We start from the raw sequence: 66,191 nt of genomic DNA on the forward strand, positions 1-66,191 counted from the left end.
CTAGGAAACTATTCATTAAGGCTTGTGTTATAAATTCAAAACATGAAGCATAACACGCTTAAAGAAGAAGGTTTTATTTTTAAAAGCATTCATTAGGCTCTCATCTCCAAGTCTCAGACTTGTAAATAATTTAAAGTGAAAATTTGAACAACAGGAAGAAAAAAAAAACAAATGCAATTCAAATCATTCCATTGTTATACCAAGAAAACTGAAAACAATAGAAAATAAGTAGGCAAATTTTGAAGAAAACATCCATAAAACATTTCTACAGAGTGTATCTTTGAACTTAGATATTATGCCACCACTGGATCCAATCAAAAAAAAAATTAGCTTTGCCTTAAACAATCAGGTTGTGCCTAATAAAGGATACGTATGCTAAACTAGTAATTTTGAGTATTCAGTTCACTTTATTCTGCTGCTGCCAAACAAACAAAAAAGCTGCAGCTTATGGATGCTTTTAGATTTTTCATTGTTCCCTTTTGACTTTTCAGACATGTATATCCTATTAATAATTTAAATGACATAAGGTGAGAACCCCCTTTCCCTGTAAAGAGTAAGATATATCCAGATTTGCCTCACACGGGGAGCATGAAAAGGAAGAGCCTTTTACTCCGTCGGCATTGAAAGCTGGCAGCAAAGACAGATGTAACAAACCTAACGAAACAAAACACAAGGATCAGTGCTGTCCCTCCCGCATATCCAGCGTCCCAAACCCAGCGTCAACACATCCCTGCAGAAGGCATGCTACGCAGCAAGGAACTAGGAGTGAGCGATTTTTTTTCCTGTTATTGAATTTCTAGGAGTTGGCTATCCTTTTCCCGAGTACTTGGAACAATCCAGCTGAAATGTAACACATCCTTCACTTAAAGATCCGATGTAAGAGAAGCATGCAACAGGCAGTCCCTTCTCCTCATTAGCAGGCCAAGGGACTGAAAACTGTGTAAGTGTTGCAGAAGTGTTGTGGAAATCCACACCACGCTTCCCAGGGAGAACGATGCACGCGTACGCTGTGCATCACACCAGTCAGTACTTCCAGAAGCGCCGAGCTTACCGCGCGCAGCACGTGCTGTGCACCGGCACCAGTAAATCTGAGGCTTGCAAGGCACGTAGGACTCGCTGTGCAGGCGCAGAGCGCAAGCAGTAAAGCCGGCAGGGCGCGAGTTACTCGGCTGAAGCACGCAGATGTTACTGCCAGTGTGCTGGAAGCACCCAGCGTGCCCGGGGGGAGCTGAGGCGCCAGGCAGCACGTGAGCAGCGACTGCGATGCCTCCTCGCTGGAGCAGGACCAGCTAGCTCACCCCGCTCATGCTTTTCCTCGGGCACAGAAGAGAAGCGGGTGGTGCCAGGGTGGTGCCGGCGTGTTAGGCACCATCCTTACAGGACGGTGCAGCGAGTGTCCTCCTGCCACGGCACATCTTAAAGCCAGCTCCGGGTGGAGTACCTCGTGTTTCACCAAACATCTTCTGCTAACTTACCAAAAGCAAACGAGCATCACTAAAACCTGCACAGGATGGAAACGGGCAGGCTTCCAGAGAAGGCCCAAACGTAGAAACCTGTCTGGTATAGCAAAAGTAGACAGCCATGCAGGAGCTTTTAAGGCAATCCAAACAGTACGCAAACTGTTCCTTTCTTTGTTTTAATCAGGGTTCTTCTGAAGACCTCCATGCTTTCAACCTTCTTGCTTAAATGTTTCCCACAAAGTTTTTATCACACATTACTGTACAGATTCCCAAACAAACAAAAAAAATCACATGAAACAATTACTTACATATAAATTGACGACTTTGTGTTACTATTTGAAGAATCGTAGAATGGGTTGGATCATTGAAATTAATTTTAACATTCATACATCTTTGTACCTGTATTTTGAGAGAGACTTCTGAAATGCCAAAAACTTGGCTGAGCAGAGCAAGAAAGTTTCTTTTTAACTACAATGAAACAAAGAAATACCAGACAGGAAAGCATCTATGAGCATGTTTGTAGCAAAATGATGTAGTAATCTACAGAGGTGTATACACCTGGATCTAGACACTGAAATACTGCACACCTTAACAGCGCTGCGTACTTCCTCCACGTCTATTACAAGTGCCACGCACACATAACTTAAGTCTCTTCTCCTGTGAAGACAGGCTGAGGGAGCTGGGGCTGTTCAGCCTGGAGAGGAGAAGGCTCCAGGCAGGCCTTGTAGCGGCCTTCCTGTACCTACAGGACAGCTGGGGAGGGACTCTGTGTCAGGGGGTGTGGGGATAGGACAAGGGGGAATGGCTTCAAAGTAAAAGAGGGTAGGTTTAGATTAGACATTAGGAAGAAATTCTTTACTCAGAGCATGGCGAGGCACTGGCACAGGCTGCCCAGAGAAGCTGTGGATGCCCCATCCCTGGAGGTGCTCAAGGCCAGGCTGGATGGGGCTTTGGGCAACCTGGTCTGGTGGGAGGTGTCCCTGCACACCGCAGGGGGCTGGAACTGGGTGGGCTTTAAATTCCCAAAACATTCTACAATTTTTAGACTTCAAAAGGCATAGGTAATTAAAATTTCTGCTTGTACTGCTAAGGACTGAAGAGAACCAAGAGCATTTGGAACCTCCCAGCCCAGTTAAACATAACCCAGGAAGTGGTCACCCAGCGGCAGGACAACAAAAATAAGTTGGCAATTAACAGCTCTGTTAATGCAGCACTGGAAGGCAGTCCTGAGCCTTACAGACAAGCACTTCACTTTTGGAACATCACTGCCTGTTCCAAATGGTGCTGGGGTTCTCTCTTTGTGAAGGAGCGCATAGGTTCGCTAGCTCTTGCTGTAATTTTCTTTCTGTAAAGCAAAATACTCTTTTGGAGTTTCTCTAGAAATTGCAAGGACATTTTTATATTTTTTGCTTCTTCACTGGTTTTATACATACACGTTAACAAATCTATTGAACTTTTGTTTTAGCACAGACCAATATGACAAAAATTAAAAAAAATAAATAAATACCTAGTTTAGAAGAAAAATAGGCACAGGTATTTTTCCTTTAAACTTTTATAAACTTTTTAGTGCTGTTCAGTGCAAAGGCAACAGACCAGAGACCAAACCACTGTGGCGTTACCGGAAAGGTGTCCCGTTAATCTGACACCCTGGGCCAGGCAGCACGCCCGAGGTGAGAGGGAGGCGCTAGCCGGCAGCTCCGCACGGAGGCCAGGCACCCAGCGCTTCGGCTCTGCCCAGGGCGCTCAGCACCAGCCCGAGCACTGCTGCGGATGTACCGGGAGCGACAGAGCGACTGCGTGACACAGCACCCGAAGTCCTGGCTCAAGAAAACTCGAGAGAAGAGCAAGGTCTCAAGGAGACCAAACAGGACCGGTGCCAACCCAAGGGCGCACCTGGCCTGTGCTGGGAAGCCCCGCCGTGCGTGGGAATGAGGGAGGTGATTTGCAGGGTGTAATTATAAGGTTGGATGCGTTTGCATGGCGTTTTGATGCAAATTTCGGAGGGGGGGCAATCTCCCTCTCATTTCCCTAACAGAGAAGGGGTCTCATGATCATGACTAAACTTTAGCAAAGCTTGTACATCTGCCCTTGGGTCCTGTTTCCTCCTTGGTCACAGGACCTCCCGGGTCACTTGGAGCTTTACGAGGCCGCCTCCCGTGCAGCCCTACTCCTAATTCACTCTCTCAAAGACATCCAGGGTTAATCCCGCACCTTTAATTAACACTGAATGCAGCTTGTGGGGTGTGCTGTTCAGTTCCTATGCGTTTGCGTGTTCACTACGAATGGCCATCCTTTGTTCTGCTCATTTCACACCGTTTTTGGGAGCTGGACTTCCAAGTCTATGCTGCTGGCGTGGCACTGGGTGCAGCTGCACCTTACACAGCGCAGTACCGGGCTGCTCCAGAGCCACCGAGGCTGATGCAAAACAAAACCTTCAGGGGGTAGAAAAACTGGCTGGCTGCTGATCACTAACTTGCCCGAAGTGAAAGTACCACGTCGGTTTAACTCCTCAGATAATACAAGGCACAGAAGAGAGATTCCTATGGCTCATAGCTAGTTCTGTGGACAACTGAACAGCTGCTCTTACTAACATTAAATATATATATGTATACACACACGTCACTGAAAGAACTGCAGCCACTACAGTTTGTAGAATCAGGTCGTCATGTCTCCCTCTCCGTTTTTGGTGCTGTGCTCATTACAAACGAATAACCTATACTCCAGTAGGAGCAACCTAAAAAGTGAATGCGGTAATTTTAACACACTCCATGATGCGGCATTCACTGGAATGAACAACTAGGCCAGACGCATCTTTAACCAACGTTTTTATTTGAGTGATGGATCACCCAGTGCAACCTTTTTGTTTCCCCAAGGACGAGAACATTTACGTTCTAAGCCACGTTAGGAAATTCAAACGTAGGAGCCACTCACCCATACCAGTTCAACCACATTTCATATACCAGTTCGTCTATACATTTCATCTCATGCACAGAAACACAAGTCTGTTGATATTTAAAAAGATCAAAAAACAACTAGGCAAAGCAGTTATGGTTGTTTGTTTTTTTTTTCTAATGGTGTACGCACTAATGCAAAAAAGCTGTTCTTCATCACAGAATGTTTTAATGGAGCATTGTGACTGAAATCTGTTTCGCACACATTATGTCTCCAAGTATTTTTCCACAAAAGAGCTTAGGCTTTAGGAAACTTTTACAACTGAAAACTTCCATGCAAATAAATTAGAAATTATTGATGCCATTAATATACAGTATTTCCTACAGAAGAATGATATTAAAGGATTAGCTCAATGTTTTTAACTCAGGTCATTTGAATTACATTACCCAAAATGCTAATAAAACTGACATGTTTGAACATACAGAAAAAGTCACAGTCCATCATCAGGCTGTCACGTCAGTGCATTTGACTTTTTTTTTTTTTAATGTATGGATTATACAATTACTGCCAGGCTCCATATTTTATATATAAAAGCTACAATCTGATTATATGTCCGTGTTGAAATAATTTATGAAATAAGGGTGGAACGACTGTAATGTTACCTCTGTGATGAATGTAACTTGCTGTGAATACTCTAAGAGATTGCAGGAGAGACCAAACTGAAGCCTGTAATTGTCTTCATCTTTCATGAAGAGGTGTGACCTGGGAAAAATATAGATCCCGGCAACCAAAGCTCCAGCCTCCTGCAAACATCTTGATTACTCAAGTTCTGATATAGGACTGGAAAAAGACAATTTATAGTCTTCACAGGCTACACCTTTAGATTAATACGGAAAGAATCACAGCAAATTACATCCGTTGTTTAAATTATACATTTGTCTGTTATTGTTTCGCACCATCAGCAAATCACTGCCACCACGACTACCCTTTCAGTTTTGGATTCCTGCTTTTTATTACTCCCTAGGTGTCACCATCGTGCTCAGTATGGTGCAGATGAACAAAAACACATGAAAAACTCAAAAGTCTTGCTAGTCTACATCAAGGTAACTACAAAAAAAGAAGAGGGAACAAGCAGTCAAGAATTAAAACAGTAACTATACGAAGCCTTCCCTCTTTTTATCTTCTCAGGAAGAGTGGTTAGGCATTGGAACGGGTTACACAGGGAAGCGGTGGGGTCACCGTCCCTGGGGGTGTTCAAGGAAAGGTTGGGCCTGGTGCTTAGGGTTTAGTGGGTGACATTGGTGGTAGGGTGATGGTCAGACCTGATGACCTTAGAGGTCTCTTCCAACCTTAGTGATTCTATGAACTCTGAGATCACCAACAGGTACAGCCCAGAGATCACAAATTAGACGTGCACATCATTTTTCAGATTGTGGAGTTAATTAAGGAGGGTAAGATGAGCACTGGGGTTCTCAGGCCATACAAGTTATCCGAAGGAGCAACAGGAAGCCTATCACCCCAGATCGAATTAACCACAGCCACAACCTATCCCCGACGGCCACCTGCACGCCAGCTCCGACTCGGCGACCGGTGCAGCTTTTCACCCGGAGATGCGGACCCTTTAGGAGAGGCACTGGGGAATCCCCAGGGCGCTTGTACAAACCCCCTCGCCTCAGCCCAACCCCGCCGGCCCCCTGCAAGGCCTCCGCCGCCCTGCACACCACAAACACCCGCCTACAGCCGCGGGAGGCGGCCGCGCCCCAGGGACCGACGCGTTGGGGGTCTGTAGCGGAGCGAGGTGGGCAAACGCCGCTAAAAAGCCACTTTTTAGCACCAAAAAACCCTCCCGGGGCCCCCTGCCCTCACAGGAGGCGCCGCCGCGCCTGCGCAGAGCCGCGCCCCGCCCCGCCGGCGGGCACGCGCACGCCTAACGGCCGCCGCGCGGCGGTTGGGGGCCGCGGGCCGGTAACCGCCGCCGCGCGCCGCAGGGCGCCCGCCGATGACGTCAGCGCCCCCTTCCCTCTCCCTCAATTCTTCCCCCCCACCACTCCCACTCAGGCGCATGCGCACCACAGCGCTGGGAGGGGGGCGCGCACCCCGCTGGGGGCTCTCGGCGCCGCTCCCCCCGCCCGCGGCCGCAGCGCCAAGGAAGAGCCCAAGCCCCGGCGGCCAATGGGCGCGCGGGACGCTCGCCCCGCCCTCCGCGCCGCGGCCAATCGGCGAGCAGCGGGGGAGGGCCGCGCGACGCGATTGGCTCCGCCGAGCGGCGCTGGCCTCCCGCCCACCGCGCCCAAAAAAACGACGGCAGCGCAGAGGCCCAAAAAGCCCGGGGGAAGGCGCCGGGCCGCGCGCGGCCCAACCGCCGCCCCGCCGCCCCGCGCGTCCCGGGGCCGCCTCCGGGGCCGGGCCGCCGGGCGGGGGGGACGAGGCAGCCGCGTGCCGGCCGGGCGCGCTTACCGGCGGGGGGGAGCCGTCCGCCTCCGCGTGTGGCGAGCTTGGTCACCAGTGGCGCGCCGTAGATTCGCCGCCTTGCGTCACGCCGCAGGGAGGGAGGGAGGGGGAGGGAGGGGGAGAGGCCCCGCTCACGTGACGCGGCGCGAGGGGCGTCGCGTGGCGCGGCGGGCGCGAGGGGCTGCGCCCAACGGCCGCGCCCAACGGACGCCGCGCGGGGAGGGGAGGGGGCGCCGCCGCCATTTTGTGACCCCCGCCCGGACAGGTGCTGGGTGGCCGCCCTGCGCCATGGTGCCCAGTGGGAGGCGTGCGTTTAAAAAGTCTCCCGAGGGACTGGTCACGCTGCTTTTGATTTTTTTCAGGGGATGCAGTTTGGAAAGGAAATGGTTGAATAAAGAGGTCTTGGGAAGCAATCTGTAAAACATCTTAGGTTTTGTGACCTGGTGAAGAAAGCACAGTGCTAAAACACTTTGCAGTGTTTCACAGTACTTCACAATATACACCCATAATACTTCATATTCCGCCCCCCCTCCCGTTTTTTTAAACTAAGTCACGCGATGCATATAATACCAAAATTAAAGATGTATGGCCTAAAGAGCCTAGACATCTGTGGTGGAAGGCAGTTGCTTCCCAGCTGTAAGGAAACCATAGTGCTAAAACACTTGATATTCCTCCATAATACTTGATATTCCATTCCTCCTACCCTTTTTTAAACTAAGTCATGCAATGCGTATAATACCAAAATTAAAGATGTATGGCCTAAAGAGCCTAGACATCTCTGGTGGAAGGCAGTTGCTTCTTCCCGGTTGTAAGTAGGTCTTAACGTTGTAGTTAAACACCATTTAGCATTCTTCAAAGCTGTTGTGGGTGTGTCAGGAGAAGAGAAGACGCTGCTTGGAGTTTCACTGGTGTTTTCCAGCCATACAGCGCACATAACGCATAGTCAGGCTTACTAATTTGGCCTAACAACTCACAGTTTCCTTTGGCCACCTAGTCATCGGCTAATCTGTTAGCAGCCTGGCACAGCAGTGTAGGGGCTGGGGCGTAAAGACCAAGAATGGTTTGAGGATGAGCAGTCACTATGCGTAGCCTGAGCCGTATGTTCCAGCCACGCTGGAAAAGTCTGAAATGAGTCAACAAAGTTGAAAGTATGGGAGTATCTGTAGGTAATGTGTAACACAACATAAGAGGAGGATCTCTTTTTATTTGTCCAGTACCTAAGGACTGTAGTACGTATTTTAATTGTCCTGTGTATAATAAATCTGAAGAGAGGAAGATTCCCTGATTTCTAGTATGGGTACCTTAAGTTAGAAATATATATTTGCCTTTATAAGGACATTTAAGAACTTTCATGTCATCGAAAGAGGCTATGGAAATCACTGGCAGTTTAAGAATGATCTAATTAAGAACAATCTAATTGAGAACAGTATCCTTGATTATTTTTTTTCAGAATGGGAAAATGCGTAAGTCAACCTTTTGATGTCCCTTAGGACAGCTCAGATTCCCCGCATTTTAAAAGTTCCTTCTGTACTCCTAAGAATTTTTGGAGATTTTTGGAAATCCTCAAGTAACATCTGTACTTAAATATTTGTAGTATCCAGAAGAGCACACCTGATGCAGCAGTTCTTTCATCATCTGCTTGCTGAGGGTGGACGTACTGAGGCAGAGAGCATGATGAGGAGAACTGGAGTTTTATAAATCTTTCTAGCAGAATATGAAAAGGTTGTTTAGGTACAGCCTGAAGAGGGAGCCATTGGTATTGTAGAAGCAGCAATAAAGGCAGAATAGCTACTAATAAAAGGAAAATTACATCTGTAACAAATGTAATTACTTTTTGTAATTTCAATCTCTGTTAAATGTTTACAGGCATGCCTACAATTAATATTCTGTTTTAGATAGGTAAGTAATTAAAGTCATGCTGCAAATTTAAATGCTTGTTTTTGTTCTGGATATTTATTCGGGTTAAAATATATCAAACTAAATAAGTCGGGGGTTAATCGGTTAATAAAAATCTAATTAGTTAATGGATTAGTTTATAATTTGTAAATTATAAACTAATAAATTGATTGTAAACATAGAATTTGTTTGTTTTCTAACCAAATCTGACACTAGGAATGATTCTGTAGTTGCTATATTTTTTTGACATCAAAATACTGATCATGCTAGAAATGCTGCTTATTTAAAGAGTAGTACCAGGTTTTTACTTAGCTGTGTAACTTCACTAGGAAAGGTAGACAGAAATTTCATATTCTGGTACAGGAAAAACAGCTCCGTGTCATTTAGCACGACAAAGGCAATCACAGTAATCATACTTACCCACTTTGAGTTACGGGTTTTCTCGCATATCACACGTACTTAGAAAAATCATCCTGTGACTGGAATTTGGCGATAGCCACTTGGGTAATGTCGGTGACAGGCCGTCCTGAGGGTGCTGAGCAGTGTCTGCAGGACAGTCAAATGGGCTACGGCAGTATCCATAAGAGCTTGTTAGCCACCAGTATTTTCTTCCAGAGTAGCAACTTTCTGAAGAATATCTGCACGTAGTTTTGTCCTGTCTGTGCAATCACAGCCACAAGAAAACATCAAACAATATCTAGGATGTAAACACCAGGATCTTTTTTTATGTCACTTGTCCATGCATCTATACATATGTATACTTGTATACCTTCCCTTTTTTTAATCCAAAATGTTTTTCTCACAGAAAAGACAATTAACCCTTGAGAAGCCTTAGCAAGTGGTAGCTTTTCTCTCACTTGAAAAGCAGGACTAAATGTTTTCCTCGATTTTTTTTTTTAAATTCATGAGTTATTGTGAGAAATCCTATTTCATGTATATTGGTGACTGAACAAAAGGGCCTCACTGTTCCCTTCTGGTTCCCTTAAGCAAACGCTGTCAGAAGTTAATTAGATAAATAAATGTATACATTCTTAAATAATCAAACTGAGTGACACGCTTGTCTCAATCATGTATTATGTGTTGCACAAAAGTATTCCCAGATAGGCCCAGGAAAATAAAATACTGTGCTTAGTTTTTTTAAGGTACTTGGATGCTGACTGCTCGGAGGTCCGAGGCTGTGATGTGGGGAGCACAATGCTGTGCTCTGGTCTGGTCTGCTGCCCGTGCCTTGTGCTGATCGCTGGCTCTGGGCACTGCCCTGTCAGAAGGCGACTAGGGGAAAGGCAAGTAGCTTTCTGGCTTACAGATATACAGGGCGGCCCGGCAGCCACCTTCAGCTAGGGCTGGCCAAGGGTGAGATCATGGCAACCCTGATGCAGGTTTGTCTGAAACTGCTGTGTGGCTGCCACTGCAGACACATCAGGGGCAGCCAGGCTGGCATTTCAGTCCCTCCTGCCGTGTGTGTGAAAGAAGGGATTGAGCCTGCACCCCGAGCCCAGCCTGGCGCTGAGATGCCTCACAAGGTGCCAGCCAGCTCACACTGCTTAAGGGACACATGATCACACCTTCATTAAGGGCTGCATCTTCCTACCCACATTCTTCTGTCCTCCTGTAGGTTTGCAGCCCAGTTGTGCCAAGTAAGTACACCTGAAGTACAAATGGTTATCCATTTTCATGGGACCAAAGTGCATACCTGCTGCTTTATACCTTTTGTTAAACTTCTCTATTTTAACGTAGAGAACCTGATGTCAACAAGTAAAATGTGATTAAAATTATGTGCTTTCTCCACCCTTTCCTGATGTCTTAACTGCAATATAAATGGTAAAGAGAAAAGAGAATGCATGGAGGCTTTAATTAATACTCAGAGGTGATCAATCTGAATTTCTTGTAATTTCATACAACCTTGAAAAGGAAAATTTTCAGCGGTTTCAAGAATGCTTTTTTCAATGACAAAATCCTATTTATAGCAGGTTTTCCTGTTTCAGTTATCAGAATTTGGAGATAAGAAAAAGAAGGAAATGTTCAAAGACCCCTACCCCCTAATCCTAAGGCAAATACTTAGGTTCTCAAATTCTAATAGAAGAGAGTAACCATATCTGCAGATCCTTTCATGTGGCCCACGAGAAGCATCCTTGCGGCCTCCTACAAGGAACATTACAGGCTTCTTATTCAGATCTTGAAAAAATGAAACAACATTTTTCCAAATGTGAGGAACACGGTAGTTTGTATGCTACAGAGAAGTGAAGCTGGATTTCTACAGGCTTTACACTTATCCTTTTTGCTTTTATATTTGGATGACTGAAGACCTCACTGTAGCTAAAGATGACCCTTTCTGTTGTAAAGGAATGACAGTATCAACATGTACTTTTCATGTTTTGGTTTTCTAGCAAAATTATGATGTTAATAAGCTTGGACTGACAGCTTTAGAAGTTACCACTGGAGTATGTTTGTCCTTAACGTGCTGATCCTGCAAGTGGTTGTACAACAAACCGCTGAAGTGCGCAACACAGCAGCCATGGAGAGGTGTCTTCGCAGAGGCACCTGAGGAATCGGGCACGTCCCTTCAGTCAGATACTGAATAACCTGGAGTTATGTTCCTCTGGAGCCACTTACAGTACAGCTGAGAAGCGGTGTGAGATGTACGTAACAATGATTTGTATGGTATATGCTTATCTAGAACGGTAGTCAACTGGCTGTCTACTCAACATCTCAGTAGTCAATACCACAAAATAAATACTAATAAATGGTCATATAAAATAATTCTGTATAAGCGCAGACAGTTAAAATACTTCCGAACACTACAAAACTCTCAAATGTTTATCAGTTAAGGAACATGACCATTTTTCATTGCTGAAAAGGATGTACCTTGTGCAGCGTGTACTTTGAAGCTCAAGCAAAGTTTTGTTGTTGTTTTCCCCTCCCAAGGGTAAAGTTTCTTAGCAAGCAGAATCCAAACTCAATGCCTAGTTAAGCTTTGCAAACAATTTTATGCACCTGTTTGATTTAATTCCACGAAGAACTACAGCTGTTGTTTCTGCCTTGAGGAGTAAGTGAACATGACAAGTTTCACACAAAGAACCTGGGGGGAATTATATAATAAAACATTAGCTTGTTTTCAGAAAGTATTTGCATGTTTTAACGCTGAGCAAGAGTAGCTACAGTGACTAGGAACCACCTCCATAATCCCCCATCATAAGCAACTCATTCCACATGGGCTGCAGGATCTGGTGGAAGGATTTGCAGGACCGCTGATCCTCAGGCAGGTTTTGAAGGCCCATTACATTCAATGGCTCTTTCAGTTGCTTCGTTAGAAACCAGTGGAAATATCCAAGTGACTTCTATACACCTTGAGAAAGAAGATTCAGGCCCATACCTCAACTGAAGAAAATCTAGGGGGAAAAAAATGTACACCACGCTTGCATTGTTAGCAAGCCAACTTGAATTTGCTGTTGTATTTTTCTGTAACTTAATGTTACAGTATCCCAGATGTGGCGGTAAAATTATTAATATCTCAGCTTCTAGAGGTCTGGCTAAGTTTATCCTAAGCAAAATCCCATTTCTTTCAACTGAAAGCTAGCAGTCCGTGGCTGCTTCCACCTGCCATGTCTGAGCTAACGCAGGGTGTGCCGCTGCTGTGGTGCTCCGAGCCACTTCCCCACGCTGCCACACAGCCACTGCTCGGCGCCTGCCCAGAGCTGTGGCACTTAGCAAGCCACTGCGGGAGTCCTCCCCTCCCGGGGATGGGTACCTGGCCTCGATAACGTTGGTATGGGTGGTTTTCTTCACTGCTTTTTTTTCCGAAACAGCGTATAGGTTGGGTCTTTGCCATCACTGGGCATAGAACAGGGAAGCAGAGGGGGAGATGCTGTCTGAATGTGCACTCACCATGATCACAAAGCATCTGTCTGACCTCTCCTCAGTTGTACCTGTGCTATTACACACTCAGAGTCCCTATATTCTCCAACACAGGAAAAGCAGTTACCCTATATTTATCAAAATGACGTCTAATCCCGTAAATTCCATATGCAAGTTTTGCCCACACAGGCACCCTTCACACCTGAGCAAGGAATGAAGTGGAAATGAGACAGGGAGACTAAAATGAGAAGATTGTGCTCAGAACTTTATTTCGTGGATCAGTATTTTAACTTCACACGTTACTTGCAGGTGGAAGTTCACAGCAGGAGCCAAGGGACTGTGGCTCCTCGCTGGCACTGGACACTGTGGCACAGTCTCCTTGTGTCACCAGTAAAGGGACAGTTGCTCAATCTTCCCTGTCCAAACATGGACTATGGCCATCCTTAACTAGCAAGGCATTTTGTAACATTTTGTCAAACAAGCTAAATGGCGTATTCTGAGAGGAATGACTAGCGGGAGTCAAAGTCAAGCTTCTTGGGAGTAATGTTCCTTGAAAAAAAAAACATAGCTACATGAGTATGCCTAATCTTCCACTTTCAGAGCAGATGGTGACCTGATTAGTTCTGCATCTCAGGAGGCTGCTCATCTCTCCATGCCTTCAGCTCCTATTGTCAGCATCCTATTATTTCACTCGTTCTCTATGATTTTAGCTGACTGCCACGTATTTTAGTTTTGCCTTTTGAGACATTATGTAAGGAGTAAAAACTGTGTTTATCTAATCTAAAAAAAAAAAAAAAAGCAACTTTCACACTTAACTTGAAATTTAGCCCACTGATTTTAAATGAACATTAAAGTGTTCCAATTTCTCCTTTTAAAATAATAATCAGTAGGAAAATATAATCCCACCCTTGAGCATCCGATTTCCTCAAACATGTCTTACCTGTGCAGTCTAGAGGAGGGAAGAACCGGGACAACATACCAGGGAGATAGACCTTGACCCTCCGTGTACAGGTACCGGGTGCCATTAGAGGTGCTCTCGGGTGCCCCTCTGCTGGCCACATTCACACAGGCTTGAGCTGTGCCTGTCGTCCTTCGAGCATACCTCTGCAGGACATCCCCAGTGGCATTAGGCGTCCAAGTCTTGGCTGTTGCTGTTGGACATGCCCATGAAGTTGTTTTCTTCCTGTCTGGGTAGGTTTAATCAGCAAAATGTCCTCTTGATACGGTTATTCAGAATATGATATATGAAACAAATGTGGTTATTCAGAACACGAAAGAAACAGTACTTAGGTTTCACTGTGAAGAAGTAACCTGAAGTAAACACAGATTAATACTAGAGCTTAAAAATGTTCTAAAAAATAATCTAGAATAAAATTCACCTCTTTCTGGTGTCCCTTTTCTGTGACTTCATGTACACTGCACTAATAAAGATACTAGCTTTTGTAGTTTTGCACATAGACAGGCCAAAGCCAACAGCCCTCATTCAACCCTTAGTAAGAAAAACCTGAATCGATATGATAGAAGTGGCAGATAATGGTACAGACCTTAGAGAAATGCACACCATTTTTTTTCCTAAAAGACTGATGAGATGCTGCACAACAGTAAAAAAGAAAAGCCAGAATGACAGGTGGAGGCATTCTTGATTTGAGAGGGAAAAGAATAGTTCTGGAAACCCCTGTGGGAGGGAATGGCTCTCACGATGCTTTCTTTTCTGGCCTGAAGAACCTGAAATCAATATTTTGTGTTATTTCTCCTTTTTGGGACTGAAAGATGTTCTGCATAATTCATTGGTCCCAGTGAAACATACGGTTTTATCTTGATGGTAAGTGGCTATTTCAGATCTGAACCTTATTTTAGTGTGCTGCTCTGATAGTGTTTGTGCACATAAAGTGATGCCATCTTTGTTGATTGCGCTTTATTTGTTGTTCCAAATAAATAGCAACAGAAGAAACTACATATGACACAATCCCACCCTAAATTGTTTTAGGATTGCTGTGTTTTTCAAAGCACTTACATTCCTGGAAACACAGCCTCCATACCTCTGGCATGAGGAAATCTACCAGCTCTGCTATCTCAGCGAGCTTTCTTCTCTTCTTCCAGAATTGTCGTGTTTAGGAGTAATTATTTCTTTCAGTGATGTTGAAGTCACTTTTGAAAGCCACCCAAACGCTGAGACTCTACAAAACAGGAGATTGCAAATAATGTTTTATCAACTGTACATCTTCGAGCACTTTGGTAAAATTCAGTCCTTTATTGGTCCATAGCTTTTAAGCACGGACCAGCGTGCCCCATGTGCAGGGCAGAGCTCCTTACGTACTGTCTTGTTCCCTAATGGTTCGAACAGGCAAAAGGAGCTGAGAGATTGCCAAGGGCCTGTCCTGCAACTTGATGATGTGCAAACTGGAGTCTTCTGATTTTAGGGGCTCAGTCCTTGTCTTCTCTTGGAGGCCTCTAGGCATGGGCACCAGAAGTTGCACTTCAATTATGTGGTCTATGGAGCCAACGCAAGCAAGAGATCCTGCGCTGGGCGCTCCTCTTTCCCTCGAAGGCCTTCAGCAGCTTGTGAGCTCAGTTCTCATCAGCTGACAGGGTTCCTCACAGCCCTGGGGAAGTCTGAACGTGGTGTTTTTTGAGAACACAATGTGAAACCTAACCGTCCAGCTCCCAGGAATTTCAGGGGAGTGACTGAAAAACAAGCTTGTTTTTTGGTTGTGTTTCAAATCCAGCTGAGGCTTTTCACCTGATAACTTTCCACATCAGCAGATTTTACAGGTTATCTGTGGCTTGATACCCTGCTCTGAAGGCTCCACATCCACACTTTATGCCCTTAAATACCTTTATTCTTGCTTATTTTTCAAGAGAAGGAGCAGGAGAGGAAGGAAAAATACCAGCCAAGTTCCTTTACTTAATTAATGTCCTTTGTGGTAACAGTAGGGATAACACTACTGAGCTTTTGTTTAAATCTGGTTCAGTCATTTTTGTTGTGTGTGAATTAAATGCATATCATAATGAAAATCACGTTTTGAAATTGAAATAAATATTGATGTGAATTGTTTAATATTTGCTAGATGTTTTCCCTAATCAGCAAACAGAACTTTGGAGCTATTATTGTAATTTCAAGATACATCGTGTGCATTTGATTTAATTATCAACAAAAACTGATGCTTTAAAAGGTAACTAATAGTTGCTAATTTGCTGGTAAAACACCCTTCTGATGGCAGATTTTGGCCAAAACATGTTTACAAGTTTTTTGTTTTGTTTTGTTTTGTTTTTTTGGATAAAAAGAAAGCGACATTAAGGAACACGTATTATATAGTAATTCCTAATAGTATGCTCACAACACAATAAGAGGAAATTAAATGTATGAAAAAAAAAGCAGAATCCAGACTGGGAATATTTATTCACTACTGCAGTTCTACTGACATCAATGATTGTTCCCAGAAGTAAATGTTCATAGGCAAGTCTTTGCATCAAATGAAGCAAGCTCACCGTATTGCATTTCCTATGTACACCTTCTGTGAAGGACAGGGAAGAGTTGAACATAATAGCGTATCTTTATTCATAAAGTTCTCTAGTGAAATTTTGTATACAGTTAGGAGAAACAAGTGGTGTGAATTGCTTGTATTCAGAAACTGGAATATGAGCTAGGTGGCATAAACATGGGCATACTACAAAATAGAAATAAAGTAATTTTAATGAAGTAAATGTCAAAATTCCCTTTGCCCTAAATTTTAAGAGTAAAATATAACACATTCTACTCCACAAGAATGAATTATCAATAGCTCTGTTTTATAGCATCAGGGGTAAGTCCAATTAACTGGCTGAATAACAAATGTATGTCATTTAGCAGTACGCCAAATAATAGCACAGCATTTATTTTTTCCACAAATTCAGTCACATAAAATATGTGATTTACATGTTTTTCCAGACTAGGAAATTAGAAAGCCTAAAACTGAAAAAAAAAATAAAAAAATAAAAATTAAAAAAAAAAAAAGTGCTTTGCTAATTTTGTTACGATGGTCTATCAGTTGTTAGTCTCTGGGCTGGAAGTTTCACGTAACTGCCCACGTAGCTTTGATATCTCCAGGAAAAAGGCTGCAAACACTTTGGTTCCTTCAATGTAGTTGTGTCTGTGAAGCAGGAAAGAAAGAGAATGACGTCCTGTCAGGCCAGTCTGCTGTTCAGTTAGTAGCCTAGTCCAAGGTTTGAGTATATTCAGGCGAGTTTGTGAGACTGGCCACCAAAAAGAACTGACAAAAGATCTCAAAAAAAAACCACACCAATTTATTAGTAATGAGTTTAGCATGTGGAATCACTCGTCAGCTCCTTATTACTGTCCTTCATCATGACTTACTCTAGTTCAGGAGAAGGGTAAGAGGAAAAAGACCTCTCCAAAAATGAGAAGAAAAAGTGTTGTATTCTAACTCCCCATTCATACCTGTGACGATGGCAAATTTCTCAGAGTCAAGAGCATAATTATCACAGCCAAAAGAAATGGACAGAGAGGTGACTTCATTTTACTCTCTGATGTGAAAAGTACAGATGTGGTTTGCTCTCACACATTTACATTGCAAAGAACAGAAGGATGAAACAGCTTCCTGAAAAAAGGACAAAGTGCTCTGAAATTCTGGATACCCTGGAACTGGCAATCCTTTGCAGGATTCCTTTGCAGGATTCTCAGAGAAAACTGTTTCAGTGTAAAGTATGCTGATTACTATCGTCTGTAACTGAAAGTGTAGGGGCTAAACCAAGGGGGAAAAAAAATCGTCTGAGAATTAATTTTAGGAAGAGCTTGGCAAAACCCAACTCAGAAACTGCAAGGGCAGCACTCTAATTTTGATATAGTTACACTAGTTTGGCTCGCTGTAATATAAATACACTTAACCGTCAGCCTGAGTACATCTGACTGCAACACTTCAAAATGGATGCTGTGGGGAAAAGTGCCCTTCTACATCATCATCTTTCAGACCAGAGGCAAATTTCACTGGCATGGCAATGAAAACTGCCACTGTGATGTACTTAAAGATGGAGTAGACATTTCATGAAAAGTACATATAGCAGTTTGTGCTACATTTGGAATTCTGCTTTCTGCATGGCAACACAACAGGTTTGCTGGAGACAGTAGTTTGGGACTGTCCACTGGAGAACAAAGGTTCCCATCCATCAGTGGTTATGTGTGAGTACCAGAAGACTTCAGTTCTCCACCCTTCCCTTATAGCACAAATGAATGAGTAAAAGAAACCTGCTTATTTTCTCATTTTGGGAGTGCTCCCCAGCATCGGCCGCTCCAATCGGAAACATTATCACCCTTTTCTGCGTTATGGTCTGAAACAGTCTGGCAATAGGAATTGTTGAACCATCCCGAATAAAATCTGGATCTTCTCCAAAAACTGAAATACATGCAAAGAATTAATTAGTTCATAAGTGAAACAAAAGATGCTTTCTTCTGTTACCAAATATCCGCAATCTGCTCAATCATGAAGAGCTTCTGAGTAGAAACTGTAGCTAAATGATGTCATGGATCAGTTGCACTCTACAAACCTCTGGCTTTGTAACTGTACATGAAAGAACTAAACAAGTTTTTTTGTTTGTTTGTTTGTTTTTTTTGGCTACTCCTATTAAATACACCCCAGCTCAGCAAGATGTGGAGGCTGAGTTGTTCTGTCAAAATCAATGACATACATAAGGGTACGTGACCATAACACTGAATTGGGAAATCCCTTTTTTCTTAATGGATGAGCACAGTTTCCCTGCAGACTTGCAGACACATCAAAAACTAAAAAAGAAGAAACATACCTGTTTTTATTGCCCTTCTTGCTGCTTTATATAGTGGATCATTAATGTCAGCAACCCAGGGTTTCGCACCCAGTGGCATAGACACTTTGAGTTTGTTTGGACTGTTCCTCTTGGAAAACACATTCTTCAAGTGCTCCTCCACCTACAAGGCAAACACCTTTCAGTTAGATGCTTTCATCTTCTTGAAATTGCTCTTACGAACATCTAAATGCTAGAAACACTCAGTTTACTACTGGGGTTGTAAAGTTGTGAGGTGCTAAGGGGGACTGTAGTTCACACAGTAGAAAGAACCTGGCTTTGGCTTCTTACCTGTTGTTTCACAACTGAAAGGTCCATGTAGGGGACTTGGCGAATTGAAAATTTCCCTATGACTTTTGCTGGAATGACTGTTTTAATTCCCGGTTCGTGAAAAGCTCCTTCAATCCCATGAATAGAGAGTGAAGGATAACGCCACAGGTGCAGAAGTATCTCTTCCTTCAAAAAAAAAAAAAAAAGACAAAAAATAGAAGAGGGGAAGAAGGTGACACTGGAACCATTCACAACTGATAGAGTCAAAGTGAACACACAAGCGTTTTCCATCCATGTTGTACTTGGAGACCTCTGTATTTTAAAGATACTCGATTTGTAATTCAAACTAATCCTGTCTTTTCATTTAAAAAAATACTATTCCTTTCAGTCAACATTAGCTTCTCTGTAGAAACGTTTAGATTGAGAACAGCTTTTCATGCACAACAAGAAATGTGAAGCACTATTAAAAATATCGTAGCAGTGATTTTTTAGTGCCAAGTAAGATCAGAGCAACTGATTGACCATCTACGGATCTCAGGGTTTCTACAAGGAGAAGCCTGTGACCAGTTTAGGCAGACCCCATTCAGTTGATACAAGGTGAGAAATCCTTCTAATGAGCAGTTAAAGAGTATGAGAAGTAAGATGATAATATTCAAGCTGATGCTTTTTTTATGTTTCTGGAGAAGGTAAGAAGGAAAAAAAATAAAAATGAAAATTCTTATTCTAAAGAAGGAGAGACAGTAAGAGGACACTTTTTTTTTTTTTTTTAAAGTAGCTTTGTAAGCTGGTCTGTGCGCAGAACCCCAGAGCGCTACTCCTTTCTTTGTACTCCATTTTTATGGCATTGGAGCATTACGTACACATAAAATTTGCATCACTTCACTCAAATATAGGTAAAGCATCAAAACTCATTTACTGTTGCATTATACTTGCACATTACAGATTATTACAATCTAGCTTAGGCCAATTCAGAAGCTTCTTCATGGAAATAAAAGCATTCACATTAGAACTAATACCAGTATAATTATGTTAGTAATAAAAAATGAATCACTCCTCCCTTTCTCCAAGCTGCGAGCCTTTTGCAAAGAGATTTTTCTAAGCCAGCCCTCACCTGCTGATTTTTATTTAGGAAATAATTTTTAAATTCTGGCAAAGAAAAGCTTATAGCTTTGGGTGTTTTTTTGGCATGCTCAACAGACACCAAGATCAATAAACAAAATTAACGAATGAAAACCACCCAAAACACACCAGCCTAAAGCTGCCTCCCATTTTTCAGAGCTGAATATAGTTTCTTTCCTACTCTGTAACCTGTATGCAGGGTTTTAAATGCTTACTTTCTTTGGTTGGTTAGTTGGGGTATGGAGGGAGAGGGTCTGCATTACGAGAGACGGGGGAGCCAAACTCTTTGATTTGCTCATTTATTATTCATATTTTGGATCAACTTGCCCAGATGTGGTAGCTTACATTTTCAGCAGATTAATTTAATTTACCTTTTAATGCTCTATGCTCCTTTATTTTGCCATTGACTGAAATTATATTTCAGTTTGGCTTTGCCCATAAATGCTATGAATGGGTGATTTAAATTCTTTCTGCTGTCCTTTTATACAGATCTTATTTTACCTTGGTACTGTAGAGGAATTTTTTCACTCCACTATTATTTTTATGTTCCTCTAGATCATATTCAATGGATTCATACAATTTCCTCTCCTCCTCTGTCAGGGCAGCGACACTGTCGTAGATTCCAGGGATCTGAATATGACCTGTGGGATCCACAAGGCTGTCTATGAAAGAAGACAAAGATATCATTAAAAGTAGGACCTATTTTTTCTGCTTGGCAATCACACTTTTTCCCTTCTACCTAACTCTTTTGAGTTAACCAAATGAGTAACCCTAACAACTAACTCCTAACAACTCTAGGCAGCCATCAGGTTGCCACACGGAATTGATTGCCACATTGAATTGATGTATTTTCATGTTTAGTAAGAAAAGCACTGAGCTACTGTTTGCCGTGGGTCAGCCCAGCTGCCGGGATACAAATCTGCATTAAAAAGTTAGGTTTTACTACCTGTGTATGTAAAGTAATCCTTAAACATCCTTGATGAGCATCTGAGTATTAGACTGAAAACAGCTCAACAAGCACATCTGGTCTTACCAGGGACATTCCCTTCCTCAGCTGCTGTCACCATAGCTGTGCTGAGGTTTGGAAACCTGGGAATCACGCTTCAGTTAGACTTGACTTACTCGGGTCAATTAAGTATGGCACTGATCTTCATTAGGTTGATTGCTAGTCATTCCCCAGCTACTCCTGAGCAATGATGCACGTTATTACCCAGCAGAGCTACCAGGTCCGTCAGCGGCTCGTGAATGATGCCTCCAAAAGTTCCAGAGTGAAGGTCCTTGTCACCACCCTCAACCTGTGCCAAAAACATGGCTTAGATGTAAATAGTCCCTACCTCATTCTTCCGCAGGTATTTGTTTTCCACAGGGACTGGTAGCTTTGCTTTTTTAAACGAGGCCACAAATAAATGGAAAGCTATTATGAGTTTCTATTCATGAAATAGGAAACATCATGTCAGGAACAATCTGCTCCTGCTAAAGAGAAGATAGGACTTTGTTTTAACCACTGGAGAGAGAAATTCAGCTATCTATACTATTTACTGGCATTTGAAAGCAAGGATCCCTCTCCATTTCCTCTTTTGCTTCAGTAAGATTAAATACATCATATGTGAAACACTTGCATATTACTGTTTCTAACATTGCAGAATAAATGCAAAAATCTTTATAACAAAGGCAAGAAAGAACCTTACTTGTTTTACATTAAGAAAATATATGTCCAACCTTAATTCCAGATTGCAACAAATAAGAATTTAGAAGCATCTCAAATCACACAGCTTTAGAACAGAGAAAGGCATTTGCTTTATTAAATGGGTTGTTTTTCCAGACACATTTGCATACTCAGGTTTATCTTAAACTATATTTGTGCAACAAACTTGTTTATTCTTCTCTAAACCTCATTAAAGGCAACTGTCTGGTAGTGGGCAGAGATCATTTCTGATGTTTTAATATCATAATTTGTCTTAATCTAGACTTAGACAAATAGAATCGAGGCTGCTGAGGTTGCTTTGGTTAAAAGCAAATTTCGTTCATTTTCAGACATAAAGGTTAATGTAGATTTTTCCTTTAGGTCCCTAGTTCTTTAATCTTCTCTCTGAATTTCTTTTATGCTTTAAGTTTCCAGATGACAAATTTCTCTTCATTTCGCAATAGCTCACGTTGGCTGCTAAATATACTGCAGTGCACTGTTACTTGCTTCTGCCAATGGCTGGGAAAATTTTGCACAGCTTTTAAACACAGGGATCCAACTAAATTGAGTGCCTCTAGGCAGAGATGTTGCACTAAGCAGTATCTGCTGCAGAAGGGCAAGAACAGCAGAAGAAATAGTGTTGGAGTGCGGCGGGGAGAGGTGCAGGGACAATGATGCAGGAGAATGGAGTTGATGTGAGGAAGGGGTGATGAGGGAGAGGGACAGGAGAGTAATCGGGTAGGAAAGAGAGCAAGAGGAGAGAGTGGAGATTTCTCCTGAGTGGAGAAATGATGATTGAAGAGAAATTAATGAAACCAAATTAAGGCTAACGACTGAAATGAGGAGGGAAATCTGCACAATCAAGGAAGAGTACAAAAGACCTGCATTTGTAAATATTCAGCTTCCTCTCAGCCTTTCTCTGCGTGTAGAGACAGATGTGATCACAGGAGCATCACTGCTCACTGGTCAGAGGCCTTGCCAGCTGACGTGAACCTGTGTCTCTTACCTCCACAAAGAAGCAGGCGTTGCCCCGTGTCCCATATGTGAGGGCAGGCTTCTTCTTGCTGAGCCAGAGGTTGTCCGAAATCACAATGTAATCAACATTTGAGAAAAAGCACTGTTTCTCTTCTTTGAGTAGCTTCTCTAGCCCCAAAGACCCTGCTTCTTCCATACCTTCAATAATAAATTTGAAGTTTACTGGTATAGCCTGAATGAACAGCAGAGAAGTCTGGGTAAGGAACAAGCACTTTCAAAATTAAAAAGGAATATTTAAAAAAAAAAAAAACAGACTGACTTGCAGTATGCAATATATTAGGAAAAGAGAGACATAGGATATACATCTTGTTTCAATAGAAGGGGTATTGACAGATACACACATACAGTTTCCCATCAAAGTTTGTTTTTCTCTACTTTTTTTTTTTTTTTAAAGGAGAATGTAAAAGCAAACACCTTTTAACTTCTGTTTCCAGAAAACTTTCTAGTCTGTCATGGGATTTCTCTTTGGTACTATTAAATACTTTAATTGCTTTGGAAAATCTGTGTAAAGGCAATGGCATTTTCACAGAATATTCCCAGCCTCTTGTCTTCCCGCTACTAGTGCCCATGTGAGAAGCACTGGCAAAGGTCCACTGCTGTTGTTTGTTGTAGGTAACACACGTTACCTATCGCCAAGGGTAGTCACCTGCTGGTAAAAATGCTGATGGTGATTATCTGATAGTTGTCTTTCTGGCACTCATGAATCTGTAGGCCTGCTAGCTCATAAGGATGCATTTCCAAGAGTAACAAAGAGAACTTTTATTGTGGAATAGTGAGAGTTGGAAATGCTGACATGTCCCACAGGAGAAATAAATTTGAACTTAGCTTCCCATTCCAATTCATTTTCTCATTGCAGGCTTTAGGAAGCTTTCTGTTTTAATTCAATTCTCAGATTAAACCCAGGAACAAACGTTTAGAGTTAAATGAACTTGTGCTATGGATGGGTTCACTGATGGTTCTTCAAATGGCCCCAGAAAATTTAGAAAAACAGTTTGTGTATATTGCCTGATGGCCCGTGCTGTTCTCTAAGGGAAGATCCCCAAATGACAAATATTTCTTTTTGTTTACTTGTTAAAAATGACAAAATAGCTATTAGTGATTTGAAAAAATGGAAAGCTGCAGAAAGACAGACATCTGTCTGTGTTTGTATATTAGGGGCACCAAGGTAAATTCAATACTACTGATGCAAGAAGACCATTAGTTTTCCAGAGTCTGCACAAAGTCTTTAAAAGCCAAGACTTGCAACTCAAACTGTGCCATGTCATAGCAGAGGCAGAAAACTGTTTTTCATCAGTCTAACAAAATGTACTGTGTAAAATCACCCTAAAGGGTGTTCACTGACCAAGTAACAAACTTAGAGTATATGTTGGTTTAATTTTGCACTGGGGATAAAACTACCACAAAAGTATTAACCATTCAGATTTAATGATAACTACGTTGGCCATTGTAGGGTTTAGGCAAGAGTTTGATTCTTAGACCTATGGCAGTCTCTAAGCACATATATTTGTACTTGGTTAACGGACCCACTCAAAGCATTTTCATTGATAGATCTATTGTTGAAAGAACATCCCGTTAGGAATAAGCATTTTAGGTGCTTTCTTCATGCATACACAAACTGAAGGTAACTTACAGGTAGCCAAGGCCAAAGATCAACAGAATTAAACAGTGCAGATGAGATTTCATTACCATTCCCTGATATATGTTATTTTACCATTTTAAAAACTACCAAGAAAATAGGGTATCAAAGCTGTATAACGTATGTAATATAAATTAAATGCTTCCCCTAGTTTGTTTTCCTTTGCAGGGCAATGACAGCAAAACCATTTCTACATTGCATAAAGGCTACTCAATATAAAAATACTTGACTATATATTTGTACTGGAGTGGAACCAGTGCCCTGGATATAGCATTAGAAATAAGCTGATATTTCAAAATACACATAGTCTGTTGGGGCAGAGAGGTATTATCTATGTCAAAAGAAAGTAAATGCATTCCTCCAGAGAGGTACTATAATAATAACTAAATAATTCCTCACTGATACCTACTAATTTCAAGGCTCTAAATGTTTCCACTGCGTTTATCCAAGCTAAGACCGGTCCTTTATTATCTGTTGCTCCACGGCCATAGAGATTTCCTTATTAAAAAAAAAAAAACAAAAAAAGATGAAAGATTTCAAGCAATCTTTGAAACTCTTCTAGTCACTTCAAAGCACTCAGAAAATTCCTGTTGCCTCAGAAGCTGTAAAAGAGGTGTGTCAAGAGAGGTGTCAACAGAATCAGAATTTCATTGACTTGTTACAACGAAGGCGGTGGTGGTTTCCCAGTGGACTATACTTTTTTTGGTTTTTTATATACATCATACAGTGGTTTCTGCTACTTGCCAATTTCTGGGTTCCACTTTTGTTCTTAAGAGCTGTTTCATAGAGTCATTAAGGTTGGAAGAGACCTTCAAGACCATCTGGTCCAACCATCACCCTACTACCAATGTCACCCACTAAAACATGCCCCTGAGCGCCAGGTCCTACAGGTATAGGTACAGAACATTTTTTTTTTTAGCACTCAACCATACAGCTATATACAGGAACAGACTTTGGTTTCATGTACAGCAATATATACCTATGGCAATTCCCACTGGAGGCAGAAGAGTTACCCCAATAAAGGTGTTTGGAACCAGTCCCAGCAGATGGGAAAGGGTGACTTAATGGTTATAGTGTGGGGAACCAGGATCTCTGGGCTCTTGGCCTTACTCATCCTTTAACCTGCCATCCAGCATTTGTCTTCAGTGAAAGGAGCTTTCCGTGCTCTGCTGATTGCAGGGGAAAGATTGCTACATGAAGAAGGGCCTGACCTTCTTCCACCCAAATGCTCCTAAGCTCCAGTGTGGTGGGTGGAGGTGCTAAAGGATTATGAAGCAAGAACAAAAAGGGTGAGGAAGGACAGTGGTTGATCCAACAACAACCTTAAAGCAGAAATGGACTCTCTAATGAACACTCTGTAAAGTGACATTAACCTCACATGGCTTTTCCACACCAAATATTAAGCAGTCTCACCAGTCACAGCATGACATCAAGATGTAAAGCTGCAGGATTTAGCCCACAGATTTCCATGGGAGAAGTGCTCATGCTGTAGTTAAGTGTACAAGGAAATTCCTCCTACTGGAGATCCCCGAGTCACATATCCAAATAATGACACAAAAACTATGACCAGGTACACACCATCAATTTCAGTCAATGTGTAAGGGTCAGTTTTCCATCCATCTTCCTTTCTGGCAGGCTGCACATCCACATGGCCATAGAAACAGACAGTGGGGTTTTGTGGATCCTTGCCAAGCTCCCCGAGAATAACAGGCGGCAGTGGGAGGTGCTGGCCATCAGGAAGCTATAAAGTAATATTAAAAAAGCAATAAAGGAAAAAACCAAACCTTTGAAAACTTGCAAATGTTGTAAGAAGAACTGGAATTCTCAATTTTGAAAATGTTTCTGCCTACTCAGTTGGCTCTAATTTGATCAGGTCCTTAAATCTGATTTTGAATCCAAATCTAACCTACCCAGAGGAATTAAGATTTTCTCCACAAATGCTTAGGTTGTGCCAGGGCTTTATGGAGTTCTTCTAATGTTGCGCTGTCATAAATGCACTCTTTAATAAACTTTTACTTCCCAGCAGTAGAGAAGACAATGTCAACTGTGTGCTATAGTGACAAAAGCATATGCTGTGGCATTAAAACAGTCAAAAGCCACACAGAAACTCATGTGGGGTTGATTTTGCAACAGACAGATGGCAGGAGGCCTGCAACTTCAAATAACAAAACAAAATAAAGTTTTCCTGGCAGGATGCGGGAACAGCCATTAAGGAATGTTTTTTAGGTTGAGGTTCCAAACTAATCCTATAATTCGTAGGTATGCAGAACAGATCTCCACGTTGGCCGAAAGAGGCTGGGTGTCTCACAGAAGCAAGAAATAGGAAGTAAAAAATGTGTATACTCCTTTGTATTCACAATAATATCGGTCTGTATCGGTCTGTTGCAATACCAAAGTATAGCAGCTTCTTGCCCAGCAATCAAAGGAAAAAGTCCGTTTTGTGAAACAATATTTTGGCCCTAGACAGAGATGTATCTCTGGTGTCTGCTCCAACAGCAGGTCATCCATTCCTTGCTGTTAGAGACACAGGCTGTTGCTATATAACTTGTCAACCATAATTGCACTCGTGGTCTCCTAAGTCTGCTGGTAATCAGTGTGAGGAGGGGCTGAATTCAGCAGGTATCATGTGGCTGTGGGACTATGGATAAATTGTCATCTAGCTACCAAAAATACCAGTAAGTCATAAGAGATATATGCATATACATAGCATTGACAGTGGTAGGCAGAACATGACATACGTGCAGGTATGACATTTTAAATACAAGAAAAGGACAGGCACCTGATGTGATCCCAGGTTTACTGAATTGACAGTGGCTCCCAAAGCTGCAAGTTTGCCTGCTGCCAACGCCATCATTCGTATGACTTCTTTCCTCAGGGCTGGTTGCACGGAATCGCTTTCCACAGCCACCCATTCCTTGAGATCCTGTGCAGGAGAACAAGTACAGCTAAGTAAGACAATTGGTCTAAAACCCAGGAATCTGTGGTTGGCCTGTGGATATGTAAAGCTTCTTAGTGGAAGACGGTTTCCCTTCCATCCTGTCACAGCAACATCATGGAAGCTGTATTTTTCCACCTGATAAAGGTTTGCCAAGAGCCAGGATCCCCTTTCTTGTGCCTACAGCGTACACATCAGCTCATCAGAGCCCCCAGCACATCATCAGAGCCCAATGCTGTCACTTCTCTGCAGAGCTCCCTTGCAGACAGAAGCAGGAGCTGCAAGATCTGGCTTGCTTCTCCCATTCGGGTGCATTTTGGCTCGGTGGAGCCTTTCTGTGCCCACACCTGGAGGGTCCCCACAGCCAACTGGTCTATGGAAGTCCATGCAAATCCCACTTCCAACTAAAGTATCCCCAGTACTGACTGTCCCCTTGCAACCTTGCTTAGTGGCACACCTGATGCCAGATCCCAAACCCTGCTGTTACCTTAGTGGCAAATACTCATCTGGCATGGGGAGCACAGGCCTCCGGGACGTTACAGCTGCCCTCCAGACATTTCCCTGCAATAAAGTTCTTACCTTAATGAAATCACTTTGATGCAGATCAATATACTGGAAGATCTCAGTCTCCAATGCTGAGGAGGATGGGGAGGACATTCCTGCCTTAAAGAGCAGCTCGAGGGTGAGGTGGACAGTATCTGAAAGTTAAAGATAAAATTCAACATTAGAGACATCCTGCAATTTGCACTTCTGTTCATTGCTGAAAACCATAGACAACTGCAAAACACTGAGCCTTATTTAAATCTCATTTAATTCCTTCAGGCCATGAGAAAGGATGCCTGAGACATTTTAACACATAAAGTCTGGAATCAATTCATAACTAATTTTCTGAAAGAAAAAAAAAAAGTGGGGAAAAATGACCTAAGAGTAAATAGCTTTACAATTTCTGCTTTATAGGGAAATAAAGGGAAGTATTTTCTAAAGAAATTTTTGCTGCATCATTTCTCAATGCACAAACCTCGCACTGCGCATTCTGCAAAGACAGCTGCAGGGGAAGACTTGCAAACACCAACACGCACCATCTGCCCAGGGGACTCATCTTTCTTCCTCTTCATTTCCAGAAAGAGAGAGAAAAATGGATTCACTGACACACGTTGTGTGTTTCACATGAATAAGGGATAGCAATCCCAGTGCAGGAGAGTAGCTCCAGCAAATAGCTTCTGCAGTTGAATAAGAACAGCAGCAATACCGAAACACTTGATAAGTGCAGAAGTCATTTAGTGCTTACAAACCTCTCTGTGCCTTGTTTTTCACAAGATGAGTGAAGATTTAAAAGCCATAGTATTTTGGTGCTTTTCTTCCTTTCTGCAGTTTTCCTTTCTTGTTTCCCTGAAGTGCCTGCTGTAGTTCCTGAATCAGTGTTAGCCAAGTAATACGTAGAGGGTGGGGCTAAGTTCAGAATAGCTGCTGTATAGGGCTGTGCAATGGGATGGATCCCAAGGTCAAGACCCAACACGCTGACTTTAAAAATATTCTGTGCTGGGGATGAAACGTGCAGTTGCAGGTCCATACCTAACTCCTTAATTCTGATGCATCGTTAAGATGATAGTCTATAGCAATAATAATATTTTCAATTATGTTTCTCTGACAGAGAAGGAAGATGGAAAACCCGTGTTATGAACAAGAGGGGGGAGAGGAAGTAAGAAGAGTAGGGGAGCGGAAAGAAGAACTGGGTTTATTCCACCTGGGAAGCAAGCACTCCAGCTTGGTAAGGCACTCCAGCACCCAGTGACATGGTGTGCTTCCAGCAATGGACACGGACACTTTTATTGCAATGGTACTTGAAATGTGCAAGGATTAAAAAAAATTTAAAAAAAAATAAAAAATCTAGGGTAAGCAGGCTCTTTTAACCCAGTCAGGTAGTTCATTTCCTATACTCAGTTACTCCAAAGAGTCTGGAGGTTTGATCTTTAAAATCAAACTAGAGCCAGCAAATCTCTAAGCAAAAAACCACTTTTGTGGTTCTACTGTTGACCTAAAAGTCTGCAAGACCTGTTTTTAAACAGTAAGGTGTTTGTCCTCTTGTCAAAGCACATTTACCTGTAAAAACTGCAGATCAGTTTTGCTATAGAGACAAACGAGACAAAACAGCTTTGTGAACACTCCCTGAAACACTGCCTCCATCATAAACTCTGGGAACTTGGTGAAGGACAGGTCTAGAAGTTGAAGAGCGATTATGGAGATCCTGGCTGCATGAAGTTTAGGCCGCATTTCCCAACTTTTCCTTGCAAGCAAGGTTACATCTACCCTGCCTGTGACACAGCTCGCTCTGTGAAGTAAAGCTCTGAGAAGCCCCAATGCACTGGATCTAATCACCAGAGTCCAGTTCCTGACGCCTGCTGACACTGGAAGGACTGGTGTTGCAAGAGACCAAAAGCCAGTTTCACAGTAGAGCAAAGCTGCAAAGCACAGATACGGAGATGATTTGTTGATTGAGACAAGACGAATCCAAACCTAGGGGATTTTAAGGGTGGAGATATTAAGCACTGAAACATTACATGACACCAAGCTGAGTGGTGCAGTTGATACAACAGAAGGAAGGGATGTCATCCAGAGGGACCTGGACAAGCTGAGAAGTGGGCCCATGTGAACCTGATGAGCTTCAACAAGTCCAAGAGCAAGGTGCTGCACCTGGGCCGGGGCAGTCCCGGACATGAGCGCAGACTGGGAGAAGAACTCACTGAGAGCAGCCCTGCAGAGAAGGACTTGGGGGTTCTGGTGGACAAAAAGCTCAACATGAGCCAGCAGTGCGTGCTTACAGCCCAGGAGGCCAACTGCGTCCTGGGCTGCATCAACAGAGGGGTGGCCAGCAGGGCGAGGGAGGGGATTGTCCCCCTCTGCTCTGCCCTTGTGAGGCCCCACCTGAAGTGCTGCGTCCAGGTCTGGGGCCCCCAGTACAAGGATGGTTTTAAACTAAAAGAGGAGAGATTTAGATTGGAGGTTAGGAAGAAATTCTTCACTGTGATGGTGGTGAGGCCCTGGCACAGGCTGCCCAGAGAAGCTGTGGATGCCCCATCCCTGGAGGTGCTCAAGGCCAGGCTGGACGGGGCTTTGGGCAGCCTGGTCTGGTGGGAGGTGTCCCTGCCCATGGCAGGGGGTTGGAACAGGATGGTCTTTAAGGTCCATTCCAACCCAAACCATTCTGTGATTCTGTGATTATTTAAGTGTTAAGATGTTCTGGGGGGGGGAGTGATAATCAAAGTACCACCTTGTTTTAACCAGCAGCAGGTCTGAGGAGAGCAAAGGTTGTCTTTATGCTGATCTTTATTGCAGACATCATAGCTTCCCCCTCAGAGCTCCTTAGGGAGCTGGTCCCCACATGGGGAGAAGAGGATGGGTCACAGCCTGTCTTCACAGCAGAGGTGCTCCAGCCCTCTGATCATCTTTGTGGCCCTCCTCTGGACTCACTCCAACAAGTCCATGTCCTCCTTATATTGGGGGCCCCAGAGCTGAACACATTAATGGTTGTTGAAGTATCCAAGTTTATATAATGAGTAAGTTTTGGTTTCTCCATCATACGTGATTTTCCCTCTCTCTTCAAATATTCAATTTTTCTGAATTCCATGCATTTTCTTTCTAAAAATAATGAGTACATAGTTTGCAGCTTAGAGTGACTTGATGAAATGCAGTTCTTTTAATATTACATGAAGGTCAGAATCACAAAAAGTTGCTTTTACGTGGGGACAAGTGCTATGGTGATGGTATCCTCCTCTGCTTATGTTACATGCAAATGACCTGGAAAGATGCAGACAAGAGACATATGTCTTCAAGTCATGTTTCATTAGCTTTTAAGCGCTTAAGAAAAAGAAAGAAGGAAAATTAAACACTGTGTGAGGGAAAAAAAAAAAAGAAAAAAAAGAAAACATTCAAGCAAGCAAAACATCCTAGGAATAAATGAAATAATTATTTGAGATTTTCCAGAGACAGACTTCAATAAAAGTTTATAGAACATCACAAAAAATGTTGCTTTCATAACAGAGACAAGCATGAACAGTGGCAAAGTTCAGAAAATGATTGCAAGGAGATACTTACACAGTCCTCTGAAGTAGCAGGGCACACCAAACGCTAAGAAGTCAAACAAGAAATCAGGTAACAGCTATGTTGTGCTGCAGTTCATGGAGGAAGGGAAGCAGCACGTCAATGCATTGCTCATGCACAAACAACGCTGATGGAAAGCATTTGGACAGTATAGGGAAAAGTTTGTGTAAGAAAGGGAGTCTGATAAAGGAGTAGAAAGATTTCAGGCAAGGCTAAAATAGCTCAGAGTTGCAAGGAGGGGAAAAACAATGTGAAAGGGTGATAAAGCCTGCAAAAGAAAAAACATCAAACAAAGACTTCAGTGTTCAATTTTGAGTGTATTTGATTTGTTCTCATTCTAAATTGCAGTTGCTGCCTTATGGAAAAAAGTAATATGACTATTTTTAGAAATAATGTCTGACAGTCACACAGTTTCTCTTCCTTCATTCCTTTGCAATAAGAACATTTTGTGTCTCACTTCCTTCCATCTCACTAAGTACTGTTAAAAGAAAACTTAGCGTCCTTAGGGAATGATTTAATAAGAAATTTAGGTTGATTTTTTTAACCATGATGAATCTGTGATATATCAGCTAAGCTTACAAAGATTCAAGAAGCAGCTCCTGAATGTGTTTTACTGCCCTCCTCCCCCTTCCTGGCACATATATGTCTCAGGTTGCAGTCCTCCCTGAGACGCTGAGATACAGCATTTGACTGGGGCGTGGGGAGTGACTGCCAATGAAAGCTGAACATTTTGCAACCAACTCATGGGAAAATAAAGTCAGAAATCACCTAGTTTGCCAAAAATATAAAGAACAATTGACATGAAAGGAAATAAAAATGCGTATGGTGGTAGGAGCTAACTGATCGAACCGGTGGTAGTGGGCTCCCTCAGAAGAAACCTTCCCTCTACGGAAATGGCATTGGGGAAGACAACTGAGATACCCGGGTTTTTATTTAACTTCCTTTAACAACACTCACCGATAAGTGGCCTACCTTTGTCAGAAGCAGGCAATCAAGGCTCCGTTTCCTCTCCAGCTAAGGGGGTGAGGCCCTGAGAGGTGGCAAATTGAGGCGGCAGCTCTCGAGCCAAGCCCTGACCACGAGCAGTCGCTGGAGCTGTAACGACCAGAGGAGCTGCACAGGTCTGGACACAAGCACAAAGCCTGACCACAGTTGGAGATGGTTACAGAAACAGCATCGTGCCCAGCAAGCTGTGTGACAGCAAGGACTGGGTTTGGTGGAGAGCGCAGGTAAAACCTGGCACTGCTGGCAGATGAGGGTACAAGCCCCAGCAGCCAGCTCTGGAGGAGCGTTGCAATAGGAGCTGCCTCCAGGGCGTTTCAGAGAACGGCAATGACAGACACCGCATTCCTTGACCAAGTTGACCCCTCAGAGAGAAAAACAAGACCACAGCGCTGCTTTGCTGCATTGTGGATGATATTAAAGAAGAAAATCCTCACCTCTTTGTGCCCTTGTTTTGCAGCTGCTGCTATGGCTGGTGATGAGACTCTGAGCTGGAAAGGTCTCCTCTGCCACCTGCAGAACAGGGGTATTTTATCTCCGTTCGCCGATGTGTTCTGCAGTTCTGAAGGGCTACTTTTGAGTTAAAGATTAACTCTTGGCTTAGACGCTTAAATCTGCTTCTCTATCATACAATAATCCAAGCAGGATATCCAAATCACTACCACACCAACTCAGCAGAACTTTTCCCATTCCCTTTCCTCTTCCTTTCCTCTCTGGCCATTCTCTGGAAGTGCCAGATCCTAGCAGTAACCTCAGCATCAGAAAACACTCAGGCGATGCTGATAAGTATTGCTGCTTTACAGAGGTGTTTTAGAGGAGATGGATTTTGTTTGTTGCTTTTATTTGGAAAATGGAAAGGAAAAGTGTAGATTTCTCTAAAGGGGAAAAGTTTCTCCCAGGCAGCAATATTTCACTCTTTGCCCACTGAAGAGAAATAACTCACTGTTTTTCTAATAAATTTTTCTGAGCTTGTCTGCTCATTGGTCTGCAGTCAGATAAACACTGGTTTAAGAAGATCCTTGCTCTTTTCATAGAAAAAAGTTTCATAGAAAAGAATAACAGGAGGTACAGATGAGTGCTGAACTACACATGCTAGCATGTAAGCTGAGCTACTAGTCTGGTTCTTAACGCCCCTAAAACACAGCAAGTACCAAAAGGAAAACCACAATACACATAAAGAATATTTACTATATTCTGACTTGCTGGGTGTTGTACCTACTTAGATGGGGATATTTTCATCTTTTCGATGCCATATCTTCCATACAAGAGGGCCTCTGAACTTATAGCAAATTTCTCGTTTTAGGTGCTGTCCTTATGCTTCTTCATCCATTTTGGAAGTGCTGCTGTCCCCATGGTCAGATTCAGTACTAACATTTTGTATTAACAACCATCAATCTTGCAAGCAAGGTCCTATCCCAGAGCATTACAAAGACCTTTTCATTTAAGTATTTTTTCATTTGTTTAAGTATATAAAGCTCATTTGCAAATGAATTCCAAAGTTGGGGGGAAATTAAATGTTTATTTGCATTTAAAATATTTCTATTTTTACATAAATCCTGCCTTCCTTTACTTTACAACTGTTTCTCACTGGAGTTACTCCTGACTTACAATACTAGGTGTAAGATTACAAATAGGTCAACTAAATTTGTAGTCATTTAACTGCCTATTTATCACTTTATACTACTGAAAAACAATATGATTGCTGGGAGGAAGAGTGATTATTACTTTGTAACTTATTATTTCTTTGCTAATTGCTCCTTATTTTATACCTTATAACTCAGAACAAGGTTTAGAGTCCACAGTGTAAGAGAGTTATTGTTTGATGGTCGTTATCCCATTTATGGAGTATCATAAACATTGACAACATCGTTGAGAAGCCTTTCTACATACGGGCGGTTTTATCTCCTTCATAAAAACACTGTGATGGTAGCTTATTAACTGCAAGAAAGGCTAACCTATGAGGACAGGTAAAGAACTCTACTCGAATAGTTTGGCTAAATGTTGACACAGATACCTTCTCCTTGGAATACAGTAAGTGTTTAAGCAGGAAGAAATTAGTTACAGGAAATTAAGAGAAGAACTAAAACAGCAGGATAAAGAAAAGGAGCACTGATGTTTTTGTTTCTCTTGCCCTTTGAAAAGGTAAGCTATCCAGGGCAGAGATGGTCTCCTGCTTTGAGTTTCTCTTACTACATTAGGACAGCAGCCTCACTCGTTAACCAAGTATTGATGCAAATAAGAGTAACTTCATTTCAGTGGCTCTTCAGCAAAACTAGTGTGCCTTAATTGTTACCTTAATTAAAAGTATCTTAACTAATAACAGTAGTAAGTTTGAGCGAGCAAATACATACGAAATATGCTGTGGGGAGGAATACTTCATTGGCAGAGAAATTATATGATGGTTTTCAGCACTGCCTGTCACTCTCTAAGCAATTACCTCCAGCTCCAGCCGGCTATTTTTCATTTCTTGAAGGTGTATTTCAGGAGAAGTGGGAAGATATTGTAATGTCATAATCAGTGGTACCTGGTTATTATTGCAGCCTACTGTCATTTCTCAATATACCGCCTCCATAAAACTGAAATTATCCTTGTCTCCTAGTAGTGTAAATGTGGAACGGAGAGGCCCCTCCACACAACTCCCCAAAATATCTCTCCCTTTCTAGGATTTCTGTGTCTGTTCCCTGTGTAGCAGCAGCAAGCCCTTCCACCTCCTCACTCCTACCCACTTCATGCTGCAGCTTGAGGAGAATTTCCCAGCCATCATCTTTGGAGATGATCCTGACCGATGCCAAAATCTGAGACCACAATTTAAGCAGTGCTTCCCACTGCAAAAAGCTGTCAGACAGGGGAATGGGATTGCACTGGTAGGGAGGTGATGAATCCTGAGACACTGAATAAACAGTTGTTACTGGAGCATTGATAATCCTACCTGGGTATGGCTCTGGAAGGAGGTTAATTTAGGAAAAACCTTCATACCCAGGCAGCAGGTCACATAGCACTTCGTGAAGGTTACAGACTGTACTCCGTGTGAAGCAATGGTGCTTAGCACCTTCCAGGAACAGGGCCACCAAGGTTCAGGACACTCTGAAACACCATGTTCTCACCACACAGCAGCCAGTTCAGCAAGCACTTTGTACACAGATTTCGGAGTATGCGGAGTTTAAATGACAGCCTGGGGAAGAACAAACAAGTCCCTGGTCAAGCATCTTTTCCACTTCAGTGCATTGAATGCTGGGATAGGAGACTCTATTTTTTCCAAGAGCAAAACTGTAAATTTCTTTAACAGTTATGCAAAAGTATTTTCAGATATTAATCACACTGAAGTGATGGCAAGAGGTTATTCCAGTCTTGATATCCTTCAGACAGCTTTGCTAAGCCAAACCACAGCAGCATTCCCCTGAGGGTGATTAACGCCCTCCATGCAGGTGAGGCTCTTACCCAGTAGATAACTCAGTCATACCCAGACAGGAGCTATGCACTGGCTAGAGTCAGAGGCTGGCTTTACGAGTTTGTGGCATTAGTCTGATGCTAACCATGCAGAACATGTGTTTAGGCAGCTCTTCGCACCACCATCTTCCAGAAAGAAACTGTCTGTGGGGCCCTGGGAGTCAGCAGAGGCAGGAGACGAGTAGCTGAGGTGGTGGTGTGCACCGTGCCCCTCTTCCCCCATGCCTTCAAGGCTGGAGTGCTGAGGCATTAACCCGCCGTGGCACTTTGCTAATGTCCGTGTCCTGGCTGGGTGTCCCAGAAGCAGCAGCCTTTGAAGAAAGCCTGTGAGTGTTTTTCCATTGCAGCCATCCCATCTTTGAAGGCAACTTGTGAGAGTGCCAAAGCAAGCAGAGAGGTTCTTTTGTTAACAAATAAGATTCACTCTAAAATAGCTTAAAAATACAAGAACTGTTCATACGCGTATGAATGTACACATGTATATGCATATGTGCATGCAAACACAGCTTGCATCTCATGGCAGCAGATGTTACTGTTGGAAGGTCTGTGTGGCTGTAACCTCCCTGAGGAGAAGCATGAGATATTTCACAGCACCTCTCTTCTATCAAAGTGCCCCTGTTTATATTAAGGGTAAGATAAATGCTGCTAGAGCCCAGAGCAGACGTGCATGTTAAGTTGAGCCTCTGCACCAGTGATGTGTTATGCAAATCATGCCATCGACGGCCCATTTTTGTGAAAGATGTGATATCATCTCAACAAAAGCAAAGAGACAGATAATTACAAGACTGGTGCCTTTGGTTAGAAAACTAATTCATATCTAGACACCTTATTAAATGCCTGCACGTAGGCTCTGAGCCTTCTAACAAGTGAAGTGGATCCATGACAAGCAGATTAGGATCTTTGGATGAGGTGCTATAATCTTAATTACAACTTCTGTGGAAAATGGGCCCCTACTTGTCCCACTAGGATTTATAGTCTGGACTTAAAATATTTTCCCCACAGATAAGTATTTTTTGCTCTGTTACAGTCTCTCCAAGCCGAGGAGAGGCTTCTTATATGTTCAAATAGCCTTCCAATAAAAGTGCAGCATGTGCCTTGACATGGCTTAAAAGGCAGTGATGGCTTTGCATTTTATGCACTAGAGGAATCTGAACATTTAGAGGTGATGGTTTCATAGCTCTTAGCTTCCAAGTGAATCAGTTCTGAAAATCAGTTTTGGATATAAACCATTAATCCAGCCATTAATCCTGCACTCCGAGTGCCTAAGTCCTTAAAAGTTTTGGAATTTTGGTTGAAATAATTTAAATAATTCATGAATATGCATAAAGTTTGTATCCATTCACTGCACTTCAGAGGGAAGGAAATCACAAGTTGGTTACACATTGCCTGAATGACAAGACTCTTGCAGTTAAGATGAGTAACACAACCCTGGCTTTGGTTTTCATCTTTCTGAAGAGGGTTTTCTGCTCAGGGCCCCGAATACAAGGTTATAGTTACCTACCTTTGGGAGAAGGTGCTGGCCTGCAGGCGGTCTCTTTCTGCCATGCTGAGCTGAATTTGAGGCATCAGACAGCCCTCAGCTCGCTCCCTTAGCTTGCAGAGCTGCCTGACTGCTTGGATCCCCACCTGGCGCATCCCCACCTGCTGCAGGGCTCCAGCCTCTCCTGCAAGGCTCTCACCCAACTGATTAGCATCCAGGCCCCTTCTGGGCTCCAGCCCTTCCTGCCACCGCCATCAGCAGCTTGCTCTGAAACCTAAAATTTGGGGAACAGAAAGCAGTCATGTGGCCAAGCACAAGGATGTGCGAGAGACAGAAGGACAAATACTGAAACACATCAAAGGAAAAAAGGAAAACTTTTCTGCCACAGAGACGATGCTATGCAGCCAAAAGGGCCAAACATATCCTGGGCTGCTGCTAGCTGGTCAAGGGAAGGGATTGTCCTGCTCTGTTCTGGTGCAGCCTCATCTTGAACACTGCGCACATTTTCTGGCGCTACAGTGTAAAAAGGACATAAATTTATTAGAGAGCATCCAAAGGAGGGCCATGAAGATGGTGAAGAGTCTAGAGGGCAAGACCCATGAGGAGCAGCTGAGGTCCCTTGGTTTGTTCGGCCCAGAGCAGATGGGGCTGAGGGGAGGCCTCATGGCGGCCTGCAGCTCCCTCACGAGGGGAGCGGAGGGGCAGGCGCTGAGCTCTGCTCTCTGGGGACAGCGACAGGACCCGAGGCATGGAGCTGGGACAGGGGAGGCTCAGGCTGCGCATTATGCCTTTATCAGAACAAAACCTAACATTGTGTTTAGCAGTTTTTTGTAGGTCAAAATCCTGGATTCCAGAATAGCACAAAAACTTACTCCTCTTGTGCTCTTAACTTTTCCATGGCACCTCCCCCCTTTCATGCTATAGAGATTAGGATTGCTTTTTTTTTTTTTTCCCTTCATGTTGATAGCTATTGGAAACTGGCTAGGCAAGTAGATTTCTGCAACATAACCTACCTGAGAAGCACAAACAAATTTTACATGTAATTTAGGGCAGGTAAATAGGGACTGAAGATAATGGCATGATGAGATGCACCCAGATTTCCCAGGACATTTAGAGAAGCCCAGATATATTTATAATGCCAGCCTTTAATCTCCCCATTGGCAAACAAGTCAGCTTTCATTTATCTGATCATTCACTGTTGGGGCAAAGGAAAACTGACTATTAAAAGTATTGTCAGAGGCAGAACAGGTCTCCATTGCCAAAGCAGTAATTACGTGAAGAACTCATCTGTAGGAATCTGTCACTGGAACATGATGGACATAAGAAGATGAAGTCCAAACTGTCCATTTTGTATCTTATGTGGGTGATTTCAGCCGAACACAGAGGTGCCACGGCTATCTAAGGTATTTCAACAGTGTGCAGCATTCCCACCACATGTAAACACACCTGTTATCTATCTAAACTTGCTCCTCCTTAACTAGGAAGAGAGAATATACTCTGTGGAGATATTAAAAAGATAACTCATTTAGCTGAGGCTTTATGGGGATTCTGCAAGAGAGAAGCAAGTTTTTTCTCATAAATAGGCAAATTTCAAAGAGCCACATCTATAGCAAAATAAATAAATAAATAAATGTGTCAGCCTGAAGTAGCGCGGCTGATTCCTTTTGAATTATCTCAGCATGGTGTCATTTTATCCAGAGATTTCATTCATCGCTGTGACTGGTAATTGGGCCCTAAACTGGATAACAGATTTAGTGGGATCAAGCTCTCAAATTCAGAGCACCATGAAAACTCAGTTTTTCATCTTTAAACTGAAAGACAAATGGATGTTATCCAGGTGACACATGCCACTTTAAATGCTGAAGTAAGGAGTTTACAGGATAGGAGTTTTTGGCATTTGGTGCATTTCTTGTTAATATTAAGATACAAGTCACTCCTTGGCCTTGCCAATCTTGAAACTCTGAATATTGATGAGTCTGAAAAATGAGTGACAAAGCCAGAAAATTTATGCATCATTTGCCAATATCTGTTTTACCTGAAGTAACCAATTCTCCCTATTTATAGACTACAAGAGGCTTTTGGCTTTTTTTTTTTTTTTTTTTTTTTTTTTTTACCATTTAGCTATGTTTGCTAGTTTTGATTAGCAGAATAACGTAGAAGGTTTAAAGGACTCAGGATGACACGCAAATTATATCAATACAGATAAAAGCATATTTGGAACAGATTAGTTACTATCCCTACTTTTTTCATTATATTCTTATCCAAAGTGTGTGAAATTAAGATTTACTGTCTCACTCTGTTACAAAGCAAGAGAGTTTCCAAACAATTATATTACAGGTTGAAATCCCTGTGCTCTGTACTTTTGATTTAGATCCAAAAGTAAAGTAGGCTCTCAGATTCATAGAACACTCTCATCTTATCACTCCAAACTCTTACATTCAGTAATTGCAAAAGACTAATACAGTGTGCCAGAGTGTTAATTATTTTTAATGAAAGCAGAGTGCTTTTGAATTTAGATGATTAGAAACAGGTACATACATCTAAGTGTATGAACAGATTACTAGGTACCTCTGTATATATTAGCCTCACTTCTGTGAGGATGTCTGTGAATTTAAGTGAATGAAAAGACTGCCCCATTGGAGACTATGTGCTATTGAAAAAAGTAAGTTAGTATTCCAGATTCCTTGGTTTTAATTTTAGTGTTAAGTCTCATTATTTTCAGAACCTTTCCTCTACATCCTTAAAGAGTTGTGACCCATCAGTGGCAGAGATTGAGTCATTAAAACTTTCTTCCACATAAATCAAATTACAGGAAAGAGATAGCGGAGTATTTATTACTGAAGCTCTCTCAGCTTCCTCTAATGAGATCAGAGAAGCTGAGCAAGTTTTACATTTGGAGCAGATAATGCTAATCAGCTGTTACTGAGCACTGCTTCAAGGTGACTGCTGTGTCCCACTAAATCTGTCATATTTGCTCATAGATAGTTGTGGAACTACAACGCATTAAAAAAGTGAAATGTATCAGCTTAAATATTAATATTTTAGGTTGATGACTCAATTACTTGTCATATCATATAGGAACACTTCCACAAAGTGAGCAATGTAATACAGGATATTTTTCTATTAATTTAGAACTCAGTACATCCCCAGTGCTCCCTTTTCCATGGAAAAAAATAAACTCAGATGTGTTTGCTGATTTTTTGTGTATTTCTATTTTAAATCAATGCATGAATTTTCAGTTAAAAACATTTGATTTTCCCCGTTTCTCAAATCCCTCCTCAAAAATCCCTTTAACTTTAAAAAAATAAGGACTTCTGAGTGGATTTTTTAAGGGTAATTAAACTATCATCTATAGGTATCAGACAACTCCACATAAAGCTTCCAAATATTACATGCAGCTCTACAAACCTAAAGTTCATAAACAGACAAATTCCATTAAACACCATTTCCACATCAGTGCAAAGGAATGTCAGCAAACTAAAGCCCAGAGGCTAACAAGTTCTGGCTGCCCTTACTTCAGGGACACATTTATACATTTATTTATATGTTTCATACAAAGCCTTTGACTGTATTTCTGACACCCACTCCCTACCTCTTTCTCTTTCCAGTCTGTTCACATTCAAGTCCTCATTATTGACATTTCGAGATTGAAATTGTTGTGGGACTATTGATCATTGGTAACCAACATGTGCCTGAGCTTCTGAGGCAGATAGCTTTCCACCTTCTTGACATATACTTTTGAATCCAGTCAAAATTAAGACTGCCTTAAAACAACCATGAGCACCACTGTGCCTCATTGCACAAAGGTTTAGGATATGGTTGACAATGCATAACAGGACATTTCTGAAAAACAAAGACTCAAAGCTGTGTAGAAATGAATGTGTTTAAGGTGTTTTTGTTTTTTTTTTTTTAAAAAAAATAAGTAACTCTACTGTCACTTAATTAATCCTTAGCATGAAATTTAATTCCCTTATATACTTTAGCAGCTATCTTGAAATTCAGGAATTAGCTACAATTTTGCATATATGAAGACTTCAGATTTGCTAATTGCTTTTACTTACTGTCCAAGAGAACAATAAAAACAGTTCTCCGAAGACTCACCTTTATATCAAGACATTTAGCGTGTTTGTTTATGTAGACATTAACAGCGGTCTCCAAAGGATCCTTCCTTAAATGCTACTCGTATGCATTGCTCATGAACCCAAACTTTACTACGGCTAGTCCTTCTGTACAGACAACTCGATTGTGATTGACCGCTGTGGGGCACACGTATTCAAACAGCTAACACAGAAGAGGTGGCTCTACACAAAGACTTTAAGTATCTTCCTGAAAACTGAACATATTTCACTCTCAAATAGTATTTGGCCACTTTGTGCTGCGGGTGAGCTTTGTTGCTACAGATTATAGCTATACACTTAAAGTTATCGTGGTGGAATTCGCTTCTATTTTTTGTGGAGACCTCTGAGGATGCAACAGGTCTCATGATTCACAGGAATTGCTAAGAAATGATGATAAAATAAGCTGTTCAACTGAATTTGTTACCTCATTTTTCAGACTAAAAGGCAGAAACATAAGAGGTCCACAGCCTGTCTTCATGATTGAGAAGAACATAAGCCTGCCCAGACAGAACGAGGACACTGCATACAAACATGCCAGCATTAGCCGGCCCATTTTGTTGGCATGCATTTTAAGCAGTCCTCAAGAAATCTCAGAATCTCTAAGGATATGCAAAATTAATAGAAAGATGAATATTTAAAAACACTAGAAAAACATGCCTTAGCATTCAGGGTTTGTCATAACCTAACGTCATGATCTGGAATGGTATAATCAAGCTAGCAGGGGATAGAATCAAAATTATCCGCTAATAAGCTTTTCTGTGCAGACTAAGCGGATTCTCGGAAGAGTGATTTAAATCCTCTGCATAACTTTATTAATTATGAGGAAGATGATTTATTCAGATTGACTCCTCGTAATGTAAAAGCATATTTAACACATTTAACACACGAATCTATTTTAACGGAATGAGTTCAGATGACAAAAAAGTTGTTTTTAAGCTAATACTTTGACAGAATGAAGAAACTCAGATTCTTTATCTAGATCACCTGTTATCTCCACTTCACATTGCTTCAAGATCAAGACCACAAACATGATGTTTTTGAATATAGTCCGTCATGTAACCTTATGGAAAAAAGTTTTAATTTAGTTTCTACATCAAAATTCACTGTGCTAAACCAAAGGCGGCACCTTGTGATTGATAAGCCTAAAATGGATTGCCACACAGTTGATAATCAGAACTGCATTTTTATTATGCAGTATGCTTCCCAGTACAGCAAAAAAAAAAAAAAAGAAAATTGACTTTTTAAAAGACATTTGGACTTATTCATTTAGTGATAGTTTGTAATAGCTCTGCCTACTTTGGGTACGTACTCTCTATCAAGATGCACTGTCATGGACTTTGCTAAAACACAAAACCTAGTGAGTAGTGAAATACTTGCCAGAAGTCTGCACTTCCTATTTTGCAGTAATTTCACCATGTGGACAGGTGACTGTAAAATGCATATTGTAGATCTCCTTCTATTCTTGGTGTATTCTTTGTGTAAGAGAAATGAAAGTACACACCAACTTGACTTGAGAATAGCAGCATGCCCCTGACCATGAGATTTCCTGATTTCTAATCAGAAAATGAGGCTGTTATCGAACATTAGGAAACAGGGCAGAAGAATGCACCTAGCTCTTCCAAGCCTATAGATATTCTCTTTGTTGTCAGCCACCTGTCTATGAAGTCACCCTTCCCTTCTGCAAGTAATCCTATCAGGTCCCCAGAACTGATTTTCAGGTAACTGTTTCTGCTGACTTAAGTGGGGAAAAAAGTAGCTAAATGATGATGATATACAAACCTTCCCGCTACCTTTATTAAAACTCCAGTTTTTGAGTAAAGCAGTGTTAGGCAATTCCATCAAGTTTGTCTGGAAGGAAAATCTGGAAGGAAAACTGAACGAGAGAAGATTACATTGGGGGAGGAGATGAGGCAATGAGGAGAAAGTACAAAGGTGATCCAAGAACTTCCACGTTAGTATTTGAAGGAGTTTAGCATGGTTTGGCTAAACAGAAAAGCTCACCAATTTAAGACCATGTGGCATCACCATGACCTCATTGCATTTGGGTCAACAGGCAATAAGCTGAGCTCCTGCCTTATTGAACCGTAACAGCCAAGTAGTAGATGAGTAAAACCAGGGTGTAAAAACACATTGAAACAAGAGTAAGCAGTAAGCTAAGCAGGCACACATTGGTACCCCTTATTGGCCCAACCAACTTTCAGACACAGATTAGAGAAGTGCATAACCCCATTCATTTTGATAGTTTTGCTTGTGTTTTCTTGTAACTAGAAAGCTAGCACATTTCTTCTCTGCTCAGAAAAATTGGAGACTGTAGCTGCTCACCTTTGTAAAGTTGTTTCAGGCATAACTCTGCCCCAAACTATAGTGAGTAGAGGTAATGAGCATGAGAAAGGAACTGCAAAACCAACAAGGATGTTTTCCAGTACTTACCACATGAGATATTTAGTACAGCAAAAATACACAGCAGCTACTTCGGCTAACCAACATCTGCAGTCTTACTCCGCTCCTGGTGCTACCTCTCCCTAACCAGAAACTGGTTTGGCAGTCAAGCCACTTCCCTTAGGAGACTTTTAATGAAAATATATTAAGGGACATTTATACAAGCGTTCGTGTTAAATGTTAACTGGAGCTGATCAACCTTTCAGTACACAGGTAAAAAGCAAAGGTGTAAAGTTCTGCGTAGAAAATACCAAGCAGTCATACACCCAGCAGATGGTGCTACAATGTTGTGTTTCACTGATGCTTTTTTTCCCCATGTTTAACTGTTTCACATTTTATGTAGTGTCAAACTTCTGTCTTCTGTGAATGCTGCTATTGAAACAACTTGGGCTACTGAGAACATAAGCAAACCCTTTGTGCAGTGCACAAGCATGCAAAGATGTAGCAAACCATGTTTCTGCAACAGAGTTTCCCATAAGTCTTCAAGGAGCTAGTTTTGAAGCAGGTGATTTTGAAGCAGGTGAAGCAGGCAGACAGCAGAAGCAAGCAGGTGCCGCCTGTCCTTTTTGCCTGCACTGTCCATTCAAGCCACATACAACTAGTTCTGGGGTCTCTTTAGGCTCTGACAAGAGACAGCAAGCTTTACTGTTGAGATAACACAGATTCCCAATTTTAATATTACACATCTAAACAAAAGTGAAGTCCCTGTAGTCTCATGAAGGACGCAACACTTTAGCAACTTACTCAACTGCTTGAATAGGCCCCTTCATTTTGCTCAGACCAAATCATTTTAATCTTTTTTCGCAGGAGTCTGACACTCCCCACATGATGAAATATTTCTGCTGCCTATCCAACAGGATCAGCTTCCAAGCCTCTTCCACAAACCCCTTAAGTTACTTTGCTCTGTTTTGGACATTCTTCACAACTCTGCCATACTGTGATTATTCAAGAAGTGTTGGATCTGGTGCAGTATATTCAGTGCAGAACTTGAAGAAATTAACTGGTTCTCAGAACTACAGCTACAAGTGACATTAAAACTACAAGCATGCTTGCTTTCTGAGCATAGTTCATGACATTAACAACTTTGACTGCCCAAATAAGCTTCTCTACACATTGAGAAACTAATAGCTCAGCCCATGAAGTAAATTTTTCTGATGCTTTTCAAATTCATAAGAAGATAAGCAATATGAACTCATCAGTTGCCATGCAATTATCTTCTCAGGTAAGTTACCCCCCTTTAAAGTATGAATTGTCAATTCAGTAACTGAGGAAGCTGCATTAAACATAGACTGATTGGACTGGTTATCCCATGTAACATCTTGGTCTCCACATACAGGTGACCTTTGAACATGTAAGCATGCCAGCCTCATGCACAAGCTGCAGGTTATACCAGACTCGTTCCACCATCACTGGCAGGTGAGAACCTAACAGCCCACTACCCAGTGTTTCCAGAGATGCTTGGTGCTTGTAAGTACTGACATGGCCCTGTGACATGGGTCTCAGCCTGTACCCCAGCTGCAAGTGCAAAATTTAATGATACTAGGTCTCAGGCCATCAACTTCTATAAAAAACATAAGCAAGCAAGACAAGTTTTACAGTGAGAACTGAAGCCTCCTTCCTGCCCCAATAGCCATCCACAATTAAGACTCCAGATTGAGCAACAATAAAAGCCAGACAGACAGGACATTCCTGCCCTCCGTCCCCTAGGGAGGAAGCAGCAGATGCTGCTGTTTAGCAGTACACAGGACTGCACAACTGCACCATGCTCTTAAGCAGTTCCCAGAGCAAAGCATCATCACTTAAAATAGCTGCCTAGCTTAGTCTGCTAATACTGGTCAGGCAGTTGAACAAGTGAGCCTAATCCAGTTCAGACCAGCACATGTAACAGTTGGTTTTGACATAACAGCAGAAGTCTTGGAGATGAGTGTTTCCCATAGACACCCTGAAGCTGAATATCAGTCAGTAGTTGCAGTGAGTGATGCTCCTCTCTCCAATTCTGCCTACAAATCCCACCCACTCCCTTTCACTATCACTTGTGTTAGTGTAATGTCCTGGCTTACAGAGCCCAAAATGAACACTGAGCTTTTTTTCTCTCAGTTGAGCAGGATTCGGTGACACCAGCTTCAAGTCGGCAAGCTGTTACAGAAGCAAGGCCTAAAAGTACTTCGGAATAAAAACTTTGTTTCCCAGGAAGTTTGTGTAGCCATGTTGTCCATCTACTTCTACAGAGATAGAAGAGCTCCTCCCAAGTTGCTTGAAATTGTTTACTTTTCTTCCCAAGTCATTACTTAAACCTTAGAAACAAAGAGCCAATTGCTAGAGCATGATTTATTGTCCTTTTTAGGGAGTACAAAGGCAGCTTTACAAAAAACAGCCAGTAGTCATTACCCCAGTGAATTTTGTTATAACCTAATTCACTGTAAATCAAAACCTGCAGGCAGGTATAAACTGTAAGAGCCAAACCGCTCTCCCAAATCACTCAGAAGCCTCACTAGAGCTTGAACACATTCCAGTACAGCCCCATAATCTATCACTTTGACTATTTCCAGGACCCATCCTGGAATAAGAACCTTACACTTTACTGACAGTTGTGCAATTGATGTGGCTGCTTAAGCAGCTGAGAGCAAACAGTTCCTCCTGCTTTTACAGGAAAAGTAGATGAGTACAGCAAACCATGACTTTGAAGTGATATAGAGGGGACTAAGATGCAGTTCAGGACTACTGGCCGGACCAAGAGTAGTCTGTGTCATTTGAAGCATTTAAAGAATTATTTTTGGTATACAATGTTCTTTGTTTCTCAAGTGGAACCACATGCTTCCCTCTTCCCCAAAGCACTGGAGTGTTGGTAGATTGGTAGAGAAGGGAAGCCATAAGAATTGACAGTTGATGCTGTTTCCTAAGAAAATTCAGGCTTCTGATTCACAAACCAGAAGGCATCCAGCTTAGTCCTTCAGCTGGGAAACTTCATAGAGGTATGCACCAAGCATCTTCACCCCCTGGATGTAGTTGTACCTGCAGGGAAGATCACTTCCATTAGCATGTCTTAGCCTGCGCTGTTTCACCAGTAGCTGTTCACTTTGCAGTATCTGTCCTATGCAGCCAACAGATGCTACAGGAACCACTGCTGCAGGACAGAAATGCCACCCTTGGGGAAGGGGAAAGTAGTCCAGCTTTGACAGCAAAGTACAAAAGCATTCTAGTTTCAAATGTGCGTAATCAGAAGTGGTAATAAGGTCAAGATTCAGCTACAGACCAGTTACCACAACCACCCACTCAGTCATCCTCTGATGAGGAGTTGCACTTTGCCTTCCAGAGACTCAAAGAGCCCAATCCTCCTTGGTCTTCTCCAAAATACTTGAAGACCCACAGTACAACTCAGTGTTGCAGAGATAAATGTTCTTACCTATTTAGCTTCTCATTTTGAGAGTGTGCACCATCATCTGCAGCTCCAACAGGAAGCAGCATGACATTCTTGCCTGTTGCTTCTTGAAAAGTAAGGGTGACAGGAATGCTTCCTCCCTCCCTTGTCAGGTCTGGATCGACTCCAAAAACTAAAACAAGGGAGATACTCCAGTCAGTTTGGGGTTGCATTTGTTTTTCCAACAAATTCTTAGTGCTGCTTAAGCAATCAGGTACCAAACATTTCTATATGGTGCTGGCCAAACAAACAGCTCTTATTTAGCCATACAAAGATCACACAATCGTGGAATTTTACCCCCAAAATTGTGTTGGAGTATTAGTGGGGTTTAGTTCAAGCAGTTAACACTACCTGAAAGGCATTTGTACTCCAACGGAAGTTAGATTTGCTCTAGTTCACCTATTATAACTGATTAAGAAAGACACTAGAACGCCTAAGCTTTGAGGACTTTGGCTAAACAAATGGTCTCGACTGCTGACAATGTCATCCTTACACAAAAGCAACACTATACCAAAAGGCTTGTTTCAGTATAGTAGGAATGAGCTTGAGAGTAACTTCCCTTCTATCCTGCACCTCAGAACTGAGTTTAAGCACTGCAACTGAAATGCTTAGTTACTTAGTGAGCCAAATCTACTACCTATGTGCAGACAACCATAAATGTTCTGCAAACATGACTTCTGCAGTATTCCTCGAGGCACTGGAACAAGAGCTCTTTATTCTCCCCAATACCAAGCGGAAAACCCACTGACCTGTCTTCATGGCCCTCCTACCAGCCATGTAGTGTGGATGGTCGAAGTCAGACACCCAGGGTTTCCCACCATGGCCTAAGTACACTTTGAATTTGTTGGGGCTCTGCAGCTCTGCGAACTTTTTGTTCAGGTAGTCTTCAACCTATAGGAAAAATTGAGAAGTCTTACTGTTATTCACATGAGCACCGGTGAAGACAGTGTATTAAAGGCATATTAGGAACTTGTAGGTCACTACTGCTGTACAGCAATAGCTTTTCTATAGCTATTTCATATTATTACTATGTAGCTCTGTGGTCAGAACCTCCCTTTAGGCAAGTAATAGCATTACTGTAAAACAGTCAGCCATTATGTCGAACTCTTACACTTTTGAATATGCTCTGGTGGCAATGCAAGTGCCCTGCAGTTAAATCAGCTTTCATTCCTGAGCTGTCTTCAAGTTAGATGAGAGAAACTGGACATCAAGGCCACTATTTCAACTCCCTCAAATATCTGAGCTCAGGTGCAGAACATGGAAGACTGTAGCAAAGCAAACAGAACTGCTTCAGAAACCAGAAAACTTCTCCCAGACACACAGAAAGGAAGTCTAGAGACTGTTGCTTTGAGACCAAAGCATCTCAACATACATGCTTTGTGACTTCTTCAGGAGTCATGTTTGGCACAAGCCTGATTGAGAACTTGCCAATCACTTTCCTAGGAATCACAGTCTTTGCTCCAGAGGCTGAGAAGGCTCCTTCAATTCCATGGAGAGACAAGGAAGGGTATCTCCACCTGTGCATAAGGATATCTCTCTGCAGAAGAGAAGACAAAGATGCAAGGTTACATCAGATTTGACAGAGCTCCCCCAAAGTAAATTCCTTCAATCTATTAAAGACTTGCAAGTAGTAGTTCTTTCTCACATGGTCAAATGCACCTCAATCATGATCACTCAGTTAAACAGCCATTACTCCTGTTAAGGATGCATTTTGATGCAACAGCTGGCTTCAGCACCTGAAGAGATTTTTCAGTAGCCCTAGTTCGGCTTTCTCCCACTTCTATGGAACTTACAGGACAATCAGTCTGCTTCCAGCAAGGACAGAAATACCATTTTAAGATGCTCAAGAACTACAGGATGCACACTAGAAGCTCTGGTCCGCACTGCCTCAGGTCAGGCAGGTACCTTCAACAGTCACATGCTGACAGATTACAATTTTTTTTATTTTTTAAGTCTCTCCATTGCAGACTGAGGCACAGTGGGCTCCTTTCAGCTATTCATATTATCATCTGCACTAAACTGACAGAACTCTGGGTTCATTGACATAAGTACTACTGCCTACCATCACTAGGCCCTTTCAGATACACATTTCCTCCTTGCTGCCTTGGACACAGTTGTGTTGAATTCACACTGCCAGTGTACTGGACATTTGTGCCCTCTACAGACAGCTACAGTATCTCAAAACTGAACTGCACTGCAAAGATTAGGGATACTTACAAAGTGTGGGCTTTAGCATTAAGTTTTTGTTCCAGGTACAACCTGCTTCTAATCTCCTTTCAAGCTGAACCATCACTGTCCAAAATGTTCAAGCACATTGCTTCTCACCTGGAGATTACAGCCTTCTTGTATCTCCCCCTTAGCCCCAAGTCATCTATTGCATGCATATAGCTTAAAACTCTGTAAACCAACCCAGGATTTCAGTCTAGCTAAAACTGAACAGCTTTAGTGCAGTATCTTAAGTGACAAGCATCTTACCAGCTCCTCCTTACAAGTTATATTTCATCCATTACTTTATAGGACAAGGCTAAACAAGGAAGCCTGTGCACTCTCAGTTGATGTAAACCTGAGCATGCAGAGACAAGACTAAGGATATAAAACTGTTACTTAGGGCTGCTTGAGTCGAGCCTGAAGTCCTCTCCTGACAGTACTGTGACAGAAGACAGACCTGCACATGTAAACTTGTCCTTTACAACACTTTTAGCATTTTATGATAGATGCATTTACATCTGTGGCTTATCTCTGTAAACTTAGTGTGCAATACTTACACCTTTAGACTCAATGCAGTTAAAAGCATTTATTTGGACAACTCACAGGATGACAATTTGAGAAGTACAGACAAGCATTTAGCAAACTTGAGCCTGGACAAAGATTTGGGCAGCTACCTAGTTCATGCCTACAAGACAGTCTTTGCTTGCCAGGTCTAGGAAGATGCTCTGCACATCAACCTTAAGTTCACAGCCACCCTGTTTTCTCACCTTATGAGAAGTCCTATCTACAAACAACTAGATTTCTGATAACCCACTGCACTTCCCACATAGATGCAGGAAGTCAGATGGTTTGTGTACATGCGGTATCTGACCTCTGGAAAAGTTTCTCCTGTGTTAGCTGTTCTTATCAAGTCTTAAGAGAACAACACTAGATAAGGGAAGTTCTGTACAGATTTGAAGTGTTCCTTATGCACAGCACGGAGCAACTAAGGAGCAGCTTTAAAGCTGCCTAGACTGCTTGCCCAAAATACAGGATAACCTACACAAAGTTTCCAAGCACACAACACTTTGCAGAGGAACTGCAAGTATGAAGTATGCAGTCAGCTGTGCAGTATGAGAAGTTACCTTCAAGGCAATCTCATGATTTTAAAGAGATCACATGAATTCCCTGCCTACCAAATTACTTGGTAACTACACAAGAGGCTTGCTTGTCTTCTACCAACCCAGATGTCTGAACAGACATAACCAGAGCAGACAGCAATACAGAATACCTTTGTATCATGCAGTAGTTTTGTTGCTCCTACATCTTTTGCATATTCTTTCAGGTCAAAATCAATCTTCTCATATAATGCCAGCTCCTCATCAGTAACAGATGCCACTGCTTCATTAATGCCTGGGATGAGGATTTTTCCTTTCTTGTCTATAAGAGAAGCTGTAAAAAAAAAAAAAAAGCACTTAGGATCAGCATTCAGCCAGAAAAGATGTCATTACAGGGAGCACTTTCTATGGGTGGTAGGAGTCAGTTTTCTGAAAATCTACAGACTTAATAAAAAAAAGGCCTCCACCTCCCAGAGCCTGTTCCTCTAAGCATGGAAGGCACTCATGGAATTTGCAGCTATCCAGAAATCTGCACTTCCTTGCACCTGGATTCTACTGCTACATGTTTAGCTGGTTGTTTGAAGGCAGGATTGCCCAAGGAGTTCAATATGGCATCTGTAGAAGAGTTTGCAGGAGAGATGATTTAATTAACATTCAAGTTTCCAACAAGATTTTAGGAGAAGCTAGGTAAGATCTTCCTCATATTTCTCTATTTAAGTGATCTGCCTGTTTTAGGAATACCTGGCAAACAGCTTCACAGTTTATGGCTTTGCTAGCGTACACAGTCCTTAGGAACTCCTCATTGCTAACTCAAGCTTTAATGGGCCTTACTCCCACTTCAGATGCATTCAGTGAAACCTGCTTTCTTACCCATTAGAGCAATGAGATCTGTCATGGCCTCATGTACTGAACCACCATAAACTCCAGAGTGAAGGTCCTTATCACTGCATTCAACCTGGTTAGAAATGAAATTCAGGTGAATCTTACCATGGAGACATTAACAATTGCACAGAAGAGATCTCTATCTCTTTTTTGCTGCATTTTAGGATGCATCTATTTTTGAATCCAGATCACTCAGTTGTATGTTAAAGCACGTGCTTTTTATCACTCTGAAGTGCAAGCCCTTAGTATACTGACTGTTCCAACCCTGGAGACTTGTGGTGACTTTCTTCACCCACGGAAATATCTGGATCAAGATATCCATGCAATGAGATAATCACCCAGTGAAGCTGCTGGATAGCTGAAAGATCTCCCTTCTACCCAACTATCATACAGGATAGTAAAAGGAAGATATTTAGATAATTACAGTAGAACCTGTTCTACTCAGTCAATTCTACCTTTTCTGAAGAAAAGCTGTTGGCTTGGATAACCCGGAGCTACCACTCATCTTCTCTAATAGAAAACTCAGCTCAGTAATACTGTTTTGGCAGTGTATTCCAGAACATACCTCTATGAAGTAGTAGCAGATACCCCTCAAGCCATAGGTGATACAAGGCTTTTTCTTGCCTAGCCAGTAGTTGTCAGAAATGCAAACGTAATCAACATCTTTGAAGAAAGTGTCTCGCTGAGCAAAAATCAATTCATCAAGGCCTTCTGATCCCGATTCCTCCATACCCTCTAGGCAGAACTTAACATTTACTGGAAAATCCTTTGAAAATGAAAAAACACAGATTAAATATGTGAAAACATCTGATTCCTTCAGTCATCAGTAATTCTGATCTGCGATGTACAGAGCAGAACAGAGGACAATGGTAACTCAGTTCTGTGATGGTGGAATCTGGTAATTATATACAAAGTAAGTTTAAGTGCAGACTGTGCTTAAATTAAGGACGCTTATGCCACTCTTTATTTGATGGTATTCAACCTCTTCAAGAGTTTTAAACAAGCTCTAGAACAACTGGTTCCCAATCCTCTTAACTGGGGAAAGCCTTCAGAGATCAGTTGCCAAAGGTAAGTCACAAGGCTAGAAAATCTAATATTAACCACAGGAATCGCATGCCACAGTAAGCATCAGAGCTACCTCGTCTGACCAGTCTGCCATATTCTATGCCTATGCAACACTTGAGAATTGCTAGTTCTTTACCCAAGAGCAACTGGTCTTACAAGATGCTCAGGATATCTGCTTTATTTCTGATTGCACTTTTTCTTTAACAGAAACAAAGATCCCAGGTTAGCGTTACCAAGTTAAAAGCTCTCCTCAGAATTCAGTGGCAGTGAGACGTTAAGCTCTGCTGAAGGCCAAGCTAGTTATGTATGACAACCTTACATGAAAGAGCACCTTTGATTATTACTCCTGCCCCATATGTATTTTCCTTCCTACGTATTTCATTAAAGCAAAAACATTTTAAGTGCAAGCCAAGCATCCACAAGACCAGCTTTCCAGAAAGACAACTCAATCCTACCGGGAAGTCAGGGAATTTACATGACTGTTGCATCATTCCTCCAGTCAGCTGAATAAGCAGCCTTGCCTCAAGGCTTCGTGGCTTGGATAACATTTATTGCTAGACTCAGCTGTATGTAAAAAAGCAGAATATATATTGGGCACATACCTGGTTCGTTTGTTGATAAGCCTCCAAGGCATTCAGCCAGGCAAGCACTGGACCTTTGTCATCTGTTGATCCTCTTCCATACAGCTTTCCTGCAGAAACCAGAGATGAATTAACCAGTAAGGAGAAAAAATAAGATGAATTTTGTCATTTCTCACTTGCAGAAGGAAGCATCCTTTCACATACATTTTTTAGCCCTGCTTATACTAACTTTCACATCAGATTCTTCTGAAGTAGCAGTTTACCCTTCCCATTTTACACACCGGTGCAGTGGGATAGGTACAGGACTGCAGCAGTTCTCCCACAAAGCTACCCATCTCTTCCCTGAGCAGCCCTCTGCATAGAACAAAGGCCTAGAAGAGATGCAACTGCCTCGGGCTAAGTTATTCTCATACCCTTTACAATAATTACATTTTCTACAAACACTTTGGTAAGGGTATAGAAACAAGACACCTCTTTTTAAGAAGTCTATTCCATATTGCTTCAATTCAGTAATTCTTTATTTTGAGAATAAGGCTTTAGAAGCTAGTGACTAATCACTTCTCTGGCACCCAGGAAGGACTTCAGCCAAAGACAAGTTTTGCAGGCTGTGGGGAAGTCCCAGGAAACACAGCACACAGGATCACAGCGAAGGCAGATATTGTTGCAATAATTCATTAGAACTGTGACTATGAGCCCGATGTGGGAGATGTAACCGCAGTGCCAGAGCAGGCCATGGAGCCTGCAGGGTACGCGGCAATTGGCAGATCCACCTCCTGCACTGCCAGGCTGCACGGAGATAAGCCACAGCCTGAGGCAAGTCTGGCTCGTGCTATCAGAGGAGATAATCTGACTTAGGGACTTGGACTCTGTTACCCATTACCAAGTGCCCTGCTAGAAACACTAGTTACCACAGATGCCTCTTCTTGGCAATGATTAACGCTTACACCACCAGAGTGGTTAATGTCCCTCTATTTGTATGACCTTTGGCTCTCAACACTGAACAAATGAAACAAAGAAGGGGCTGTTGGTAGCACCAGATTTAAACCAGCTTTTAAGAAAAAGTTTTAGTCTGCTCTCGGCTACATGCTATTTCAACAGGAGCTACTGCTTGATTTCTTCATCCCCACTACAGGAGACAAACACTCCTCCAGGCACTAGCTGTGACTTCTGCGTACTCCTTGTAGCACAGTACACAAGCACAAGGCAACCCATGGAGGCTGCTGTACCCGCTCCTGCCTCCAGACATAAGGAAGCAGCATTGAGCTCCTGACCCCTGTAGTGGTACAAAATCCCAGCCTGACATGACTTCACAGGCTGCAAGTTCTGAAATGTACAAAAACCCAGCTCTAGGAGGCTTTCTGGCAACATGGAGGTCAGTAAGATTTGTTGTAGCTACAAGAGAGCATGCAAGCACCGCCTAGAATGTCAGGAAAAAAACCACAAGCCCTAAGAGCAGCTGAGATTTTACATCTCTATTGTTTACCATTTTCTCCTGCATCTTTTCCTCACTGATATTAAATAAATGTTAATTTCTGATCTTATTCTCCTCTGACATTTCTATCCAGGGTATGACTTCAGAACAGTTAAACACTACACATGTTTAAGAAGTGCTCAATTTCAGAGAAGTCCACAGCTCTCACCATCTCTTTCTACCAGTGTGAAGGGCTCACTATCCCAGCCATCCTCTAGTGCCGCCGGCTGAACGTCCAGGTGGCCATAAACACACACGGTCTTCTTGTGTGGATCTGAGCCAAGCGTTCCCAGAACAATTGGAGGCAGAGGGATCTCTGATCCATCAGGCAGCTAGAAGTAGAAGGCAGGTGTTTTTAAACACAAACGTGGAATGTCAGTGGCACATTTTTATCAAATGGATACTTGAATGTTATGTCTATAAGCTCATAACCTCTGCAGACAGATAAACAAAACTAAGCTACTTAAACTGACTGCCAGAAGCAGGATGTGCCAGTGAAGGTGTTACAGAACCACATCAGAAAAGTTTCTTGACCATTCCCCTAACAGTTAGGGTTTCCAAGCCTCTCAGCACTCCTTTTAACCACTCCTACACCAGATTTTAGCAGAGCAAGCTGTCTACATGCCAAACTGCCATATCTAACACTTACCTAAGCATAAGTGCTGAAATGCTTTTAATAGTGCATTCTGCACTGCTTTTCACTGCACTTTCATCCTGTCTACATTACAACTCTCAAAGACTTCCTGACAGTGGTATCACCGAGGACAACAAGTGCCTAAACTCAAAGTCTGTGTAACAGCTGTATTTCTCTGCCTACTGTTAAGCAACTGGCAGGGTAGTGCTGATGAACTTCGTTCAAAAGTTCAAAAGCTGAATTTAGCTTAGTTCTTTGGAGTACCCCATAAGCAATTATCCCCTGATAGTCTCAGTCAGCACATATTCCATTTTGGTGAACGCATGCCTAGACATTGTTCAGCAGATTAAAATCAGAATCAGCTTTGACTTCTGGGCTCCAAGTTCAGATTTTTATCAGCGGGTTACACGATCTTTGGCCAGCTGCAGTTTTAAGTCATTAAAGCAATATTGCCAGAATTTACAGTTACAATAATCAGTACTCGGTACAAACTGCTGCACAGCAGTAAACCACGCTGGATCAGGCAAGTCAGCCAGTTGCTTTACCTTGCTCTTCACTGATATGGCAGCAACAGTTCTTTCCCAGCAGAAAGTTACACTGATGACAGGAACAAGATTGACTCAGTGAACTGAAACACCCGTGACAGGATTTTAGGCTGTGGTTAATAGAGCTAGAATTGTCCTACAGATTCTCAAGAGCCTTCTCCTCTCAAGAGGGGGCATGAAATGAACCGCTGTCCTGCTAGAAAGAAGTGTATTCCAGTTGCCAAATGCAAGAACTGCTCAGAGGATCCTGACATACTTAGATTTCCCCCAGCAATCATTATCACCAATTACAATAACCATCTTCTAAAGCTTGCAAATGCTCCCGATACCTTTTGAATATCACTGACCAAATGCTAGCCTAACAGCTTTGGTGTGGGTCTTATTCTGTGAAATATAGTGACCGGGCACTTCAAAGGAGAGCCCAGGAGAGCGGATGGTTTCTTCGGATGAAGCTCTCGCTCAATCACATTTCTCAGGTGAAGAGAAGCGATCTAGACAGCCAAAAATAAGGAAGGGATTCACCTATGAAGTATCCATCTCTACCTGGTAAGGAAGGAGTGCAATCTTTTGCTAAATGTAATAGCCTTCTGAAAGAGCTGCCTAGAAGTCTTTTAGACCTGAAACTTCTGTCAGCATCTTCACAGCCTATGGGCCTAGGGGCCAACACCAGCCTGGTGTTAAGAATGTCTAACATTTCTTTGCTGGTGCTCTATTTCTGCTCGGTCAGAAAGGTATTAAATACATTTAACATGTAATACAACACAATGATGTAATTGATGTGGATCCCAAAACTTTTACTAGTAACAGCAAAGGTCTTAAAAGGAGGCTCAGACTGGGTGGCAGGAAAGACTATCCCACACCAAGTACTGCCTTTCTAGGCCACTACTCACAGGACCCTTGGGTGGTGATCCCGACCAGAGTATCATCATACCTCTAGGAATTAGTGACCCACACAAGAGTTGGCCTGAGTACACCCAAGCTTGTGCTGTGACACACAGCTTGGCCTTCAGGCCTGCATCACGCTGTGCACATCCCTTGGCTGCGGGATAAATTTAGCCAGCTGATTGTAGCTCACAAGGCAGTTCCTATTTGGCACTGGCAATTACACCACCTGCATGTCCTTGTCTTTATCTAAAAGCACAGCAAGAAGTTCTCATGTGAACATCTCTTTTGTTTGCCACTGAAATCAATGAACAGAGTTGTTTTCTTTTTAAACTATTATAGAATGTTCAAAACAAACCAAATGGGGCAACATTTCCATGGAGAGAATCTGCACAGCTAAATGGATGCCTGTTAGATGCTGCATGGTTTGGGTTCCCAACATCTGAAGGGACATACAATACCATCCTCTTTCTCTCTTTCAGCTCTAAAATAATATTTTGAATAATCTTTTACAGAGTCTGAGTGCCTTTGCTTCTGGGATCATAAGAAACCAGCACACCTCCTGGTGCAAACCTACCTTGTCTTCTGAACAGACTTTCTGCTAAGCTGCCGTGGGGATGCTCACATACCTTTTGTTTGCCAATATCCATAAGTTGGGTTGTGCCTCCCAGTCGCTCAATATCCTTTGCAGCAACCTCCATCATGCGTTTGATTTCACCCCTCTTCTCTGGCCATGCTGACACACTCTGGATTGCCACCCACTCTGCCAGCCGCTGTGGGAAGATGGAGAAGGTACAGGTTTTACTACACATCATTTATGGCACAGGATGCACTATAAACACCAAAATTCAACTAAAATTTTAGTGAAACAAACTTGAGGCAAACCAGCTCTGTCCTCTCCTCAAAGGAGTACCCTAACACTCAAATGCTCTCTCAAGTCTCCCTTTCCTACAGTTGCCCTCCTGCCCTACCAGTGTAGTGCAGTCTGCAGATACAGAAGGTAGACTTAAGAGTATGGCAGCATATTTTGGTTCTCTAGTTGCAGCTCTTTAGGCATCCCAAACCAGCTAATGTCTACCAGGCTTCTCAGGCCTCCTTAGCTCTTTCCCACGTGACATCAGTGAGAAGAGGGGAATTGCCTGGCAGTTGAGCACTTGGCATATTTCTTGTCTGGTAGGTGATAGTGCTGTACAGCTGATTCCTTCACAGGTTTGGGTGAAGGGAATTACAAACAAGGTACAACTAAACCATAGGTTAAATGCCCAAGTGTAGAAGTTAACCGTCCCTTCTGTCCCTCAACATGAATAGTTTAATTTGAGAGAACTTTATTCCAGCCTTCTTTATATTTCCTCTCCCTTCTCAAAAGAAAAGGGATCTAGCCTGGCATTCAGGAGCTATTGGTGTCAGAAGTTTCCTACCTCAAAGTCAGTTACTGATTGCACTACACATTAATAGAGCATTTCCTATTAAATCTACTGTGGAGACTGAAGTCTTTGAACAGAACTAAACCTTAAACAGTTTTCTGTCTTGACCCAAACCAGCCATACCCTTTGTCTGATCCCCCTCCCCGCTGCTACTTTACTTTATTATAAATATTACACGGGTGTAACTCGACAAGCTTGAAGCTGATCACCTGTCAAGTTTTAATATCCCACGACTGTCTGTACCACAGGACAACACTGAAAGAAAGCTTACCTTAACATAGAGGTCTTGGTGATCATCAATGTATTTAAAGAGGGTGTCGAGAGCAGACATCTTCTAAGCAGAATGCTGTTGCTGCAAATTCTGTGACAGAAAAATAATTTAGCCTTCAGAAGTTTAAGAAGCAGTCAGCGATGACTTCAGAAGACTTTCACCTTTCAACTGCTAACACCACACACCAAGCCATGTGAATATAAAACTTGAGGCCACTCCCTCCTTGGAAATCTGAGTGAAGTGACCAAAAAGCAAATCCAGCCCCAACAGCACTGCTTCTGCCCCTCCCCAAGCTAACTCTGGAAGTTGCAACTGAGCAAGCTGGTCTGTAGAGATATTTCATGACTTCACTGCAGTAGCACAGGCAAAGTGTTACTCAACTGGAACACTCTGAAGTTGCATGTTATGGTATGAGTTGAACTAGTGGTGTGCCATAGCTTGAATAGTAGCAGCTAGGTCCAAGTACAACATTTTTATTTGACCTCCTGTGCAGAGCACTAGAAGCAGGCGGTTTATGAACTGTTCTACTCACCCTTGAAGTCCTAAGCTGCCACTCAGCCTTCCCAGGGAGGTCAGGGTGAAGCCACGGGAACAGAAACCACCCCCAGCAAGCTACCAGCAAGTGGTCAGTGCCTAGCTCAGCACTACCACTTCCTTGTTCTGTTTTTTAAGTTTCAGCTGAAGTTCACATGAGAAAATCTAAGACTTATTCTATCTTCCTTACCAGTCCAAAAGGTTTGGTGCTACAAGAGACATACTGTCCACTGAACCAAACAAAGCTTAAGCTTAGTTCTCAAGTTAGAACTAAAGCTACAGCGCCTCCTCCAAGTCAGGAAAAAATGAGTTTTTGGACCACAAGCAAGCACTTGTGCCTATGCTGAACAAGTGTGCTCAGCAGCACCAGCTGCTGCAGGTCAGGAGTTTGTTCAGTCAGCTTAATGCCACAGCCTTTAAGCCTTTCCACTTCCACACAGAAGTCACAAGGCAAGTATTTCGCTGTTTGTTTTAGGATTTCTGGAACAGCTGACTACTCATACATGGCTGAAATGAATACTACCAGGTTGTCCCACACAGCATACTACAATGTAAGCACATTCTACTGTCCCAAATCTGTGAGACTTATAGAATACATTTGCTGTCAAACAGGACTGTATTTACACAGATCAGTGATGTCCTTTTACTCACTGGAGATGGCTTCTGTTTTGCCTTGCCATATGCATAAATACGGCCATTACAGCATAAACACTGAATTTCAGGCACCAATTAAACTCAAATCTCTTCCTTTTCATGGAACACTAAACTGAGAAAACCTAAACTACTGGATCACTCAATCAGTCTCTAATAGCCATGAATGGGTTCAGGCCTAAGAAAAACAGTGCCTTTAACAGGATTATATAGGCACTACCAGGTTAAAGTGACACTTCTGAAGCCCAGTCTCCCTAAAGAAGCCATCATCCTCACGTACAGCTGAAGCTCAGGCAAGATTCAGAGAAAGCAGCACACAGGCACCATCGCTGTACCCGACCCTCTAACTCTGCTGACCAGTTTCTATAGCAGCATCAGGACTCTAGCTTCACAGCAGACATCAAACACAAGCTGTTATACAGGCTGCTCTTCCGTCCAACACAAACAAGAACTGCGCTACTTATTGACTTGGGGACTACTTTAAGCATCACGTTGAATGTAATTAAACGTTCCTAAAAATTCAAAGGGACATTGAATCATCCAAGTCTGCTGAGCTGTAGCAGAGGCCTGTCCCAGAAAGCTTCAAACCTGGGAAGGCAGACACAGCTTGCTGCACAACACCAGGCTGGGACATAAGCTCCCCCGCCACCCTTTTAAAAATTAGGGTTAGCATCTTCTGCAAGTTCCTTGGACTAGAGAGCACGTTTCTTGCCCGCATGCACGACGCTCTGCACCTCCACTTCCCCCGAAGCACCACAACCTTTCCCTCACGAAGCAAGACACCGCGGCGGCGCCGCAGGCCCTCGCTGCACAGGGACAGCTTCTCCCCCCTTACCCGCAGGCAGGGCCAGCGCCGCAGCCGAGCACCTCTGGCCGGCCTGCAGCGAGGCCTGCGGCCCTCACCGCTCCCTCTGCCCTCCGCAGCCCTCCGCAGCCCCCGGCAGCTGCGGCACGGGCCCTGCTCCTCGGGACGGGCGCGCCGCGAGGCTCCGGCGCAAGACGTGGGGACGCGGCCGGCCAGGCCCCGGGCCGCACCCCCCGCCCCGCCCCGCCCCCCCGGCCACCACTCACCGCCTCTCCGCGCCCCGGCTCCTTGTGGGAGCCGCGGCGGCTGCGGCGCCTTAAATACCCCCGGGAGGCCCCGCTCCCCGCGCGGGCGGGCGGTGGCCAATGGGCGGGCGAGGAGCGGGAGGCTCGAGGGTGTCGCGCGGGTAGGGGCGGGGCCTGCCGCGGGAGGGGGCGGGGCCTGCCGCGGGAGGGGGCGGGGCCTGCCGCGGGAGGGGGCGGGGCTTGCCGCGGGAGGGGGGCGGGGCTTGCGCTGCCTTGCGGGAGGGGGCGGGGCTTGTAGCAAGAGGGGCGGGGCCTCAGCGTCGTATAAAGGGCGGGATGGGGTGTGAACACAGAGATAACCAGTGATAGGACTGGAGGGAAGGGCCTGAGGCTGTGTCAGGGGAGGTTCAGGCTGGAAACGAGGAGACATTTCTTCTCAGAAAGAGACGTCAGGCATTGGAACGGGTTGCCCGGGGAAGTGGTGGAGTCACCGTCCCTGGGGGTGTTCAAGGAAAGGTTGGACGTGGTGCTTGGGGACACGGTTTAGTGGGTGACATTGGTGGTAGGGGGGCAGTTGGAGGTCTTTACCAACCTTAATGATTCTATGATTCTGTAGTTTTTTTTAAAAAATAGGTGAAATATGAGAATAATATGTGAAGAAATTCAAGGGGTCTTGGCCAGAGCCTGCCTGGACAATTGAATTATTCCAACCAATGTCAGGAGTGTCCTTAGGAGCTTCTTAAATTTGTGATTGAGATGGATTAGATAGATTTAGATATGGTTCAGGTGGATCAGGTAAGGAAGGCTTAATGCAGACATATAAAATGCAGAGGTGAAATAAGAGCACCTAATGAAGAGTTTTCTTAGCTCCTAGCAAAGGGAGAAAGGCATAGGGTCATTTGAGGAGCAGGGAGAGAAAAGCTTGGGTAAGATAAGGCTTGCTATTAGTCTGCACCTAGCCTGAATGAAGCAAGGCACTGAAAGTTGGGAGCTGCTGAAGCTGCTTCTGTTCATGAGTAATTGAATAGCTCTGAAACGTATAGCTGCTAACCACGTACGGACATAATCATTTGGAAACTAATGTTATTTTATAGACATTCTTAAAAGTGCTGTAGAAAGGGTAGTTGGCCTAAGGCTGCAGTAAAATACTTGTTACCTGAGTTACTGAAGGAGGCTTACCACTCTGTCATACCTGCTGGGTAGTATGAATCTCAGTGCCAAAAATATCAGGAATGAACTGATAAAATTTGCTGAGAGCGTAAAGCTGGGACTTAGAGTCGATACAGAGAAGGGAAATGGAGCAACTTGATGACCCTGAGGACTGCAGAAATAAAAATAGGATGAAATCCAGTAACTTGGAGCTCATGAGTTAGAAGTGACTGGGGAGAGGGAGGCAGGTATTGGCTCCTTGCACAAGGCTGTGGTGAGTGCTGGCTCATGTGGCATATGTGCCAGGCACAGCCCCGGTCACCCATGCAGGTGACTGGAACCAGAACGTCAGGCCTCCACTGGGGCCACCGGTCTGATCAGGGAAGTGGGGAGTCTCTGAATATATCGTCTCAGACAGCCTTCAGAAAAGGCTGAGGAACGGTACATGGTTGCAAGCGCTCTTTGCATTGGGTAGGCACATAAGAAAATAGTTCACAGCCCCAGGCTGTAAGGGCCCCGAGCATCCCCTCCTGACCCATGGGAGCTGCCGACTTGCCCCATCACAACCCTGCCTGTGCCTGGCCACAGGGTGTGTTGGTATGGGGGCCTGTGGGCCCGTGTCCTGCTGTGTCCCCGGCTACCCTGCTCCTGGTGGGGCAGTGGGACGGGGCCTGGCTGCCAGGCTTGCTCTGAGGGACCCCACGGAAAGACCCCACTGCTCCTGGTGCCTTGGCCAACAGGGAGCCCCCAGCACCTCCACACCCCACTCTGGCCTGTGTTGGTGGAAGAGCAGATGGCCAAAACTACTGCACATGGACAAACGTGGCTTAGGAATGGAAGTAAAGTTTCTATCCATTTGTGTATTAGGGAAAACCTTGCACAGGAACGATGGGAAAGAAAAAAAAAACACAATAAAAGGAACTGCTTCTAAAATGTGGTTTGTAGCATTTTTGAAGGGGATTAAGTGACATAACATGGGATGACTCTTGGTGGCCTCTTTCCATTCTGGTGTTCTTATATGGAATTTATCTTTTGGTACTTTTCCTCCACATCCAAAACAAACCTCACAATCCAGGAATATAAATAAAGAAAACAAGTCACAATAAAACTTCACAGAAACATACAGTGAAAATACTATGTATTGTAGAGTTTTTCGTATGCCTATATTGACCTAAAACGCATGAGGGATTGTGTGAAGATCAAACACAGAAATGAAGTAGTGCCTTACCCAAGTTAAAACAGCAAAAACATTTTTGAAAGATAACAGGACCAATGATGACCTTGAGGGCCTTGTAAATTGTCTGTAAGGAAATGCAGATTTGTTTTACAAGACTAGTAATTTGGATACAAAATATATCTATATACATATATAAAAATTATTTGGGAATTCAGGAGAAAGGAAGGTTAGGAAAGGAGACATTTGTGAGGAAAAGTTTAGAAAATGAGTGACAAAGCGTGATACTTTATAAAGAAAATGCAAGGATGCTCAGCCTTCTCTGTTCTGGCAGAAGCCATCTAAACATCTAAGCTGCTCTATTTCTTCTTCCTCATATGCTCTGTATGAAACAGTGTTGTTCTAAACAAACCGTTCACTGATACTTGTGCTATTGCTTTTGAATCACAGAGGCACAGTACATATGAGACAGCTGAAGCAGCAGTAGCTGCACAGGTGAGGGGCCAAAACCGAAGCCCTGGCCTGAGGACAGAACAGACGTGTGAGTTGGCTCTGGGGGATGGCTGCGGACTGGGCGCTGCTGGCTGTGGGAGGCCGACAGAGATACCGTCACCTTAACAGCTGTGAGGGTCCTTGCTGAAAAATTCCATGGGAGACCACAAAATGGACCAGAGAGCTTCTGTAAATGCTACACGAAGCATATGAGTTCTCACTCTCATTTCTTTTTGAATGAATTTCAAGCTAAAGTTATATATTAGCAGACGTATGGCATCTAAGAATCTCACATTTCTCAATTTCTTTGTCTTTTCTCCTAAGTAAGATAAATGAACAACAGTTACTTTAATGTGCTTTTGAGGGGAGAAGAGGAAAAAGCATAGAAGGCTGTAAATTACCTGTCTTCAGTCTCTATTTATCTTGCTATTTCTCTCTCTGTCTTCCTCTTTTCATCTTTATCTTGATATGGTTCTGCTTAGGTGGGTTGCAAGCCCAGCTTTGTAAACATCAGACACTCACATTACATTAGGTGGATTGTTAGATTGAAAGGAAAGATTATATTTCTGTATATTATACAGATTAAGAGAACAATGCAGTTTTGCTGGATTTACTTGCTTTCTCACACACAATAGTTTTTGGACGACTGACAATAAATCCAAAACACTAGGCAGGTTGCAACTGATATTTAAGGAACTCCCCACTGATGGCTTTAATCCCTTCTAAACATCAGTGTGTCCTATTTATATCACACCCACGTACATGCCTCTGTATGGACATTTTGACTCCATTAACATCACTTGCCTTGAATACACTAATCTGAATAATGACTTGAAAGCTTCAAGATAACACTTTTTGCATGGTTTTCTATCCTTTCATGTTTTTAAACACATAAGAAGTCAGAGTGTGTTAAATCTGCAGATTGTAGGCGTGGGTGTGTGCTAGTCAAGGTGTCATGCCTTGAACCAGGTGGTTCATCGAGATTTTGTCTCTCTGTTTCTCCAGGTGCTTCACAAGGTAGGTGGGTGTTTCATACAACCACACTTCATCACAGACCTCATGAAATCAGCTTAAGGGCCCAGAGCACATTTATGAAGTAGAGGAGAAGTTAATCCTCTTCTTTTAGGACCATGATCCCTGGGAATACCTCATTGTCACTGTCTTTAAAAATGTACTTCTCTTCCACTCTTCTGGAGTATGGAAGATATCACCAGGCTGTTACCGAAAGTGCATAGCTAGCTTGATGGATCTATAAAACTGATGTACGTCAACACCTTATACCAACCCTTGCTGCGTTTTGTATCCTCTCTGCAGATGTGCACGTTAACACACAGACTTTGTGGGATGAACTCCGCAGCCTTCTGAGACACATAAGTTTTTCTTCATAAATCATTTCTGCCCTCCCCCATGATATAAGAGAAATAAGACGAACTGGAACAAATTGGGTGTGGCCAAACAGGACTGACTGTTGGCAGAGGGCCACCAAGATGGTTAGGTGTCCGAATGGAAGGGGCTGAGCACTGGGACGGGTTGTCCAGGAGGCTGGGGAGCTTCCAGCCTTGGAGTTACTTGTCGGGGAGCAGTGAGCGCTGGCCGCAGCAAGGATGACCCAATGCAGGCCGTGCCCTCACTGTGGGGCACAGTCCCACAGCATCTGAATGCTGTGGATCCGGGGGCTGGTGATGGCCTCAGACATGGCAAGCAGTGAGCCGAGCCAGGCCCAGGGTCCAGTGTGTCACATCAGGACCAAAAGGGAGTGGGACCAGAGACAGGGCTGGAGTCAAAGGTGCAACAAGGGTACACAGCCCATCCAGGGGACAGGGCTGAAAACAAGCAACAGTATATGTATGTGGCTGTCAAGTCCTCGAGGTTCTGCCAGCTCTGCCCACCTTCACGGGGCTCCCCCCACCCTGCCCACAGCCCACAGTTTCTGGGGAGCCCCAGGTGTTGCATTAAAGGGTAAAGAAGTTTGGCAGAACCTAATCCCCCTTGAGTTCCAGCTTGTCCTCGGATATCAGAGGGGCTGGGGGTGGCTGGGCTTAGATTTTGAGTGATGCCCAATTCATCACTAAAGGTCAGTCACATTCAATATATTGAAGTACCACAGTCACAGATGCACTCATAGTTCAATACACCTTCAGTCTAGTGGATTAATGACTGGTGTAGCTTACTGAAGCAACAGGAGTACAGGTTCTTTTGGATAGCCAGTGATAAATACACTGTCTGCAAAGCAAGCACAAATACCAAAAATATGGCTAACACAACCAACTACATATAAGTGAACTTATGAAACAAATCTATAGACTGTTAGGCTTCCTGTGGAAGCACTCAGTATAACCAAGGGTTTGAATCTCACCCAATAGGTGTCCCTATGTGGGGTAAAAGAGGTTCAGCCTGTCGATGGATCCAAGAGGCCAGCAAAGTCCTCCTGAATTGTCTGTGGTGGTATCTTCCCTAACATTTTTCTTCTCTTGAGATATTTTTATACTATTTTCTTACTTTTAGGTGGAGCTTGAGTGACTCTAGTCTTACATATCTTTGTCATAAACTTTTTTTGGTTTTGCTTTAAGCATATACGCTTAGAGAAATTCAGAGCATATGCTCAGTGAGGGGTGCTGGCACTTTGGAGGTGGGTAGGCTTTGGGATGGAGGTGTGTTTTGGCATTATTATGAGATTATAATGAGCAAAATTCACCCAGAGAACATGATTTTTTTTATCAGTTCAGCTCAAGGCCAGGGTCTATCATTTCCATAGTACCATCATGTTCCCCATCCCTACGGTGATACCACAGAGCTTGGCTGTGGTGTCTTCACTCCACTCCACCCTCAGTGCTATTTCTCATAGAGGCAGCACACCAACACTGGTGTTGCCAATATCTAAGGTTGCAGGGTTTGTTGCCAAGGGGGCTATCATGGAACAGATTCCTTGCATATCTGCCACATCTCACACTGGAAGTTTCCTCAGTGCTGAACCTTTTCTTAAGATGTGGACATACCTTTAGTGTCCATGAGTCACCTCCAGCAGTTATTCC

General features: G+C 43.0%; 3 protein-coding genes and 1 long non-coding RNA gene across 15 annotated transcripts in view; 1 reads left to right on the top strand and 3 right to left on the bottom strand.

The window, feature by feature from the left end:
* The window catches only part of ZNF407 (zinc finger protein 407), a 338,196-nt gene extending 331,245 nt beyond the window's left edge, over positions 1-6,951 (bottom strand). For 2 of the 7 annotated variants that reach the window (XM_066992723.1, XM_066992722.1), the window contains exon 1: positions 6,810-6,945. The gene's annotated coding sequence lies outside the window, so the exon portion shown is untranslated. Of the gene's footprint in view, positions 1-6,809 lie in introns of all 7 variants that reach the window. The other 5 variants (XM_066992725.1, XM_066992724.1, XM_066992727.1 and 2 more) reach the window with 3 other exon arrangements.
* A 6,894-nt stretch (positions 6,952-13,845) lies between these two features.
* On the bottom strand, positions 13,846-32,717 carry CNDP1 (carnosine dipeptidase 1). 5 transcript variants are annotated; one of them, XM_066992730.1, is made up of 13 exons: positions 32,585-32,717; positions 32,118-32,240; positions 27,627-27,745; positions 26,892-27,035; positions 25,691-25,853; positions 24,522-24,610; positions 22,448-22,648; positions 20,968-21,052; positions 20,259-20,419; positions 18,660-18,824; positions 18,351-18,492; positions 17,797-17,944; positions 13,846-16,684 (listed from the first exon to the last, which is right to left on the bottom strand). In XM_066992730.1, the coding sequence occupies exons 3-13, from the start codon at positions 27,702-27,704 to the stop codon at positions 16,579-16,581; spliced, it is 1,482 nt and encodes a 493-aa protein (XP_066848831.1). In that variant the 5' UTR covers positions 27,705-27,745; positions 32,118-32,240; positions 32,585-32,717; the 3' UTR covers positions 13,846-16,578. The 5 variants fall into 5 exon arrangements, with proteins under 5 accessions (XP_066848831.1, XP_066848830.1, XP_013036560.3 ...); XM_066992729.1 differs by lacking the exons at positions 32,118-32,240; positions 32,585-32,717 and adding exons at positions 28,066-28,156; positions 28,340-28,506; XM_013181106.3 differs by lacking the exons at positions 32,118-32,240; positions 32,585-32,717 and adding an exon at positions 31,140-32,090.
* On the top strand, positions 20,356-32,726 carry LOC125184726 (uncharacterized). The gene is made up of 3 exons (XR_007169095.2): positions 20,356-20,449; positions 28,699-28,815; positions 32,608-32,726. It is a non-coding gene; the product is annotated as an uncharacterized lncRNA (long non-coding RNA).
* A 13,218-nt stretch (positions 32,727-45,944) lies between these two features.
* Positions 45,945-60,511, bottom strand: CNDP2 (carnosine dipeptidase 2). Of its 2 annotated transcripts, none has more exons than XM_048079226.2 (12): positions 60,366-60,511; positions 58,110-58,199; positions 57,044-57,187; positions 54,523-54,685; positions 52,904-52,992; positions 51,802-52,002; positions 51,225-51,309; positions 50,528-50,688; positions 48,422-48,586; positions 47,799-47,940; positions 47,035-47,182; positions 45,945-46,643 (listed from the first exon to the last, which is right to left on the bottom strand). In XM_048079226.2, exons 2-12 carry the CDS (start codon positions 58,167-58,169, stop codon positions 46,574-46,576), a joined length of 1,428 nt encoding a protein of 475 aa, XP_047935183.2. In that variant the 5' UTR covers positions 58,170-58,199; positions 60,366-60,511; the 3' UTR covers positions 45,945-46,573. The 2 variants fall into 2 exon arrangements, with proteins under 2 accessions (XP_047935183.2, XP_047935184.2); XM_048079227.2 differs by lacking the exon at positions 60,366-60,511 and adding an exon at positions 58,642-58,818.
* Positions 60,512-66,191: the final 5,680 nt, after the last annotated feature.

This window comes from Anser cygnoides, chromosome 2, assembly GCF_040182565.1.
Source record: "Anser cygnoides isolate HZ-2024a breed goose chromosome 2, Taihu_goose_T2T_genome, whole genome shotgun sequence".
NCBI lineage: Eukaryota > Metazoa > Chordata > Aves > Anseriformes > Anatidae > Anser > Anser cygnoides.

Excerpts from the sequence above, each read along its gene's own strand:
- CNDP2 (XM_048079226.2), bottom strand. The coding sequence starts at position 58,169 with ATGTCTGCTCTCGACACCCTCTTTAAATACATTGATGATCACCAAGAC. Across the intron at positions 52,993-54,522 it reads CACACTGGTAGAAAGAGATG|GAAAGCTGTATGGAAGAGGA; the intron begins GTGAGAGCTGTG and ends TGGTTTCTGCAG. Across the intron at positions 48,587-50,527 it reads AACTACTGCATGATACAAAG|AGAGATATCCTTATGCACAG; the intron begins GTATTCTGTATT and ends TCTCTTCTGCAG.
- CNDP1 (XM_048079223.2), bottom strand. The coding sequence starts at position 28,162 with ATGAAGAGGAAGAAAGATGAGTCCCCTGGGCAGATGGTGCGTGTTGGT. Across the intron at positions 22,649-24,521 it reads CATTTAGAGCCTTGAAATTA|GCTATACCAGTAAACTTCAA; the intron begins GTAGGTATCAGT and ends CTGTTCATTCAG. Across the intron at positions 16,685-17,796 it reads CAAAATGAGAAAATAAGCAG|ACACAACTACATTGAAGGAA; the intron begins GTTTCTTTTACT and ends CCTGCTTCACAG.